The sequence below is a fragment of a genome, unplaced genomic scaffold, assembly GCF_019419815.1.
Source record: "Pyrus x bretschneideri cultivar Hongxiangsu unplaced genomic scaffold, Pyrus_bretschneideri_v1 Contig9, whole genome shotgun sequence".
Lineage (NCBI taxonomy): Eukaryota > Viridiplantae > Streptophyta > Magnoliopsida > Rosales > Rosaceae > Pyrus > Pyrus x bretschneideri.
In genome coordinates, this window is record NW_025999831.1 from 5,025,626 (window position 1) to 5,097,714 (window position 72,089).

Sequence of the window (72,089 nt, forward strand, 5' to 3'; positions counted from 1 at the left end):
AATAATAATGAGAGAGTACGCTTACTCATTTGCATCTCTTGCAAGAACCCATCTTATTTGGCCTCTAGAGAATGTTGCCTCACAATGATATGATATCGGCTACATTTCACTTAGTTAAGTTATTCCCACCATGCTTAGTTCATGAAGGGGTTCAAGAATAGCCTCACAATGATATGATGTTGGCCATCCTTGTTGCCTACACTTACCTCATCATATGCGTATAGACTCCTCCTGAGTGGAAGCATGCACTTTGTACTCCCCCATGATAGGGTGAAGCCGGTGTACAAGTCACAAACGATTGGAGTCTACCACGGTGGAAGGCCACGAAGAGATATTCAAAGCATATCTCGCTTATCAACTTAATATTGATTTGGTTGAGGGTTTTTAGGTCTCATCACATATAAACATACATTTTAATCCAATTAAAACATTTTGGTCCTATTACAACTATTGGTCCATATGATTGATTTAGTAGTATATAATACTCCCACTATGCTTTTAAAACGGTTTTTAAAGCAAGACTATATGGTACTACTAACATAAGATTTGCATTCATTGATGGATTATATAGTTGCCTTAGGGCCTTAGGATGACTATGAACCTTTGATTCGATTCAACACGAGCCTAGTGTTGAATCTCGGTCTAGGGATGGTGATTGATTTTAGTTACGCGTTTAATCACATTAAGGCGTGTTGTCTTATTGGGCGTTGGACCCAACTACTCCAATTTCATGCATATCGAATAAAACAAGAAAGGAGTACTTCAAAGTAAATAAGAGCTTATGCTCTTTTACAACAATTGATCAAATCAAATTACTTTAAAGTAAAGAAGAGCTTATGCTCTTTTACAACAATTGATCATATCAAATTACAACCAAAATTTAATCTACACATTCTCATGGTTCAAACAAATTTGAAACGGCTTTTCACATAGTTCAATTATAGTAGGCTTAGGTTCATAATCACCCTTTCTTTAATTAATTAACGCTTTAACTAATTAAACTTGAATGCAACATTTTCATTTGGTTTTTGTATCCATAGAATTGATTTAAATGGAGCTAAATGAAATGAAAATCCGATTCTCATTTAAAGAGACAAAACAATTTTTGTTCTCTACCTAATTTGGGCCAAAATGCTATGACCTCAACTTGTTTGGGCCATAGTGCAATTAACCTCAACTTTTGGGCTATTTTGCAAAAACTTAAACTTTTGGGGTCACTTTGTAAAAACACAAAAGTCCACTACTTCATGTAATTACAACTAGAACCCAAAAATTTCCACAAAAATTAAAACTTCATTAAAGGAGCAAAACAATTTGTCCTTTTAGTGATTTTGGACCTTTACGTAAAAACGTAAACTTTTGGGTCAAAATGCAAATACACAAAAGTATCAAAACTTTATATAATTGCACAAAAGCCCCACAATGACCCTAATTGAGTAGGGTGGCTGGTTTTGAAGCAAAGTAATAAAAAAAATTTCAAAGTTTTTGTAAGTGGGGTGTGTGTAATGGAATAAATCATTATATACCTACCCACTAAAATTTCTTTAATTTTTCAAAACAAATATCTAATATATTTAAACATAAGAAATATTTCAAAACAAAAACTTTATGAAATAAATCAAAACTTTGAATCAAAACACCAAACCTTTTGTTCTTGGCAAGAACATATCAAGAACAATGAAGAACATCCATGAAAACCCATAAGAGCTCCATGAACATTCTTCACCCCAAAACATACCAAAACCACTCAAACTTAAGGGAAATAACATACAACCATACTAGGGTACATAGGGGTTCCAAAAGTCACTTTAAAACACTTTTAACAAGTCAAACAAGAACCCAAAAATCCACCCTTTGGATTTGGCCGAATTTCCCCAAAAACATGGCACCAAATTTTAGCTCCAAAATTGATGCTCATATGAACTACATCTACAACATTTGAGATGGCAAATTTTCTAACAAAATTTACATTCAAAGAAGCAAGAATAAAGCTTGTAACAATTACAACATTTAAATCACAAACTATGAACTACAAAACCCAAAAGGATTCATCAACTACTAGACTTAGGCTCTTGATACCACTTGAAGGAAGATTTGTGAAAAACATGTTCATTTAAGCAACATCAATAGCATGCAATTAACAATTAAAGGCGGAATCATGCTTGTATGCACTTAAAAACAAAACATTTACCCATGAAATTCAAAGCCTAGTAGATAGGTGAACCAAGACTCAACTCAAAACAAAGTGAGTTGAGAAATCAATACCTTTGTAGATTCCTCTTTGCATAAGCAAAGGCTAATCACCCAAAGAGAGGGCCTTCATTCCTTGCATCTTAGATCCATGGATTTGGGTGGATGAAAAGGTTTCTCCAAGTTCCCAAAATTGAGAACCTCTAATGATTCATCACCAAGGCATAATGAAGAAGAAATGAGTGACCTTGGAGGAGTTTGATTGCTAGATGATCCCTCCAAGGTGGCCTAAATTTTAGAGAGAAAGGAGAGCTTGTGTTCTCATCCTTTCCCCAAAATTACCATATGTAAATTTTAGGCTATAAAGTCCTTTATATAGTCCCTTCAAATAAGTGATCTAATGGACCAAAAGCCCTATTCTTCTAACATGGCAAGCCTATAGGGTTTATTGGGCTTTCAAGCCCTTTGTTTATTCAAGTTGTCATACAACTTGAGTTAATGGGCTTGACATTCAAATCCCATTGGGCCTTGCGGCCCAAAACTAACCCGAGGTCTTTAACGAACTTATTCGTTTGATTAATTAACATATTAATTAATCCTAGCCTTAGATAAATAATTAAACCATTTAATTATTCTTACTCATCTCCGTTGTTTCTTCAAACTCTACCTTACTCGGTGAACGATCCATTAGGTTCCTTTTGACAAGGCAGTGGGCGATTAAAACTCTTTCTAATCGATTGTGAATTGAAACTTACTTTCAATTCTCCCGTTAGTGATAATACACTTTTAGGGCTTCCACAAACCATGGTTGACGCCTAGTAGCATGTCATGGTTACCCAAGCTAATCAGAAGAGGTGGAGAACCTATTCAGTTTTAGGATTACAAATGCAATACGGTCTTTCTCTAATACAATACTCTTGACCACATTGTTTAGTTTGATAGTTTATTCATGTCTACTATCCAATGTGAGTCTTGTGCTTATATGATTACCTTGAATGTGATTTGGAACACATTCCTAAATCTCATTCATACTTTGGCCAAAGATTCTTAATCATATCATAGAGTATTCTACCTCAAACAGTTTGAAGGTTAGAGATCTCTTGTTGCGCATTCACTTGCCTCCATGGCTAAGTGGCTTAACCCCAACGATGCCATGGACACCTTCCTGATGGAGTGACTTTGACATAATCAAAGATTAAGGACCTAACCACAAGACAACTGTGATGCCTCAGGTCAAAAGACTAATTTGCATTATCCCAACCATGAGTTCTCATGTGACATGAATATGAGAACTCTTCGTTGATCGTGTTCAGTGAACTCATTGTCTATTGAGCACCTACGTACTTGTCTTGATGTCACACACACCAATGACTCAAGACTAGTCACTCTCCCTGAGAGAATACATAGCACGTACTGATCTTAACGGACTGTCAATGCCCAATTGACAATCCTATGATCAGGAACGTTTAGGATGTGTCAACGAAAGAATGGTCTCATGAATCTAACTTCTTTAGATCGCATTCTTCCAATCACATATTCCTTGGACTTATCGTTTAAGCATATAACATTTATATGAGATGGCTCAAACAATAATGTTTGCCCTTAATATTAAACTAGATTAGTTTAACATGTGAAATGTCCATAAAGTATCATCATATGATTGGTTTTAGGGCACATTTCCAACATGTAAGGCTACAAGTTCTTCTTCCATAGCTGTGCACCATACTGAGGATTTAAGTGCTAACTTGTATGTTGCTGGTTCTACCTAAGTTAAATCAACTAAGTTCTCTTCTACAACTATGGAGAGAAAGACTTTGGGCTTGAAGACACCACTTTTGGACCTTGTTTGCATAGCATGTGTGTTCATAGGTGGTATAGAGAGAACCATTTGTAGACTCTCAGGTTGAAACTCAAGCTGAAACTCAGTACTGGCATGATGATTAGATCCAAAAGATAAATCTGTAGCCACGGGGAAAGTAGAAAGAACAGATTGTGGAGAAGTTGTAGTAATGGATTCAGGATTTTGATGTGGAGAAATGGGTGGAGATGGTGATGGAGTAGGCATAGTAGAGACAGTTGATATAGGAACAATATGATTGTCATATGTAACATAAGATATGAGGATAGAATGAGATAAGTGAGATGGAGTATATGAAGGGTGAGATAAATGTTTAGGGGACAACATGACATAAGGAATTTCACTCTCATCAAAGATAACATGTATAGGATATAAACCTTCTGTTGTTTCACTTCATAGCATAAATAGCCTTTGTATTTGGAAGCATAGCCTAAGAAGACACACTATGTGGGTTGTGGTTGTAACTTGGTACTGTTGTAGGGCCTTAATAGTGGAAAACAAGAATAACCAAAGATCTTAAGATGATTAGTATCATGTCTATGGTTAAGCAATAACTCAAATGGGGATTTATTGTTTAATATTGGAGATGGCATTCGATTGATGAGATATACAACAACTTGACATGCAAAAGACTAGAATTTGGAAGGTAAATAGGCAGTTTGCAAAAGAGTTATGGTTGTCTCAACAATATGGTGGTGCTTCCTTTCAACCAAACCATTTTGTTCAGGGGTATATGGACAAGAGAGTTGGTGTTTAATACCCTTATTCGCAATGAATTGTTGAAAAGACTTGCTAAGATATACCCATCCCCAATCACTTTGTAAAGTTTTGATAGAAATAGCAAAACAATTCAACACAAAGTTGTAAAAGGCAATGAAAGTTAAACAAACATCACTTTTATTAAGTATAGGAAAGATCCAACAATATCTAGTGCACTCATCAATGAATGTCACATGGTATTTAAACCTTCAACAGAATTATATGGAGAGGACCTTAGACATCACTGTGAACAATATCAAATGGGTGCAATGACTTAGAAACAGAAGGAATAAAGGGCAATTTACAAAAAATGTCCTTTAAACATGTGTGACACAACATAGACTTTGTATTAGGTGTAACAGACACATTGCACTTTCTTAAAATAGCAGAAACTATAGTATTGGATGGGTGACCTAATCTACTATGCCATAGACTATAAAATACTTGTTTTCCAAGAAAAGCAGCTTGTACTTTGAGTGGTGAAGAATGATGTGAAATTGGAAGAGGAAGATGATATAATCCATTACTGTATAATCCCTTAAATAAAATCCTTCATGTGGCTTTGTCCTAGATCCAAAAGCAAAAAAACATCATATATCAACCATCAATTGTTATCCAAGCATAGTTTATGAATAGATAAGAGATTCTGAGTTAATCTAGGAACATATAGAACTGAATTAAGTCTCAATGGTTTAACAGGTGTATGGATCATTGAAGAACCAATGTGAGAAATTGATAAACCTACACCACCAACAGCTGTTTGAATTGTCTCATTGGAGGGAAATAGAGAGGCCAGTGACAAGTTAGTAAGGTCTGCAGTCATATGTGATCTTGCACCAGAATTTGTAAGCCACATTACATTAGGAATTGACAATAGAGCATCAACATGCATGGCTTGCACTTGCTAAGATTGGATGTTTGCATTTATGAAGTGACAGAATGGAGCACTATGGTTCATCTTCCCACAAATTTGACAACCTTCTGAGATTGGATTTTCTGTATTCCGGAATTGGCAAGTAACTGCCAGATGTCCAGGCTTACCACATATCTGACATGTATGTTGAAAGAAACCTTGGGATCTTGGTGGAGAGGAGCCAAGAATGCCAGGAGCATTATTGTTAAAGGGACTAGATTTGGCATTACCAAATCGAGACTAAGATTGATAGTAATGCTTGCTTTTACCCTTGTTCTTGCTGTAATTAGGTTTATAGCTAGAACCATGAGATTGATAGACAACCTTTGAAGATGACCCTCCATTCTAGGAATTTCCATTTTTAAATGGAATATCATAATGTTGATTATCTTCAAAGTGAGAAGATTGAGACAAGCTAGAGCGATAACTAGCAACCATTGCAGATAGAAAGGGAGTGACAGGAACATTGGCTAGCATTACTTCTTAAGCAAGTAACTATGATCGTAGATCCTTCATGGAGATAACATTCTTCCTACCCCTAATAATTGTCCACAGTGTATTATATTCAAAAGAGAGACCATTAAGTGTCAAGATCACAATGTCATCATCATTAAATAGAATTCTAGCAGCAGCCAAGTAATTGCGAGTGTTTTTAATGCGTTGAAGATACAAAGAAATGGAGTCTGTACCTTTCTTGATGTTCTGTAGTTCAAACTTCATCTGAAAGATTGTAGCTCAAGTGATAATGGAAAATTGTTCCTGAAGGCGAACCCACAAATCTTGAGCACTAGTGCTTTTAATAGCACAAGAAATCGTAGTCAGGGATAATATAGCAGTGATGGTTTGCATAAGAGCTCGATCATGCATCTTCCAGATCCAGAATGCATCACTATCCACTCGTGGAGCAAAATCACTGGAGGACACAGTAGAGTCACTCGAAGGCTGAACATCAAATCTTGAAGGACAAGGGGTTGTACCATCGACAAAATCCATAATTCCATGGCCTTCCAAAAGAAGCTCCATCTGAAAATGTGATGTGAGGTAGTTGGATTCATCAAGTATCACGGAAACAGAAGATGAAATTGATGAAATCAAAGAGGTAATAGGATATTGAAGTAGTTGTAATTGTGTAGCAGTCACCATGCTTGAATATCAGCAAGAGTTTTGAAGAAAATTCTTTGAGGTGAGAGATCGAACACTTGAGGAGCAAGATCACAAGCACTGAGAAGCAAGAAAGAAGAGGGTAAGAAGAACTCGAAATCGAGTAGTAGAGTGGAAGCAAACGAACCAAGATCAAACCGTCAAGCACAAAGCTTTTCCGGCGAATGATACCATGTGAAGATAACTATAATGGTGAAGAAATGTATTACTTGCAGAGGAAGAAAGAGTATCGAAGAGAGAATTATTTTACTAATTGTTTTTTTTAACTGCTTACATTGACAACTACGTAGGTATTTATACCTAACTATGTTGTTTACTCCTTAAGCTATTACAAGGACTATAAGATGCTTACACTTGTCACAATTACAATCATAGGATCTCAAGCTATCAAGCTCTTGATATACTGTTATCAAAAGCGTTCTTCGTAGGTCTTAGATTCTGAGGCAATCATCAATAGGTTATTGTTTGTGGTCACATGAGCTGATTTGTGCACGAGTTATGGTTAAGCTAAAGAGAGAAATGATTGTGTTTACGAGTTATTGTTTGGTTAAGCTGAAGAGAGAAATGATTGTGTTTAGTTTAGCCTCTAGACATGAATCTCTATGGGGAAAAGAAAAACTACGGGAAAAAAAAAACCTTAGCTGCTATCATAAGGAAACGAAGAAGAAGACCATTCAATATACAAGTCATATTTAAATGTGTCAATTCTTTGATGTGAAATTCTTGTATAATTTAACAACCATTACCTCATGAAGCTTTACACAATCTAATTTAGTTGCAAACTGGGTAATCAAAATCAAGTAACATAATTGACTTGATCTAGGTTTGTGAGTGTATGATAACTGTCTACAATTAGATTACCAGAATGAAACCATTGACAAAATCAATAGAACTTTTTTCAAATATGTGACAAATATTATTTTAAAAGTAAAGGGGTGTATTGTATGGCAATGTGGAGTGAATTTTAAAATCGAGTTCCGGGAGCCAAAATGAAGCGAACTTGTGAGTTTCAGAGAATAAAGTGACGACTTTTAAGTTATAAGTGGGATAAAATCAAGTTCTAGAAGGCATAACTAGCAATAAGCCTAAATCCTTCTTGCTGTAGGTCATTTCAGAAAGAAAGATATTAGGAGAATACAAAGTTTTTAGCAAACAAGAGAATGAGACAAATTGGCGAGCAGGACGCAGCAAATAATGCAGATGCAGCTAAGCGTGCCCAATGCGCAATATTCCTAAAAAACACAACACGTTGTTCACGATTACAAAAATTGCTTAAACAAAAATATAATACTAGGGAAACCAAAGCAAATACACTAGAAAATGGACTTTGGACAAGCCGGCTTCTAACTAGGGGTACCATCTCGACCTATAAATATGGCTTTACACTCTCATCAAATCATCACCCAACACACTAAGCACACTTATTTTTCCAAGACTAATAGAATCACATAAAAAAGAAATAATGGCTGTGATTATCTCTAACAAATCCCTTAATTTGGTTCTCATGCTCTGCCTTTTTCTCATCGTCTCCTTTGCTGAGGGCAAACAAATAGGCGACGGTAAGTTTTATGTTATTAGAGTTTTAATTGTCCAATTATGAATGAGAATTATGTAGCATCGTTTTTTGTAAAATACAAAAAAAAATAATAATAATAATAATTAAATCTTCTTATTTTTAGGGAGTTGGTATTGGCACTTTAGCAAGTCATCATGCAAACTCCCGTCTCTAATGTAAAATATAAAATGAGGAGGAAATACAGGCTGGCGTTTTAGAAGTGCTAGTAACAGTACCCTTGTGAGATTAATTATATAGGATATTTATATGTTTTGTTTTGTGTTTGATTTTTGTTTTATGAATATTTGATGGTGTAGTTGGGTTTGGGGGTGTGAAAGCAACTCCAAGATGCCAAAAAGTTTATGGGGTAGAAGCTGGGGATACTTGCGATGGAATCATGGCCAAGTTCAAGCTGACTGCTCACTTCTTTGCAATCAACCCTAACATCAGCTGCAACACCATCTTTGTCGGTCAATGGCTTTGTATTGCCGGAACAACAAAATAATCTGGGAGCCTGAAGAGGGGAGAGTTCGAGTTCAACAAGAGAAAATAAATGCATGAATAAAAAGAGCCCAAGCAAGCATCAGTATTCCACTTTTTTTTTTTTTTTTTTTTTTTTTAAAGAAAGTTTTTCACTTTTGATAAACAAAGAAACAAATAAAAAGAAATTGCTAGTAAATTGTGATTTTTTACGATCATGTAACCAACTCCACTGAATGAGATAAAACATTGTTGTTTGCACTAAAAGTATATTATGCTGCCAAAACTAGTAGCATTATTGTTGTTTGCACTAAAAGTATATTATGCCGTCAAATCTAATAGCGTGTGCTTGTAAATAAACAGGACATTAAAGTGATTGATCGTACGATGAATAAATTGAGCAAATGAGTAATTCATTAAGCATATCCCAAATCCAATTTACTAGAAATTTCTTTTGTAAAGAGTAATTTACTTTGTTTTGTAAAGAGTAATTTATTTATTTATTTTCGAACTAGTATTTTATTTTGTAAAGAGTTTTTCAAAGTAGTCTAGAGAGTGCAAGTCGAACCTGGGTGGGGGTGGGCATACAGCTCTTGGCCAACTGATTCAACCCGAATTTGTATATCTACCACACCGATTAAATGATTAAAGTTTACTCGAAAATTCAAAACTCCTTCCAAAAACAGTCAGCATGGTTCACTTACAATACAGACTCGGGGTGTTTGTGTTATATATAGACATCAAGCAAAGCCAGTGAACAGTAATCACCGCAAACAATGTTTCTTTGACAACAACTTGGAGCCATTTTGTAACTACAGACCGTATACGGCCCCAAAATCACCTGATGAAGACGAGGAAGGGCAAGAGCCCGTTCCAAGGGAACAAAAAATTATTAACAACGGTAATGATGCCAAACAAATTGTTAAGAAAAGGAGAAAGATAACAAAGTTGCGCAACTGGCAACGAGACATCTCTGTAGGAGTACACAACTCACATGGCACCCGTACGCAGAGAAAGATGATCATAAAGATAAACCCAGGCTCCTCTGGTGTCCAAGATTATGCGACTTTATCTCCCATGAAGTATTCTGCCGTTGCTCCTCTGGAAGGATGAAAGGTAGAGAGATCTCACGGATCATTAGGTCCCCACAAAATGGGCATTCGCTTGCCACTGCATCATCCAACTGCGACCGCAGCTGCCAACATGAAATACTTTGTTTAGCTTACTATGTAGATCTTAATTTCATGAATCGATTTAGAGATCAAATAAAATACAATGTAATGAATATACATTGTAAAACCATCACCAGAAACTGCAAAGTTAAGTTGAAATCATATATTTGAAAAAGTCGATAATCAAAAGCAAATCTTATCGAAAATGGCTAACAATCTAATAGGCTCATTTGACAGCCATGAAATAGAAAACAAATCAAATAAGATAAATGTAAAGCAACAGAAGAGAGGGCAAACTAAGATCAAAATGCAGACCTTATCTACGGGGGCCATGCTTGTTATGGTTTCCTCAGTAAGGCTACCATTTGAATCCTTCCTAGCTTCCCCGTCAAGTAGAGTAAGCTGCTTCTGCAGATCCAGTATATACTCTGCCTACAATACACATTAAAAAAATGGGGCAAGTTATAGAAAATTCCTGTTACTGAAATACATTTCATACCAAACGAAAACATTAATTCAACTGGCACAAGCATCATCTAGCCCAAAAGCATTTCTTACACTTCAACTACTTGGGTGCCCATTGTAAAGCTTTTGCAGAATACTATGTTATTACGATCTGATATGATAAAAGAGAAGAATACAGAAGACAATACTTCAACTTACTTGAGCTTCATTTGTACTACGTGTGACGTGGGCAATCAGGCATTCGGCATGGAAGGCATGTCCGCATGGAAACACATAGAATGGAGCTATTTGGCCTACGGATGCATAGCTTCTAGCCAACTGATACTCCCTACCCACAGTTAAAATCTTACGCTGACAAACCTGATAGAAGAAGAAAAAGAACAGCAAGTATTGGAAAAAGAAAGTAAAGTATGAGCCAATCCAATTTAACTTGAAACTATAACATCAACATGAGCAATACCCCGCATTCTTCGTCACGATCAATCACAGCATATCTTTGAGCAAGTGCACTAATGTCATTTCTAATGTTATCGGCACCATGTGTCGCATCATTCATCTCTTGCTTCAATTCTTCAATTTGATTGTTGTAATCCTCTAATGATGAGCAAATTGCCTCCTACATACATACAGATTCAGCTCAAAATCCAACGTGCTGAAAACTACTAGTTCCAACAGCACCACACAAGTAAAAATTCTGAAAACCACTTCGTAATGGAAACCTAATACATAAACAACCACTATGGCAATTGATAAAGAGGCAACCTAAAGGGGAAACAAATGAAGCTATATAATCATATTCACTGTAACCAGAACACAATAAAACATGTTTCCATGCATGCAAATAAATTCACAATTCAACTGTAAATTAAGACATAAAACACATCATATTGTAGTAAAGAAATCACAAATCATATGTTAAGTGGTCAACAAAAACAAAATCGGAGAAAATCACTTCTGGCAGAAAAGAAGAAAGCTTGAAACTTCACAAAAGACTTGAATCATTATAAACATTACAAACCATGACAAAGCAGAAAGAAATGATAATTCTACCTTGAAGTCATCAATGAGGGCAAAGTCTGGAAAGAATGGTAATATATCCTCTATCTTTAAAAGGCCAACAGTTTCTTTAAGAAATGCTATTGCCTTCCGAATGTTCTCCCTTTTAGCTCCCTTTTCCTGTTCTATAACATGCTTCGCAACCATGAGCCAAAGCTTCTTTCTCAGGTCCTCATCATCTTCAACCTTGTCAGCCTCAGCCATAGCAAGCTCAGGATCAACCTTAAGGCACCAAAAGAACAAGTTATGAAACAATAGGATAAAACCATTTCAACTTCCAATTACATAACCGTAAGAGAATTATGTAACAATTAGATTTTCCTGGGTTCCACTGAAGAAGAGAATATTAGGTGGAGGTGATTGTTCCTATTCCCATTGAGTTGGAGAAACAAGATACACAGAATTTATAACTACTACAACATTCAGATAACCTCAATCTTAACTATCCCAATGGCAGCATATGTTGTAAAGGTAGTTCTAACAAATAAATAAACAAGAGATGACCCTTGGTATCCAAAAACGAGAATATCATGTAAATTGAAATCATTTTGCTACAAGTAAAACAATATATGGATTGGGGCAATAATAGTTGAATCACAAAAACATAGCCTCAAACCATACCTGCAGGGCAAGAGCAACTGCTTCTTCATGCATGGACATCATACTGTATATATGAACACAGGCACGCATTCGCTTTTCCTTGAGGCAAAGGCGTAAAGCATACTTGGGATCATAGAAGAACTCTGGGCCAATTTCCCGTCCTTTTCCGAACTTGAATTGAAGGAAACGCAAAAGTGCACTGTCGTCTTCCTATAAATTATTGTGAAAGCAATGAAACACATTCACATATAGATATCGCTATAAGGCAAAGAAGTTCTCGCATACATATAATTTCATCTAAAACAAACCGAGGGGAAAGTAAGAGATATGGCTATAAGTCTATAATTCACTTTTAAACTCAGGATGTGGTTTTTTCTGCAAATTTCAAGCTACAAAATATTTTCCTACTTTCGAGTTGTGGAAACAGCCTCCTTGCAAAGCAAGGGTAAGTTGAGTACGATAGACGTTCCAAACCCCCCAACCCTCGCAAAGCGGGGAGCCTTGTAGGCATTAGTGAGTTAGGAAACGGCGACATCACAGTTTTTAAAAGATGTGTATAATAATTAATAATGTAAGTATGTATGTATGTATGTGCAGACGCCCAAGATCATACTAAAATCATATCAAATTCTCCAAGAAATCAACCTGTTTGGCATATAGTGATAATAGCAAGTTGTGAACACCAGGATCCTCATTATGCAAACGATGAACACAGTATTCCAAATATTTGATGACTTCGTGTGTTTCATTTCTGCATGTGATATAAAATAAATCAGTAGCAGTAAGAAAGAAGAGTAAAGCTTTAAATTTTAAATGCATCATTAACTAACACACAGGAAATAGAAATCCTGAGTTCTATGGCAACTGTAAATTAAAACTACTATCACTGAAAACTTTGTGCCTGAACGATACTTCAGTGATCAAAGTATAAAATACACTATGTGAACCTAATATGTATGCGAGAGGAGGGTTACATGTATACAAAGAAGGCATTGCAATATGCCACTTCTCACAGTGTATTAGAAATTTCAAGTTTTATGTATAAAATCAACAAATAAAATATAGTGGATATTGCTCTTTTTGTGTTAAGGGAAATTGATTAGTATCTAAAGAGCCTTATCCAGATCTTCAATTCATAATTGCAATTTCTAGTCCAGTATATACATGAGATAATACCTTGCATGTGGTTCACTTGAATAACGCATCATTGCAGGAATGAGTTTCCTTGGATTGAGGTTGTTTGTAGTCATCCATGACTCCACAGCTTCATATGCATCAAGCATGATTAGGTCTGGTGCAAACTTGTACTGCAAGTGAAGGATTGCATAACTTGATAAAATAAAACACATATATACTAATAATATTATAACACATAAACACTTGAGAACATCTGGAACCTGTTCGGGAAAATTTTCAAACACCAAACCAGAGAACATAACCCATACCTGAAGATCTATAGGAACAGTAGGTTTTTGGAGCACCTCCAATGCTTTATTTGCCTCTCCTTGCTAATGTGCATTCAGTCAATGTAAATAAAGCATGACTAGAAGGACATGTTTTTTTTTAAACATAGAAAAAAATATAAATATAAAAACTAAAAGAAACCATGGAAGTAGCAAAACAGGTGATAATGACAAGAATCTGAAACCAAATAAGAAATCAATTGGAAGCACAGAGCACCTGAATATAATGGTGGACTACAATTTCATACTGTTCCTTTAAACTAGCAAAAAACAACCAACTCTTCAACTCGGCCATAACTGCAGCATGTAGCCAGAGGATCCTTTGTTTTAGTATTCTTTCAACTGTAATATAATCTAAAGAGAAAGACCCACCAAGTACCTAATGGCACAGATCTTTCACAATAATCTAATTGTAGATGATAATATTTAAAAATGACATTTTCTTCTACTGATACATGTAAAAAACATGATGTTAGCCTATGGGATTCCACAGCTGTATAAGAATTTAAAAAAATGGTGCGAGATGAACATTTCAAAGCAAATTCAATGAAAATTACCTTTCTAAAAGTCTCATGGTAGTTGCCTCATCCAAAACAACCTTGGAGTCACTAAGAAATGCACGAAACTCTTTAATGATCAAGTGGTACTCTGAATTACGATTATCCACTGCAGTATCATCTTCCAATAGTAGACGATTTATCTACAATGAAAAACAACATATTAGTGATGGCTTCATAACTTCAGGTAAAAGGAAACTTTCAACGTCTACATTATTCTATTTTAAGTGTGCATAAACTGACGACGGAGTCAAAAGGAAGATGTTCTCAGATTTTATCTTAAGCAGAATGCATCGTCATTAATTATCCTTCTTGCCCTTTGATATGCATTAAGAAAAAAGAATGCAACATTTACAAGCTATCTAGTATAAGGCAGGAGAGGTATGAAAAAGAAAAAAAGCTAGTTCTTTATCCAAGAGCTAAGTAAGACCTTATCCAAGTACAGTTCAGTTGCCCACGTTGAAATCATTGTTACTTGGCATTTGTCATCCACCGCAAGGCTATCAAGTTTCCGCAAAAGAAAGGTTCTTAAGGCATCCTGCAAACATGCCAAGTAAAATAAAAAATCCATAAGAGTTTAATATCAAATCAAAAACACAGACAGTGCAAGGAACATTTTGCAAGTACCTGTTCATTTACAGTGACAAACTTCAAAGTGATCTCCTCGAATGACAATATGTAATTAATCTGCAAGATAATCCCATAATTTAACAAATGAGCTGTAACAAGTTATAATAACTATAAATAAATCAAAATAATCATGGAAAGTGGCAGGAAAATCATTGTTATTATGCTTCTACCAAATTAAATCACTAATTCAGTTACTCTCAGCATCCATCAAATATGAGACCTGGATGATCAGACTGATAGAATGGAAAGGGCAACCAATTTCAATTTAACGATATTAGTAATATAGCTGTTCACTGAAAAGATATTAATTGGTAATTTCTTAGATATTGCCTTACAATATGAGAAACATCATGACAAAGACAATGTGTACTTTATAGCTTAATAGCTACCACACAATATCTCAATAAGTGAAGCATATTCCTAAATGTCATCAATGTGACTGCACAATTAGAAGAACACATTCAAATCTAGCATAAATATAACCAAAACCAAAAAATCGAAGCAATAAGACTAGAAAAGAATCATATTATCATTAATAAACAACAAATGGCCTGCTGCACCTATACGCATTATTGCAATAAATATATGGGAAAACAGATCAAGGAAATAGAGAATTCACCTTTGCAAAGAATGATGCTGCTCTAAGATAATCCTTGGTGGCAAATGCAGCTTCAGCCTGCAAATCAAATTACTTCGTTACTGACTACCCAGGTAAATACAAGATTGAGAAGTCAAATATACAACACAGCAACGCAATAATCTTCTTCACAAATTTTTTAATTAAGTGCCATAGTGAGAATAAATTACAATAAGTAACAATGAGTATAACCATCACTTAGATACGACCTGCACCAAATATACTTGGTCCCTCTGAAGTGGGTTGCGGCAATTTGCCAAAGCAGCAGCGTACTCCTTCATGTCCAGGTAAACTTTCCACATGTCTCGCCCTTCATCATTAACAGACACCTACATTTTGTTCTCAAATTCAGCAGTATGGAAAACTTTACTGTCTGATGCAAAATGAACTAAATTCAGAAAATATTTAGGCAATCGAAGACACAAACCTGAAATACAGAGTTTTGATCTTATGCATAGAACAACCCAGCAGTGGCATCACTACACAATCCAGTGACACCCCTTGAAACTGCTTCAGGTGTTTGCTCAAACTGAAGTTCCTCAAAAGTTTGTTCACTTATTCTATTTACAACCTACAAAACAATTACACTCATAAACGAAGCTAAAAAGGGGGCAGGTGCAGTTTTCAGCAGTATTCTGTGAATAATAAAAGAATCACATATCTAATGCATTTAACCTAATGCTTAGCACCAGCAGCAGTTCATAACATGATACTCAACAGGGACATCGAGATAACAACACTGAGAAGAAAAAAATTATTCAGATAATTAATATGTGAATACCTTAACCCTATTCCCAATAAGAAGCAATAAATGAAATTCTGAAACTGCCATAGAACTGGGTTTCACCAATTCAGAACCCTCACTCAAAGTTGAATAGTTCAAAAGAGCCTTGTTCTCCACAAAATTTTCATCTCCATCAGGAGAACTGCAAAAGAGATAAATTAGGAGAAGGTTACATGTTAACAATCATAAAATATTAAATACATCAAGGAATGCTATTAACAAGTTTCACAAAGTCAACCATAGAACTACTCAGTAGAAGACAGAATGATCAGACTCTAGACAGACAATGCCATCAGAAAAGAAGGAAGAACAGAAGAATGTTATCTTGTACCTATGTTGTGCTCCAAAATTTAAACCACCATGATATATACCAGCACCAGAAAGCCATGCAAAATGTATTGCTCGTCTTTGCTTGATATAAAAATGCAGTTCACTGAAAGATGACAAAGTGAAACCAGAAAGCTCAACAAGAATGACAGGAAACAGTACATCAACAATTTTGCAAATCAAAGGTAACCGTTTATTTAATAAAAGGAACAATAATTTCAGAAAAAAAAAAGGGGGAAAAGTAGGAAATATTTTTATCCCATTTTGAAAATAATTTTAGTAGTGTCAACATAAGCACTTGCCTGTTAGGAATTTCACCAGGAAGTTCCATGAAATGCACTGTTTGTTCCGAGTAACTAGCAAAAACAGTCTAGAAATGCAGAATATTCAGGTTATGAGAATTGTAACGGCAACAAATATATTGTCCCTGGAAATGACAATTTCACTAGGCATGGAAGAAAACTTACTTCCAGTGATCCAATACCAGTAAAAGAATAGAGTCTTGTAGGAGTTACAGCCATTACATAGTATCTAGTCCCACTGAGAATGGTTGCCATTTCCATCTGCACACAAAGAATGAGATCAAGAGCATGATACATAGAGTTGCAAGTTGGTATAACTGTCAGAATCAATTCTCTATTAGAGAGGGTGATCAAAGATTACCTGCAAACTCATGAAAGCCTCTGGAAGTTCCAATAATTCGAACAAAAACTTTACGTATTTCTCCTTCTTATCCTTCTCGTCGACTGCCATTTCATAAAGTTGGCCGTTGTCGGTACCGAGAATGACTTCCTTTGTTGAAGCTGAGATTTTTACGAACAAAATCACACACTATAGCTCAAATGAGTCAATATGCACAAACCCTCCATCCAAATGCAACGGGGGAAAATACTCAGTGGACTGACAAATCACCTTCTGTAATCTGTTGTCTGTTCCAGGCAACGGCATTCACGACAAGACCTTTTAGCTTGGTTAAAAGACGGGGCTTGGTCCATTTTGCATGAGTATAGAACGTATCAGCACCCCCACTCCCAACAACGGTGGCTATGCAGTGGCTCCCTCCAGGATCAACAAAAACTCTATGGATGGATTGCTCCCCAGGACGACCCACCGAAAGATCAATATCTATAGCTCAAATAAACAACAACCATCAAGCATTGTTTGATCATACCATACACAAAATAGAAAGCAAAACCAATCTAGTCAACCGAATTCGACAACGGGTTCCTTAGCAACTAAACAAAATACTGTTCTAATCAGCTCAATCAATCAAGTAAATTGCCACTAATCATATCCTCTGTAGCTAATTAGGCTAAACACTATCACTATGCATATAAGCTCGGATCAAAATCCGAAATTTGACAGGAATTCAAGACTTTCTCTGCAAATAAAAATAAAAGTCACTAATTTGAGACGAAGGTCTAAAATTTCACGTAAATTACAAAAGATTGAATTCTAAAGTCTCATCAAATGAAAAATTTGTGAATTGGCAGAGAATTGAAAGTGCCAAACGAAAGGATTGGATAAGAGTAACGTACCAAACGAATCGCCGACGCCGAAATCGTGTCGAATGATCCAACCTTTACTGGTTCCGAGCAAAATTACGTCGTTTCCAGCAGCCATACAGGTAATATTTCCGCGCCCCTTGGCCGCATATCGTTCCAGAAGATCCACCGTGAACACCTGCCCCCCTGAATCCATCTTCGAATCCAATTCCGGGATAACTTAGTCCGAAATCCTTATCCAGGCATCCAAACAGCCCCCTAACGGCCCACTGGAAGAAGAAGCTGGAAGTTGGCAGGAGTCTGGTTTAATATTGCTGTGCTTTGAAAAACTGATTCTTCTGCTTCCTCACGTCAGAATAATTAGTTGTGAAATTTGATAAAATTTTTTGTAAAAATGTTTTTAAAAAGAAAAAAAAAGCAGATGTGAAAAAAAAGTTGGTTTTTCCAAATTAAGTTTTGTAGCTTTGTGTGTTTTATTTTTTTTTCCCTCAAAATTGGGAAAAAAAATTGGAACTAAATGTTTACCAAACTTTACCTAATTTTTTTTAATAGCTATTTTTCTTAGAATCTCTTAGTACCAAACTAGGGCTCTGAACTGTAGAATCTCTAAATCGAACATACTAGAATAACTTTAAACGCTGTCGTGCTGTATATAGAATATCTCCTGCTCTGCCCACCTGGTTTATGAGCCCCTTTCCGATTCCCTCCCCAATGAGAAAAACTTGTGTGGGGCTTGATTTGCCACTGAACGATGTTGAATGGCACTACTATCCACTCAAAACATGCTACTTAGAAGTTTTATCTACAATGTTTGTTATAATTTTATATCTAATTTTTCATAATAGAATTTTCTATTAAATAACTACACCTCCCACTTTTTTACTCAATTCATCCTCTCCTTTTTCATTTCAGATTTTCTTCCCAGTCGTGGATTGTTTCTTCTCTTCCCCTTGCTTTTCTTTGAAAAATTTGAAAAAAATAAATAAAATAGGAACTCACCTTCTATAACTTTTCATATCATGGAAACTAGAAAGCAACCGATTTTGTCCTTTTTTTTCAATTCGGAAGCTGATTTTATCATATGAACTTGACTTGATTAATTAACACACGGATCTCTAATATCCAACAAAGATGATACAAATTGAATCTATCATTTTCAAACGAAAATTTTCTTGTAATTTGCTGTACAGAAATTCAAACCCCATAAGAAGAGATAAAATGCTTCCATGATTTTATTGGTTCATTCAAATGCATTTGGGCAATGATTTTATAGGGTGGTTGGTTATCTCAATCAAAACACGGTTGATGGTTTTTTAGGTTCTAAAGTGAATTCTTCTTTTTTTTTTTTTTTTCTCCTTATTCCTGCTTATATTTATAAGAAATGCAAGAAAAGGAGTGGGACAATTTGAGAAGGAAAGGAGACAGATAAAGAAAGGAAAATTATAGAAGATTAGATGAATTAGAATATTAATTAGGAGTGGTTATTATGAAAGCTTTAAATATAATATATGGTAAAAATTATATTTAAACCTTACCACGTGACAAGTTTTGAGTGGATAGTAGTGTCATTCAGCATTGTCTAGTGGCAAGCCAAGCTTAACAAAAGTTTTTCTCCTCACCCACTAGCCTACCGGATTGTACAATGCTTTTAATCTCGACCCTCCGTTAAATCAATGCTACACAATATGCCACGTCCGTAATTTTTTCATTTTTTTATTGTACAAAAAATTTACATCAAGCCAATCGTTCACCAGATTTCTTTACTTTTCATTACTACGAACGTTCTTGCATTGGAAAGCCTTGTATTTGCTATTTTCGCCTTCGAAGCTATGAACAATTTTATATGTAGGTAATATAAGTATCCTAAAATGTCTATGTACATCATTTTTTGGGTTAAATTCGTTTCGATAACATATAGTTTAACTCAATCAGCATGGGTACTCGAACGTACATTTTATTTTCTTGTCAATAATTAGGACAAATTCTGAGAAAGAAAGGGGGTGGGCGAGCCTCGAACCCGGGTGAAAAAGACCAGAAGAATGTTTGATTTGCAGCACTAAAAATCCTCATGTTGATAACATATACTGTTGACATCCCCAATCCATCAACGTTATATTCAATTCACATACATGGAAGATGTTTATACATTTTAGTTTTTATTACATATCGAACAGGAAATTTTAATCCGACTAATGTCTGATACCATCATCGTCTAAATTGATCGAAGCAAATTCGGAAAACAGTCATTCGTCAAGCAAACAGTTGAGATTTTGACATGAGCAGATGCCCGTGGGAATCCCTCTATCAAACCAATTTTGTCCTTCCAAGGATCTGGATTTGTCTGCGGAAACTCATTGTCGTCACAAAGAATCATTTCTTGCAAGCCTCCTCCGTGTTGAAGTAACCTTACAACGCTAATCACTCTCAGGGATCATAAGATTCATGGGATAATTGGCTGCGACGATGCTCACCACCTTTAGATAACAGAGGAAGGGACTCAAAACCTGAGCTTGACTCTCCCAATATTGTTCTTCAGTGCAATCAGTATGATCCAACAAACTGTTGTTCCATGTTTGCAACAAAATTATAAAAACTATCGTTAATCGTTATTAGTTATGTATTCAAGACTCTTTAACGTACACACTACTGTCAGAGTAGTGATTTCAATCAATGGAAAAATGGGGCTTTTCCCTAAAACTCATTTGTCCTTAAAAACTTACTGATATACAGTAGAATTAATTCGGCGAAAACTTACGTCATTGCTGTCGCTGCCATGGGATATGTCGATTTTGAGAGTGTGGAGTACGGGAAAGCTCTTGAACAGGCAGGTTATAACATGATACTCAACAGGGACATAGAGATAACAGCACTGAGAAGAAAAAAATTATTCAGATAATTAATATGTGAATACCTTAACCCTATTCCCGATAAGAAGAAATGAAATTCTGAAACTGCCATAGAACTGGGTTTCACCGCTTCAGAACCCTCACTCAAAGTTCAATAGTTCAAAAGAGCCTTGTTCTCCACAAAATTTTCATCTCCATCAGGAGAACTGCAAAAGCGATAAATTAGGAGAAGGTTACATGTTAACAATCATTAAATATTAAATACATCAAGGAATGCTATTAACAAGTTTCACAAAGTCAAATGTATCCGTTTATTTAATAAAAGGAACAATGATTTCAGAAAAAAAAGGGGGAAAAAATAGGAAATATTTTTATCCCATTTTGAAAATAATTTAAGTAGTGTCAACATAAGCACTTGCCTGTTAGGAATTTCACCACCATGAAATGCACTGTTTGTTCCGAGTAACTAGCAAAAACAGTCTACAAACGCAGAATATTCGGGTTATGAGAATTGTAACGGCAACAAATATATTGTCGCTGGAAATGACAATTTCGCTAGGCAAGGAAGGTAACTTACTTCCAGTGATCCAATACCAGTAAAAGAATAGAGTCTTGTAGGAGTTACAGCCATTACATAGTATCTAGTCCCACTGAGAATGGTTGCCATTTCCATCTGCACACAAAGAATGAGATCAAGAGCATGATACGTAGAGTTGCAAGTTGGTATAACTGCCAGAATCAATTCTCTATTAGAGAGGGTGATCAAAGATTACCTGCGAACTCATGAAAGCCTCTGGAAGTTCCAATAATTCGAACGAAAGCTTTACGTATTAAAACAAAAAACTTCAACTCAAATCAGAGCGTCTATAGGAGCCTGTTAGCATCCAACGGCTACGATTACACAGAGCCTCAGGTTGTCCCCAACGTCTAAATTTCTTCCCAACGGTTGTGCCTAGTAGGTACAATCAGATTGGGAATTCAGCAGTGAGTGATGGTCGGAAGCAGTCTTGGCCTGAGGATGATAAGGATGACAGTAAGAGAGCTGACAAGAGGCGGGTCATCTTGGTTGGAAAGCCCCATGGCATTGCCCGTGAGACATCCAGGAGTCAAGGACCGGAGCGCTGGGTGAAGAAGAGGTTGGAGATTCCAAGTGAGACAGTGGTGTACCAAGGTGCAGCAAAGCATAACAAGTCACCTTCAGTTATTGCTGAGATAGGAGATCTGCTTCCAAAAATTAAGACTGTCCGATGTGGGATTGATACTCCAAGGGGTTCAGGGCCAGCGAAAAGGGTTGCAGAATTGGTTGGGATGAAATCATACTTTAGCACCAATGAAGAGGTTTGCCAGGAATTGAGTTTTGCAGAAGAAGATGCTGAGGAAGAATAAGTGGAATTGGATGGGAAGAAATCCTACTTTAGCACCATTGGAGAGGCTTGCCAGGAATTGAGTTTTGCAGAAGAAGATGCTGAGGAAGAATAAGTGGAATTGTCGAGGAACTTCACCTCGACTGAATTTGTTAATTTTTGTTCTAAAGTTCACTTGATTTTCAGTTAGCCATAACTCTTGTTATGGAGTAAGTATGCATTTTGTATTGGTTAATTGGGTTTGTAAGTCTCTGGTTTCTCTGCTATGCAATAATAATAGATGAAGCTATTTTCTTGCTTCCTAGCAACATGTGTCTGCTAATATCAATGATTTCACTCGAACAAAAGTGTCGAAATCTGAATCTTGATACAAAATCATTCCAATTGGAATACAACTATATACCAATTGGCAACAGCAAGAGACCTTGACACTGAAAACCAAAGGATAACTGCGGCTTCTAACTACTTATAAGTGTATATTATTTGAAGTCCATAGGACTAGTAACCTGAGTATCAACAGTCTGCAAATAAGAACAACTTTGCTCGAAGAAAACTGTTGAATTCGAATCATGTTTGATACAAATCATTTCAAAACTGAGCAAACAAAATGAATAGCACATTTAAATCACTATACAACTACATCAGTGGAAATAACAATAACCTACAAATTGAAAACCAAAAGGTATCTCCAGCTTCTAACTACTTACAATCGTTTATTACGTTTGAAATCCATTGGACCAGCAAGCTCCGAATCACACGAATTCATCTCCTCTGTTAAACTCAATGCCAAGTCCACCTTCCCCATCTTCTTCAGGTTCGTGATCAGCGACTGATAAACATACAGGGAAGGACGAATCTGCCTCGCCTTCATCTCATCAAAGAATCTCAATGCCTCCTCAACATTTCCTGAATTTCCCAGGCTCTCAATCACTGCAGTATAAGTAAGCAAATCTGCCTCCACACCATTTTCACCCATTTCCTTGTAGTAAAACAAGCACACATCGAATTTCCCAAGCTTCCACAAATTGTTCAACACCGTATTGTAAGAAACCACTTCAGGGGCGTGGCCCGATACCAGTTGCCCAGAGAACCATCCCATAAGGTATATTTGAAACTTTTCCGGTGTCTCTATCTTTAGCGGACACTTCCTTATCAGTTAATTTTACGACCAGTGAACCTGTTTTTACATCAATTCCGTCTTGGAAGAACTTCCCTTCAGCAAATAAAGTAATTCTCTTGTCAAATCTGCAACACCAAATTAACCAAGTGTGTAAAAATTAAATTAGCATATTTAAACATGTAAAACCCTAATACAGAAACTTGTATGCATGCCTTACCTGTTTAAAATATGATCGCTTGCCTCGATCACAGTAATTTTTATGTATCCTGTAACTGAAGGGTATAATTTGGCTAAATCCTCTTTTACAAAGTCATGAAGCTCTGCAGCAAACTTCACACCAGCTGGACCGCCGCCAACACATACAAAACTCAGAAGTTTCTTCTCTTCTTCACTTACACTAGGAAGACTTGCCTTTTCGAAACAGTCAATCACAGTCTGTTGGATCCTTACAACATCTTCTATTCCCTGCAAATCAAAAGCTCAAACCCAACATTAATACTTACTATTTCTTCATCCTGTAAAATACTTTTTGGACATGGGAGGAAGAATAAGTTTAAGTTACCTTCAAGAAATGAGCATATTGCTCAACACAAAATATATGCAATGCAAGTCAGAAGAAATCATGATATGCAGAGTTTCATTAAGCATAAAATGCCAAAGATGTTATGTGTACTATATATAATCGGCAAAAAAGATATAAATAAATAAATACATAAATCCTTGCAAAAGAAAACTAAACAAAACCTATGCAAGCTCGTATAAACATGCGTGTTAAAGGAAGAAATTTCATGTGCATGACGTCTGTTCTTTATTAAAGAATGAATACATATCATTATTTTGAAAAATGTACCAATATTGACAATCGATTGTTTTTTAAAGTAAAGAACGGACTTCATAATTGAACAAGTACCTCACAGTGACAACAACAAGGATCTTAGATAGAGAGGAACGTTAATGGAAAAGCCTCGAGGTTGTCTCAAAGAAAGAATGTCCCCACATTCTGAAACTCAAATTGTTTCTGATTCTTTCTGAGAAAGAAAAGTTTAGAAAATTACAATGGCGAATATATTATTTCTAGATTTAGAAGAATTCGAACACTTGGGGTGTGACAGTTTCTAATGGCCGGGTATGTGAGTGAAGGTCCAAGGTCTAAGGTTAGATGGACACACACTATTTTTTGGGGTCCGAGGTTGACTTGTCAAACCGGGAAATTAGGACACGTGTACCTTGGCCAACAATCGAAGACAAGGTTGTAAATTAATTTGTAAAGCTTTCACCATCTAATCAAGTAGGGTTTTCCCTGATGATGTATAACTTTTGTAGGACGTGAGTAGCGAGTCCACCGGCAAAACACAGTCGGTTGGGTAACCATTCACATCGTGAGATTTGTCCCTCATACTAATCAAATTGTATCATGTGAGTTTGTGATATTGTGTCTTTTCTTAACCTTGTTGGTATGAAGGGAATTCTTTTTAAAAAGAAAGACAACTAGTGGCAAGCCAGACGGGAAAACTTATAGAGGCATTGTATCCTATAATTCTGTGACACCGTGTTGATATTGTACTTACCAAAAAACAATCACATATTTGTTGCATTAAGCTCAACATTTTGCACATTCAAAAGAATTGATAGAACAAGATATTACTGCAGTAAGTTCGACATCGTGATAGTAAACAAATCGCATAAGCAAATGCAAACACTCATTATGCCACAACAGTGAACCTAGCTAGAAGGGATAATAATCTACATGTGCCAGAATGTGCTTTGACCTCTTCAAATACAGCTTGACATGTGCTAGAAAGGTGCTTTGACCTCTCCAAATACGGCTTGAATCTCTCCTGAAAATGAACGCTTGAAGCGTTGGTATAAAACTTATAGTTTGTCGAGGCGTTTATCTCTAATTTACTATATTATTTTTTTATTTGCTTTCCAGTCATTGCTCATGCAACCCCTATGGACCTTCTGGCAAACTCATGGTGACTGAATTATGGGAAAAATCGGTAGGTGTTCGAAGAGAAGAATCAACAGCACCGAGATTCCTATGTGTCAAAAACGCAGGTTCTTTGGAGAGTGGAGGAAGTGTAGCTTCATTTCCCTACAACATATGAACTACCGAATACATTGTTAGTCGATCAACTGGTGCTTCTTGAACGCACAAAAATCCTACATGGATACACCTCCGAGCCTCATCAGGCCAACATATTTCCCCTATTGATCCATCAATCACCTCTTATCCTTTTCCTTCTTTCCACAACTCCCATGACTAATTAAAATTTAATATATATAGATTTACTCATAAATTTGCAAGAGTTAAACAAAGAATGAGAATAAGCTAGAATAGTGTTTTAATACTTACCCATCCAGCAAGAGCTGTTGAATATTGAAAGCGATAAAAAGTAGCATTCTTCTTTCCACTTATAATCTCCAATAACAACAATTTGAAGCTGAATACATCTAATTTCTCAGAAAAATGGTCATATCGGTATATCCCTATTCCTCTCAGATACTACATGCTTGGAGTACCATATGCCTATACAGTAGTCTGAAAACTAACCTGGTTTGAAGAAACCTAGTTCGAAGACCCCACCTGAAGAAACAATGGTTTGATCACTGGTTAGAGAATTGTTTTCGTTGATGGTGTTGAGAAATAAATACACATAATAAACTAATGGAGAACTCGAACAATGAGATTGGTTTGGTATCCATGGCTACACAAAAAAATTAGAAGAAAAAGTAGAATTTAAACTATACTGTATGCATTCAAAGTCAACTATTGAAGGGTAAGGGTAAATTCATATATTTATACGTCTACAACTTAACCTTCACATTCAAATCTTGATATACTTGATATTTAATATTGATAAGTAGTTGCCACGAGAAATTTTGAACACGGGTGGTACGTCATGCGTCTTTATATAAGTGGTTGAAAATTTTATTTTTTAAGTTATTAACTTTTTAACACATATATCCCATTATTTATATAGTGACATATAGTATACCATCCTTTGTTCTAGGTCACACTAACCATGTCTTTGTGAACTATGAATATTCTAATGGGAAATTCTTTGTTCTACACCAGTTAGTTTTTAGACTAGTGTACTTGTTTTCTGAAAATTGGGAGACGTAAGAAAATTCCCTGCCTTTTCTTTTAGTTTAGTGTACTTGTCGTTTCATGATATAGTTACGTCTACATCTGTAGCTGAACAATAATAAAAAAAACTTGTGATATTAAGTTTAGTTTGGATGGGAATAAACCATAAACCACACAAACAGTTCCTGTAATGTGTTAAAATGTGAAAAGAATACTAAATATCTATTTTGTATATACGTGCCTAAAAGACTCGGCCTCGCATGAGAGGTTTTATCTTTCTCCAATTGAGCTCTTGAATTGTTTGTATAAAACTTATAGTCATCGGGTTTTTTTTTTCTTTCTAATTTAATCCACTATTTTCTCATTTTCTAGCCAGTCACTACTCTTCCAACCCCTATCGACCTTCTGGCAAATTCATGGTGACTGTGATGTGGGAAAAACTTGTAGGTGTTTGAGAAGAGGGAACAAAACTGGAATTCCTGTGTGTTGAAAGGGCAAGTTCTTTGGAAGGTGGAAGAGATGTAACTTCATTACTCTACAACATATGAATCACTGAAGACATTGTTGGTCAATTAGCTGGAGCTTCTTGAATGCACAAAAACCTACATGGATGTACCTTAAAGCTTCATCCGACTGGCATGTTTCCCTTACTGATTCATCAATCACCTTCATTCTTCTTCCTTCTTTCCACCACTCCCATGCCTAATTAAAATGTTGAATTTACCATCATTTGCAATTGCAAGGCTTAAAAACAGAATGATCATAAGTTGGAATGTTTGTTTAGTACTTACCCATCCAGCAAGAGTTGGTGAATGTTCAAAGCTATAAAAAGCAACATTCTTCTTTCCACTTACAATCTCTATCAACATCACTTTGAAACTAAATACATCTAGTTTCTTAGAGAAATTGTCATATCTTGCATACTCGGGTAATATGTAGCCGCTGCATCAATTAATCGTACAATAAGCAAAAGTACTAAAGTAGTGATTGCGTAAGGTTTAGATGATTGAAAGCATGTGCCATATAAACTTACTATGTGCCAACAACCCTATTAGTATTTGCTTTGGTTTGATTTATCTCTATAATCTTTGCCATTCCAAAGTCTGATATTTTAGGGTTCATCGAGCCATCCAAAAGAACATTACTTGCTTTTAGGTCCCTGTGAATGATATTCGGTCTAGAGTACTTGTGGATGTAAAGTACTCCTTGAGTGATACCTTCTATAATTCGAAAACACTTTCCCCAATCTAATTATGATTTTTCAAATGGATCTGATTGGACAAACCATGAAGGAAAATGAGCTAGTGTTTTTTCAATGAACAAACCTAATCAAAGTTGACATCCCTGAAATCAACAATATCAAAGATACAAATCTTAGAAATGATGAGGATATACCAAACAAAAGTCTGTCCAAACTCCGATTAGGCATGTACTCATAAATCAATAGCAGTTCCTTCTCTTCGACACAACAACCAAAGAGCCTAACAAGATTGGTATGCTAAAGCTTGGCTCTGAGTTCCAACTCATTCAAAAACTCCTGATGTCCTTGCCCTAACTTCTTGGACAGCCTTTTTATTGCTACGCCTTGATTTTCAAGCAAAGTGCCCCTGTAGAGGAAGGGAAATGCCACAAAGAGAACCACCACAGTACCAATATTACTTAATTGAGGAAAAGGTTAGAAAGAAAAAACAAGTTTGGACCTGAAAAAGTATGCTTAGGCAGTTCCTTCGTTGAACACAACAAAATGAAGAGGAATTTGTATCATTTCAAATCCTTATTCTTATCGAACACAAGGAACAAAAAACACTGAAATCTTCCTATAGTTTACAACTCTTCTTTATATAGAAATTCGACCTATTGCTCCGCATCCCCCTATATGTTTACTATGAAGAGAAGAATCAAAAGGATTGAACTACCTGCTCATTATTCGGAGGTGAATCAATTTCACGGTACCTCAACATTCTTCGTTTATCACTAACTGCGAGGCACCATAGCACTTGACTTTGGGCAAGCCCATGGTCATCTGGCTGAGTTATAAACTTATAATTGTTATGTTTTTAAAATTTCTTTTTTAGTAGAGCGATAATGTTAGTAGCTACGTAATTAGTTGTTAGAAGAAAAGGGAATCGGTGGAATCAAACCTCCATCACATTAATTAAAGAGCAAGAGAGTGATTTTCTAAAACTTGATTAAGTGGACCAGCAAAAACTGTACATTCATAAAAGAAAGGATGATACTTCTGATATTTCATTATTTCATTGTATAAATGTTATCATTGAACTTGTTATTTTATTGTTTTATTATCCATGTATATCAAAGAAATCAATGATTTATTATTTTTATTATAATTGTTGATTTGTTAGACACAAATTAATGATCGAGGCATTATTAATTGAATGATATTTTTTAAATATTTAAATATAATAAAAAAATAATTTTAATTATAACGTTCATACAATAATTCTAAAAGAGGGATTGAAAAAATAAAAATAAAAATTTTTTTTTTTTTGTGTTTTAATACAAAAAAGAAGTGGATTTATAAGTTGAAAGGACAGTGACATGGCAACTACGCGCTGGAAAACATTCTCCGGTGAGGGGAGAGAGAATGAATCTGTAAATGCAAGCAAAGAAAGCTTGACTTTTCTCCGGAGTCTTCATTCCGTTTCACAAACACCTGCTGACTACTGCCACTTTAGCTTTTTGCCTTCCAATCCCAAGCCCCTCCATTTTCTATTTGGTAGATAATCAACTCCCAATTAAGTATTAATTTGCTGCTTTACTTGACTCCTGACTGCCCCTCCACCCACTCTCTCTCCTCTCTCTCTCTACTTTTTTTGGTAAGTCATCACACTGCCGTCCCCTTCATCATTTCGGTCTCTTGCTGCTTTTACTTTAGTTTTTTTTCTTGCCCATTGTTATTGTTGAATGTGTAGTTTCTTATTCATTTATATTTCTCTCTTTAGTTTTTTTTTGGGAAACTCAGTACCCTCAAGACTCAAACTTTGGGCAAAATTGCCTTGAATTTGGTAACTTTTCCAATTTTCCTCTTCTGGGTTTTTAGATTTGGGGTTAAATTTTGCTCTAGGAGCAGTAAATTCTGTTTGTATTATGTGGAATTGAGTTTCTGCATTTGATTTAAAATTGGGTTTGTGGGTTTTGCAGGTCTTAACTTGGTGGCTATGGAGACTGATGCCGAAACGAAGTCAAAGATGGAGGATTATGAAGTAATAGAGCAGATTGGTAGAGGGGCTTTTGGAGCCGCTTTTCTTGTTCTTCATAAGACTCAGAAAAAGAAGTAAGAGTATTTTCTACCAACCTTGTTTTCCACTTTCCATTTTTTCCAAGACAATTTGTAATTAGTATTGTAATTCTTGTAATTTGGAAGATAATTTTGTAATTAAGGACAATTTAACAAGAAAACTGAGTAGTTGGATAATAGCTGTTGCAATTAAGGACAGCTAGCTAGAAAACCCTACATTTGTACCACAATTCACATCTCAGGGTATGAATTTTCGGAAGAAGAGATAACCGATATTCTAATAGTTTATATTCTGATTGTGCAACCGGTTTCTAACTCAAATTTGATTACACTGTGCTTCATCAATTTTGTTGTAATCATTTAATTTTCCTTTTAATAGGTATGTGTTGAAAAAAATTCGTTTGGCTAAGCAATCAGAGAAGTTCAAACGCACAGCTCACCAAGAGGTTGCTCCTCAAAAACTGTTTGGATATTGATAAATGTAGCATTGAGTCCCAGCTATTAATCTTCTTCTTTTATTTTTAGAGTTGCTACAATTTTTCAACAAGTATATGTCCAATTAAAGCCGATTTCTCTTTTTTCCATGTCATCTTTTATCTTAGGAACTAACCGTAGCATCAAAATTTATCTTTCCCTGTTTTCTTGACAGTCAAACATATACAAGCTCCAACTTTCTTATTTGTTTGTCCATATCATCACTGTCAGCTTTATGAAATTTTCATGTCTTGGCTGCACTCCGTTCCGTCCAAAATACCCAGATCTATTCATGACAATCAACTGGGATGTGCATGCTTGAAACAATATTCATATGAAAGTATAATACACGAGCATGCGCTTGCAGACATTCAGAATATGTTTCTCATAAATGATGCATTCTTTATTATTTTGTGGACACATAATTAAAATAGATCCTTGATTGTAACCTTATAGTTTTGTAGTCACCAATTACCTTGATTCTAAATACCATATTAGATAGTCGATGGCACTTGTTTCTTCTCATTGTGTACTTCATAGTTTATCACCTGTAAACCGTATGAATCTTCTCCTGGTATTGTATCTAGTGATTTCATATTAATTTTCTCTGAAAGATGTGTTTTCTACTCAATTAATCGCAATCTTTATTATTCTGCTGCAGATGAGTTTAATTGCAAAGTTAAATCATCCATATATTGTGGATTATAAAGATGCTTGGGTGGACAAGGTGAATCCACGATTCTTAAATTTCATAAATTTGAATAGGACTCAAGAGTATATATATTTTGAGAAGTCTTTAGCAGTTGTACCAAACTTGACTTCACTCCCGATGCTTAACAGTACATGTTTTTCTGCAGGGAGACTGCATATGCATTGTAACAGGCTATTGTGAAGGAGGTGACATGTAAGTAACAACAATTTACATCAACGATGCTCTAATTATGTTTTGGCTAGTATGAAATAATGCATTTTTCCTTTTGTCAAATTATGGAATTAAAACATTCATATTTTAACATCTTTTGCTTAAAGGACGAATTTAAATACTTGTTTTCTATCTCAAGTTTCTTCTAAATATAAGCTTGAAACTGATAGAAATGCACATATTGGACAAAATATAGGAGAAAATCTATTATGTTAGTTACATAGTCAACATGTTAAACTAAGCATATCTTGTGTTGAGCCTTGTTCTGTTAAGGTCCATAAAGAGGGTCCTTGCATGAAGTATTGTTTCTGAGTCCTTGGATCAGATATTGGACAGCCGGGATTCACTTCAACCACCTATATTTAATCTAGTGGATGTTAATTAAGACCTCATTAAGGACCTTAGGAGAGTTTCTTTTTCTAGTTTATGACATTATGTCAAAATGTTTTAAAATTACGTAAGATTTAGAAAATCAATTGCAATGCTTCTAGTGATTACTGAATGATAAACAACTAATCTGTTAACAGGGTTGATATGATAAAGAAGGCCAGAGGACAATTTTTTCCAGAGGAGGTAATCAATTAGATTTGGTAGAACTTCACATCCTGTATATGTGCCTATATAAAGGGTAGCAAGCAACTGCTCTGTGTTGTTATTCTGTTTTTCCCTGCAGAAGCTCTGCAAATGGCTGACTCAGTTGTTGCTAGCTGTGGACTACTTGCACTCCAATCGTGTACTTCATAGGGATCTCAAGGTAATATAGTGGACCACCCTAGTCGCGGTAAGAAATAATAGTATGATACAATACATATGATGGTTATTTTAACGTACATCTAATGATTGCAGTGCTCTAATATATTCCTTACTAAGGACAATGACATCCGACTTGGTACGTACACTCAATGATTACTAAGAGAGGCAATATTTCACTGTATTAAGTGTGGTTTCCATGTGTTGGTCTTAAAGATATGTATGTCTTGCATCAACATTATAGGTGACTTTGGGCTTGCAAAACTACTCAACACAGAAGATCTTACTTCTTCGGTATGGACTGGCATTTATATTGTTTTATTGTCTTTATGCCTCTACCTACACAATTGTCTAGTCTGTCTTTTATAACCCTATGACGTAAACAAGCTGGAATTTCCAAGTCTTTCGTTGAACTCCTCTTTTTTCATGAAATTTTCCATAGAGTGGTTTACAATCGTCTCCTTTCCCCCAAGCACTGGGTTATCCGATAAGGCCACCCAATATTCCTCAGTATTTTTGGCCACCCTTAAGAATTTTTGGTACTTGCAACTATATCACTAAATATACTTATTTATGTCAGTTTGTTTTCAATCCCTATATAATTCAACATAGGTTGTTGGAACTCCAAACTACATGTGTCCTGAGCTCCTCGCAGATATACCTTATGGCTATAAATCTGATATATGGTCCCTTGGTAAGAACTCTAGTCGCGTATAGTTGTACTTTTCCTGGCTGATGACCATGATTTTGAACAGTTATAACTGTAATTTCTATTGCTTTTCAGGTTGCTGTATGTTTGAGATTGCTGCACATCAACCTGCATTTAGAGCGCCTGTAAGTATAAGCTTGAGCTGTTGATGCCTCATTGATTTTTGGGCTGCCGTTCTGAATGACTTGATTATACAGGACATGGCTGGACTTATCAACAAAATAAACAGATCCATCATTTCTCCTCTTCCAATTGTGTATTCTTCCACACTGTAAGTAATTATATTTAAAATCATCGAAACCATGGTGCTATTATTATAATTGCATATTTGTAATTAATATGGTATGTATCGACTTATATGGTATTGGCCTTTGGATCATAGGAAACAAATCATCAAGAGCATGCTCAGGAAAAGTCCAGAACACAGACCAACAGTGAGTTTACTCCCACTTGCATGATATTTGAAGAACATTTTTTTTATTGGCTCTAATACCTGCATAATCTATTACTTTAGGCTGTAGAGTTAATAAGGCATCCACACTTACAACCATACATCCTTCAATGCCGCAATGCATCATCTGTTTTTCTTCCGGTATATCCACTACCCAACTTAAAAGATAAAACTCCAAGAAAATCACCGCCTAGCAAGCGCAGCAGTGGCAAAGACAACAAAGACAAAGAGGCTGAAAAAACGAACCACGTGGAAAAGGTCCAACCATTTGGGAGCAGTGCTGATCTGACGCATAGATATGTAACAGACATTGATAACCCTGTATTCACATCTAGTGCAGAAGAGCTTGAAACCAAGAGAGTTGATCCTAGTAGCTGTTCTGTGGAATTATCCAATGCCACCGATGGTTCAAAAGATGGACTGACTGATTCAGAAGCATCTGTTTGTGATAAGCAAGCTGATACTATCAGTATAACGGAAAAGGAAAATACTGAACCTGACATTGAGGTTACTTTAGAGAGCGTATCAAATTCTCAGCATGAAGGACCAAAAGAACCAACTGCCTCAAATTTCAAACAACTCCAAGAGGTTGATGCCAAGACTCCAAACAGTGAGGATGGAAAGGCATATGAAAATCAACAAGTTCTTGAAGGAGCTAAAGCAAGAGAGGGGGCAATTGAAGAAAATTGCAGGTTATTGTCAGTGTCCAGTGTAGGTGGCACCGAAAAGGATGGGTCGATTGATGATAAATGCTCATCATCGACTAAATCTGAGGAGGAACCCAGCTGTTTAGAGAAGGAAAGGTCCAATGTATATACTGAAGTTGGTCGTGTGGAAAGCTTGTTATTTGAAAATATCAACGATTGCTCCATACAGAAAGTAAAAAACAACAAAGACAAAGAGGCTGGAAAAGCGAACCACGTGGAAAAGGTCCAACCATTTGGGAGCAGTGCTGATCTGACGCATAGATATGTAACAAACATTGATAATCCTGTATTCACATCTAGTGCAGAAGAGCTTGAAACCAAGAGAGTTGATCCTAGTAGCTGTTCTGTGGAATTATCCAATGACACCGATGGTTCAAAAGATGGACCGACTGATTCAGAAGCATCTGTTTGTGATAAGCAAGCTGACACTCTCAGTATAACGGAAAAGGAAAATGCTGGACCTGACATTGAGGCAACATCAGAATCAAATTCTCAGCATGAAGAACTAGAAGAACCAATTGCCTCAAATTTCAAACAACTGCAAGAGGTTGATGCCAAGACTCCAAACAGTGAGGATGGAAAGGCATATGAAAATCAACAAGTTCTTGAAGGAGCTGAAGCAGGAGAGGGGGCTAATGAAGAAAATTGCAGGGTATTGGCGGTGTCCAGTATTGGCGGCGCCGAAAAGGTTGGGTCGGTTGATGATAAATGCTCATCATCGACTAAATCTGAGGTGGAACCCAGTTGCTGTTTAGAGAAGGAGATGTCCAAGGTATACACTGAAGTTGGTCATGTGGAATACTTTTTATCTGAAAATAACAATGATTGCTCCATACAGAAAGCAAAAGATGAAGTGGTGAGAAAGGCAGACAATAACAATTGCTCTGCACAGGTAGAAAAAGATGATGTTCGTGTGATTAACCAAACACCAAGCAACATAGCTGCAGTAGGCGGTGACGGTTCCAAGAGTGACTGGGAGAATCCAAGTCAGCAAAGAGCTAAGGCCCTCGAGTCTCTGCTTGAGCTATGCGCGCGGCTTCTAAAGCAGGACAAGCTTGATGAGCTTGCTGGTGTGCTAAGACCATTTGGAGAAGACGCGGTCTCATCTAGAGAAACAGCTATCTGGTTGACACAGAGTCTCATGTCTGCACAAAAATCTAATGGAGGATCCTAATTTTATGGATAATTTGATTGTAATTCTTACAAAACTGTTCCAAAAAAAGGAAAAGAAGAAAAGAGAGAGTGTTTCATTATTTTGACTTAAATTTGTTTGTCAACCAGTGTGTTAATTTTTGAAGATTTAGAGTGAGAAATAACATATTTGCAGATTGTAACTCAACATTGGCTCTTGTGGAAAATCGATGCGATAACTTTTACTGTGCGGTAACTTTTATTGTTGTCTAAATATACAGCATGTTTTTACTTGTACAGTTTATTCATAAAAATACATCCTTAACTTTCTCTTGGAAACCACATTGGATTTCAAAGTAAATTTTCCACTTTTTATAGTCTCATTGAGAATTTCATTTTATTCTCTGAGCTTACTGCAGGTAATAGCCAAAGAAGGACATGAGGAAGGCACCGGCCAGAGAGCCGACAAGGGGCATGGTGGAGGCGGTTCCTGATGGAGCAGGAGCATGAGCTGAGTCCGGGGAAGATGCTGTGCTCGTGGTGGTAGCAGCTGAGCCTACAGGGGCGGTAGCTGATGCCTTAGGGGTAGTGGCAGCGGCAACTGGGTCCTTGGGTTTGTCAGCAGCCAAGACTACGCTCAATAAGGCAGCAACGACGATGATGGCGAGGGAGATCTTCTTCATTTCCATGATGAATATTGTGAAATTGAGGATAAGTTGATAGAAAACACAGCTGCCTTAGAGATAGGATAGGAAGGAAATTTCTTTATTACTTCTTTGCTTACTGCAGCGCTGAGGAATACAGAGGAAAAATTATTTCAATATATATAGGAAGAATTTGGGTTATTTTTGGAGTGAAACAATTTTTGGTGGTTGAACGTGTTTTTTTGCATGGTATCAGGAGGAAACTATTGAACGATGTTTTTGCATGCGATCGAGTGGTCAGAAACAAATGCACATTTGTAGTTTGATTTGTTGAATTTGTTTTAACTTCTAATTTTGGGGCCATTGGATTAAAACACATAAGGAAATTGGAAGTTGGAACAGCAAAAAATCACCATTGTAATTTTCTTGGTGGATTGGAAATGACCAAATTAGTGAAATGTTGGTCAAAGATTTGTTTTTTTAGCTTTTATTCACATGATATTTTACTTTAAATTATTCTAAAGTACTAAGGAAAAAATAAAAATAATCAGGAAAATCTATTTAGGTCATAAAGTAATTTCATTTTTTGGCATGGGTCAATTGAAAAAATTCTCCGAATAGTTTTCCTTCATCTAAGGTCACCAGTTGCTAAAATTTCTATTCATTGATATCTCCCTTTTTTTTATATACAACAATATATTTACCTTAAGAAGTGGAGGAATAAATTGGTATCAAATTTGTTATCCACAAGATTTGAATTTAAGTCATCTCATCTCATCTATGAAAATACCAGATATGCAAATTTGTGAAAATGTCTACAACAAAAAATGAATACCAATAGACTATAGTGCTAAATGACCTTAATTGATCCCTCTTTAAAATGGTTGAAATGTACACCCAATTCTCCGTTCTTTTGCAAGATAGATCCAAGATTACCAAAACGTTCACTTTTTATACTTCTTGATCTCCAATCTTCACCCTTATATCATTTGGACCCTCATTCCCACTGAACTTGCACTCCATATGCTTTGTCTTTGACCTACTTAGGCGAAGACTTTTAGATTCTAACACACTTAGGTGAAGACTTTTAGATTCTAACACTTCCTGCCAAAGGTTAAGCTTCACAGTTACTTGTAAGTGAGAGGATCTAAGTTCGAATCTTAGAATGACAAGTTTCCACAATTTATTTTCCAAACATTTTTCTATAAATATATAATTGTATAAAAATGGAATAATTATTTCCAATTAAGTGAATCCTTAAAAATACACTAATGCCAAAGCCTACAAATTATTCAGCCACCATTTGTTTACTTATTCAACAAACACGAGTCACTTAGTATTAAGGTATAGTGGTAATTCTTAATTTACATGTAAGTGAGAGACCTTAAATTCAAATCTCGTGAACGATGGTTCGGTATACACCAATTTATTCCCCATGTAATATATTATTGTATAAAAAAAATGAAAATTCGTAAAAGAGAAAAATAGCCCTCTTCCGAAGCAAGAGTGAAACCAATGTCGGCTTTATGTAAAATTAAGCAGCAAGAACCGCTGCTGCTTATGCCTTGTGATAAATATTAAATATTAAGCTATATTGTTATTTTTATACGATTACAGATATATAACCTCAATATGCATATATCAATTTAATATTTTTTGTGCCCCGAGTTTTTGGGTCCCCAAGTGGGCGTGCCCTTCTACTGAGGTGGGTGTGATTTGATGGAGTTGGAAGGGTGTCAAAACATGAGGGTGAAATGTTTCGAATTATAACAAGATAAAGAAAACGCAAATGATGTTTAAGTTAAATTACATGGATTATGTGACAGATGATATAGACTATTATGATACTGTTATATTGAGAACAATGCCTTGATGCTGGACCTCAGATTACTGATTCATAATGAATATAATGTGGCTACAACACAAGATTGGTGTGGTTGAGTACACAATACAGAAATAAACCATGACTCATAATCCCATTTCCTAGCTGGGAATCTCCAAACTTTGAGCTTAGTATTGCATGTAATAGGCAAAGAAAGACAAAAGGGAGGCAGCAGCCAAAGACCCAACACTGGGGAAGGGAGTAAAGGCGGAGCTAGGGGAAGGGGCGTGCGCTGCTGTGTCCTTGGCGGTTGGAGCATCAGCCTTGGGGGTAGCTGCTGCTGCTGTCTTGGGGGCCTCCTTAGCTGCAGCCAAGACCACACTCATCAAGGCAGCGATGACAATGAGGGTAAGGGAGATCTTCTTCATGTCCATGATGATAAATTTCAACTTTGAAAATGATAATACGTCGAGTTCCTTGAGATGATCTATGGGAACAAAAAATACTTGCTATTTCTGATGTGTTTTCTTGCAAGGCTGTGGAATGCATGTACAATTAGATTTATAAGGAGCCTCACGGGTTATTATTAGAATGAAGCAGTTATTCTGACAATTGCGCTGTTAGTTAACACAGGTCCTTAGACTCCTTGCCTGTTTGGTTTGGCATGGTTTTAGGAATTGAACGGTCTTTTTTTTATGGACATATTTGAGAAGTTTTTGTGTCGCAAGAACACCATCACCATGTTATGTGATGTTATTATCTCAGGTAATATAATATGAGTTAGACACGATTAATATGATCCACTTCTATACAGGGTGCACTATCATCATCTTAAACTTTCAAATCCTTGCTTGCCGTATAAGTCAAATACTGGTAATAAATTACGAAGTTTAATATATTGTCATCTTCTAAAATATTATTTAAATTTTAATAAAGTTATTTTGCACCATGACTAAATGTGAATTTTTTTTTTATAAATGTAAGAGTTAACTTTTTGAAATGCGAATAACAACTTTCAACAATTTTGGGTACAAATTGTACGTTGGATTTGAATCTAGGGTTTACAACTTTCCATCTTGTCACAATACCATTTCAGCTAAGAGTCATGGCGCAACACTAACAATTGTTAAAGAAAAAACATTAAAATAATGCTTTTACTTACAACTTTCTATTTTCAAATGGTTTTTTGTCCAAAGAAGTTATTCATATCTTTAGTGATTGTTTGTGGGAACTATTTCGTCATTAAAAGTTTATTTTATTTTGGAAAAAAATGTGGAAGAGAGAAGGAGGTGGGAGGAAAATGAGAGCAACTGATAAGGTTACCTAGCTGTAGCCTGTAAAAGAGAAAAAAAAAAGTAGTAAAATTAATTTGTATGTAATTTACTATATTGTACATAAAGTTTATTTTGATTGTTTTTCTTTAGTTTTGTTGATAGAATTAGAATGGTATTTTTCACTCTTTTTTTTGTTGATAAAGAATATTCTATTAATAAGTAGTGTGTATAATTATTTTTTTAACATTGGAAGTAAGCGACAAAATGTGTCAACTACAATTAAAGAAGAATAGCTCTGCACAATAGTGCTAGTGTCGTAACATTTATATTGAATGAAGAGATATCAAGCGGTCAATATTGAGGTCTTAAAAAATGGACATGTGCTAGCGTGGTATTGGTTCATGCCAAAGGGGTGGACATGAAAGTACATGTGCGTAAAATTAGAAGTAAAGCCAAACATTGCAGATTTTGGATACAGTTTATAGAATGTCATATAACTTGAGTTTATATAGTACTCAAGTGACATTTAGGAATGAACTAGCAGTGGCTTTCAAATAATTAAATCCATCATGTATCCTATTAGCATCCGCAACCATTGAACCGAAAAGTTAATACGAAAATGGTCTGTCAGAAATGATGCTAACTTCTAGGCATGTCAATCTCCAACAAAACTGTTGATTCTGAGCAACTGCATCATGCTTGCATTCGAAACCATGCCTTTTAGATATAAACTTAACAATACTTTTCATCCACATTAAAATGAATACTATAATATATAATTTCCATCAGGCATGTGACCCATCATTGCATCACGAGTCAAATTCACTATTTTGTTGTGATATACATAGTGGTGGATCCATAATTTGAACTTTGAAGGTCTCAATGTTAAATTACAAGTTTTTATTTTTTATTTTTTTAAAATAAAAATAGAAATAGAGCACGAAGCGTGAAAAAAAAAAAAACAAATCAGTTTATTTACTATGACATTTCATCTAACATTTGATGAACTTGTTGTCATCGGTCAAACTATGTTATGCAGATTGTCAACAGATATCGACATCTGCCAAAACAATCTGATGAGTGATATATTGAGAGATTTCTCGAGTGCTGTCGACGCAATTGTTAAGATATACCTGGCAGACATTACACCAAATAATTGGTTGGCACAAGAGACCTGTACTAAACATTCGGAATGTCCTCGGAAGACATTCATATATATATTTTCCGAACTTCAAATTCAACACAACATTCTAAGATTTGAGGATATTTTAGTATTTAGCTGCTTATTAGATTTCCTAGCAAGTCTAGGGATGTGATGCCTTATGAAAGCATCCTTTCGTGGTGCTAGGGTTGTTATCTTATTTTTCGTTCATTCAATAAATTGAGGTTTTCTCAATTCTCAATGGATATCATATTATTAGTGGAGTACGGCTTTGGGTTTTTGTTCAGTTTCCTTTACTCTAGATCCATGGCTCACGGTCTAAATACCATATCACGTTTTTCAATTTTCCTATTTACTGGAAGGGCAGATGCAAGTCTATAGTCCTTAATAAAAATCCTAATAAAATATTATTAGAGGATTGCAATCTACCTTCTCTTAATTTTGATTAGTGATCATCACCTTTATAAGACCATTATCCCTGCAAATAATAATGCTTGTAGTCACATTGCAGGATCAAAAGAAAGAAGAGAGAAGAGATAACAAAGAGACTGTACGAAAACATAAAAAGTAAAATTGGAAGAGGAAAGAACCATTGGGAAACAAAGATCGTGCAGTATTGCTTATGTTATTGAAATGACAAGGTGATTATTGGTGTGCTTGAATATCCAAAATAGATTTAGCTAGACCACCATGTTCTTTCCAAGCACATGCTTCACTCTCATAATTATCTCATTCTCCTTCCACACTTAGCTAAACCAAACCTCCTAATTTCTGATCTTAGTACTGCAAATAATAGCCAAAGAACGATGAAAGGAAGACACAAGCCAAAGAGCCAACAACGGACAAGGTAATGGAATCGGCACTTGATGGCTTAGGGGCTGAAGCTGAGTCCTTCCCCTTGCTAGGGGCAGGAGCAGCTGAAGCCTTTGGGGAGTCCTTAGCGGCCAAAACGATACTCATCAAGACAGCAACGACAATGATGGCAAGGGTGATCTTCTTCATGTCCATGATGATGTTGATTGATGATTGTGAACTTTGAAGTGATAGTAATTAATTTGGGTGCGTTAGAGAGATGAATTACGAGAAAACTTGATACTTCTGCTCTGTTGGTTCAAGGATTCAAGCGAAGTTGATGAATACTGAGCAAGTAATGAACATATTTGTAGGGAACATGTTGATTATTATTAGAAAGAACACTTGAATACCAATTGGTGTTAGTTACGAATAGGTAGCTAGCTAGGTTTATACGTGCTTGGTTTTGCATGGTAATAGGAATTGAAAGGTCTTTTTTGGGACATCAGCCTAACCCTTTTAAAGTTTCAAACTCGGATCCCGTCAAATGTCAATAGCCAAGTATTTTCAGGGACAAAAAGAAGGAAACAAAACCAGCATAGGAAGAGAGGATAGCAAAGTATGTTCAATGTCTTGCTGACCTAGTGACCTTCGATCGGGAGACCGCTGGATATGCCAGTCAATTTCTCAGTTTTTTTTATTGCTTAAATTCATAAAACATGATCTTCTTATGTAGTTTCGTGAAATTGTAAATCTTGAGTGGATTTAGAAGTGTAACATTTGAAAATGAGTACTCAATGTGTGGCTAGAGATTGATTTTGGGTGCAAATATAATTCTTCTGAAGTATATTCAACTAATATTTTGCATTGAAGTTTCAAAACTAGATAAGGGGAAAAGCACAATTAAAATAATAAAATAAAAAATAAAAAATAAAAAAAGGAAAAAGGTACACACAAACAAATCTTGGCCTAGCAGTTCAAGCTAAATCTTGTTGGAACAAGTTTATTACATGTATGTATGCAGTTGTACTTGGCCGAATTTAATTAGACTAAGCTAGGAGCTTTGAGCAATATAAGCTCCAAATGAGCATCTTCACTCTTTATTGTAGGAGCTCACTCTAAAATTACACTACAATGTTACAATAATTATAAGATTCAAGTTAATAACAAAAATGAAGTGATTATGACTATAACAAAGTTGGTAGTTATACATTGTGGACATTCTATTACATTGTCAAGGTAGGTTTTTGTACTTCAACATGATTGAATTACAAAATAAATGTTTATTATTACACCATTAGCGTACTGTCATAGTATTGATGTACTGTCATAGTATAGACATATTTATTACTGGGAAAAAAATATAAACTTTATGCAACATCGTTGTCGTGTTACAACATGAAGGTAAGGTTACACTGTAATTGTTCAAATTTACACTTCAAGGATAATTTTAACGTTATATTTAATTACACCAAATGACGTTCGTATTACTATGCCAATGTTGTCCTTTACGGTATGGACATCAGGTTACACCATAATTGTTCAAATTTACATTCTAAGGTTACATAATTATCTTAATGTTTTATGTTTATTATAGCAAATGACCTTGCTATTGCAATACCATGATTGCCCCTTACGGTGTGGACGTTAGATTACATTGTTAAGGTAGTATATTATAGTTGGACGTCATTGTATTACATTTTAATGTTCAAATTAAATGGGATTTGAAAAAAAAGTATCGTAAACAGACCCATCTATATATATAGTCCCCTTTCATTGAGGGATCTCTTAAATAAGCTTATTTGAGGGGTCCTTTATACAGCCCAGCCCAGCCCACCCCACATTGTTTCACAATCCAACCGTCCATCTTTCAAGTTTTTCCTCAAAGATCGTCTCTAAAAAAAATCACTTGAAACTAGAAAAGCATATCTTTTCATTTATGTTTAACAATAACATTGCAAAACAAAACCAATTTCTTTTCAAAATTCAAGGTTTAGTTAATTTCAGATTCTCCATTTTCCAAATCTCTTGTGGATGAAGTCCAATTGTGAACTTGTGAGGGAAAAGAGAGAAAGAAAACTATAAGACACATTAATTAGCTTCTTCTCCTTATATAAGTTTGCTATTTAACAATGATATATTAACTTTTTGGTTGTACACCAGAAACTACAAATCACAGCTTACCTTATTCCCTAATTATTAACCCACCTATTACAATACTGGCATATCACATTTTCTGCAACAAATTTCATCCTAACAAAAGGAAGGGAAAACAAGAGCACCACCAAATTGGGAAGCCAAAAATGTTTGCTTGAAAAGTATCAATTCAATTGTTGAACCATAGTTTCTAGTATTAATCTTGGGCCTTTTAAGGCTGACAATTACACACCAAACTTACATCAATATATGGTGCCCTTGTCATTGATATATTTTTTTTTTTACAAGACAATATTCTAAACTGTAAAAAGAAAAATTAGAACTTAGAGTGCAAATGGATGAGCACATTGTCTTAGTCAACTTGCATACCTCACATTTGGTCTATGAAATTTGCGGACGAGGATTTGATTTGATAATAGATGGATAAATTAACTAGTGCGAACCCACAATTATTCTGTACCAACAAAAGCACCTCACAAATTACAAGGGGTTGTGCATGAAAAGTGATCGCACACCAAATTTCTTATCATTCATCCAAAAGTTCTATAGTTCCTATGTCTATTTGCTCATTGCTTTTATTGGTCGCCACTAGCCGTAACAGAAAAGGAAGGCAAAAACTAAAGTTTCACATTCGATGGACCTGGTTAAACTGAAGAACGTGTCACATACTACACTAACTCCTATAAATTCATCTACCACATTGCTCTTTCTACAAAATAAACACACAATCAGAATAATTGGTTACTTTGGTTACTTTTTGTTTCTCTTTCTTTGTCCAATTGTTTCAGTTTTTGGGCCAATTTTATTTACAGAGAAAATGGCATGTTTTGGAACAATTCCAGCAAAAGTTCTTGTTATTATGGTTGCTGCATTGCTTTATGCTACCAAAATTATGGCAGACGATTCAGCTATTACGCCTTCACCGTTGTTGGAGACCGGAGCGGCGTTTGCTTTGCCGGTTTGCATGGCTTTGATATTTTCGTCTGTGTTAGTCTCTCTCACTGCGTTTGTTTTTTGTTAGAATGAATGGATGAATTTGGAGATTTGAGTTTGGGAAATGTAGTGGAGTTGTTGGTTATGAATGGACATTGTTGGTATTGACATTTGCCTTATTATTTCTTCAGCATTCTTATATTCCTACTTTGAGTATTTTATTGTTAATCGGTAATAGTAATGTACCACATGATATCTCTGCTAATTTGAATGGTACTGTACAATTCTATATATCTTTGGATGAATTGCTTATATATTACGACTTTATAGCCTATGCTGTTTGATGTCAATTTGAATAATTGGTTATGTATTTATGTCCAGTGAACATTTGAATATATATGCATAATATTCATAGCAAGACAATAGACTATCTTATTTTAAGGTTATGTACCGATATCTATCCCAAATTTATAAAGAATTTTATAAATTGGTTTCCGTTGGAGGTGCTATTTAACTGACGAATATAGTGATGGAAATAGGGAGGTGCGGCAGCGAGGAGAGAGAGAGAGAGAGAGAGAGTGCTTGCTGTAATTATGATGTGTTTGATTTCACCCCATTGTGCCTGTATTTATAGTAGTACATAAAGTAAATTCCTTACCCAATGAGGATTACAACTTAAGCATAATACTATCTAAAGATAAGATATAGTAGAATCCCATAAGGATTTTCTATGATATACACAATCACATTCCTAATTAAATCATCATTACAACACTCTCCTTTGAATGTGTAAATACTTAAAACAAAACATCACATTAGGGTCTTTAGCAGTGAAGTAAGATTAGTTGATGAGGTTGTCGGCATAACGGGCAAGCGCGAGTCTCAAATTAACGAAAGTATGCATTGATAGTAAAACTTACAAAACCTCGCTATGGTAAAACCCATATGGGAGAAAAACCCATAGACCAAGGAGAAATGTGAGAAGTACGCTAATATCAAAACTAAGCATATGAGACTAAAGTAGGAATCCTCACAAGGGCAAGACTAGCCCAAGATGGGTGCCTCGTTAAAACCTCGATAGGTAGCAAAAATCTAATGAGAAAAATGCTCCTAATCATAGGAAAAAAAAAGTATATTAAGATCAAGTGAGTATCCTTCTAGGTACTCTCCCTAAGTTTGACAAAACTTCCAAAAGTAAGAACTACAAGCTATTCAAATAATAAAAAAAAAAATTAGGCATACCGATTCCTTGGATAAGGTTCTGAAAACTGGACTTTGGCAATGATTTTGTGGAGAGATCGACCAAGTTATCTTGGGAATAAATTTGCTTCACTTCAATGTTCTGATGTTTTTATTATTGATATGAAAAGAAGAATTTCGACGTAATGTGCTTAGTGTTGTCTCCCTTGATGTATGCCTTCTTCATCTAGTCGATACATGCATCATTGTCTCATAAATCGTTGTAGGGACGTCAAGGATGTAGTAAAAGACCGTTGGTGCTTCAAAATGTTCAATAACTTCTCTTAGCCAAAAGCATTCACAAGTAGCTTCATGCAGGGTGAAAGTCTTAACATGGTTCTAAGAAGTCACAACTAATGTTTGCTTGGTAGACCCCAAGATATTTGGTGTCTCCATTGGTAAAGACATAACTTATTTGAGAACATGTCTTCTGCGAGTTTGCATCAACATAACCAACAAGGCGAGAATCAACAAGAGGATCACGCGAGCACATAGGGGTTAAGGGGGAAGGGTGGCGAATTCTCTCAAGGATTCATAGGGGGAGAACAATCCCAAATTTTTCGTAACATTAGGTAGCACAAAACGTCTTTAACACTATTTTAGTGTCTGCATGTAGGCACATTGCTGCATCTTGCCAAAATATTCACAGCGAATGAGATGTTTGGTCTAGTACACTGAGCTAAAAATAATAAAGTACCAATTGCACTAAGGTTGGAACTTTAAGCTCCAAAATTTCTTCCTCATCCTCCTTAGAACAGAAACAATCTTGTTTAACATCTAGCGTCAGAATGACTATAGAAGTACTGGAAGGCTTAGCTTTATAGGATTCCATCCAAACAATACTCGATCTCCTGGCCAAGACAATATAGAGTTTTCCTAAGATCTTTCATCTCAAATTTTTAAGTGAGCAACGGTTTTCTCAAGCTCTTTAGGAGTACTAATGAGATTCATATCGTCGACATAAATTGCAATGATCGCAAATATGGAATGTAAGTTCTTAATAAACACGAATGGTGTGGGACCATAGTTTTTTAGGGTTGGAGTAAGATTGATTTGAATACAGTTACCTCAAAAGTCCGGTCATGGACTCATTAGCATTGGGCGGAGCTGGATTAGACGGAGTAGTTATGCCACCATCACCCTAATCCGGGGCAAGACGCGAAGTCCAAGAGATTCCGCTGGATAACCATGCTTATTCTACAAGACACGCGATCTGATCTGATATGGACTCAATCATATTCTATAAGTCTTAGAGTTCTACAATCTAGGGACTGACATGCACCGCAAGTAGCAACAAATCCTAAGAGGGTGCAATATCTACTTCTAGATATCCTCTAGGACTCTTCTGGGTTAGAACAAGGATTCTATCCTAAAAATGTTTCTCTCCCACGGTATAAATACACCTATCTAGGGTTTATCTTGGGTAACGCAATCTAAACACTTCAGTTCTTTTGCCCATTGCTTAAGTCTAAAACTATTTGCTAACTTGACCGTCGGAGAGCCTTTGGCCGACATATCCCCCGTGGTCTCAAGCTTGCTCACGGTTGTTTACTATTCTACAAATTGCTCGAGTTTGTGCACAACCACCACTCACGGCAGTGCATGAATTTGGTTCCAACTTCCAACGATTGGTGCTTTCATTGAGAATGAACTCTTATTCATCTCCACCATATCACTCTACTCTATGGAAACAATGCAGCTTAAGGTACAAGAAAAACTGTCTAAACATCTGGTGACATTCCATGTGATGGACAATCCATCTCCTTACAACGCTATCCTCGGTCGAGAATGACTGCATAGCATGAGCAAAACTCCAGCTGTTGACAAACCCTTGCCCGCTACGTACCCAACTATAATGACAAGCAGTGAAAGGTCAAATACCAAAGAAACTGAAGAATCGATGGTGAGAAAAAGAGCCCCTGTTGGCGAAAGGCAAACCCCTCACAAGTCTCTCTAAGTGGCTTAAATAAGAACAATCACCATCCGAACTACATGCAATTTGATTCCTTTTCGGGATATGTAGGCAGTCCGATCCGGATCCATTGGGCAAGTTAGATTCATCGGGCTAAGCTGGTCAACGCTCTTGGTTTAACTAAATTGTCGTCGGACAAACTATATTTGCTAGACGAAGTTTTAATATTTGTCTGACAAACATTTGAGTGATGACCTTTGCCGGACTAAAATTGCCCGAAAATACCTTCTCAACAAAATCCTTTCATCTAGGAAGAGTGTTTTTTTTTTTTTTTTTTTTTTTTTTTTTTAATTTAATTTAATTAATTTTTTGGTAGTGAAAAAAAAGATTAAAAAAAAAAAAAAAAACTAACTAATTGACCGGCATATCCGGCGGTCTCCCGATCGGAGGTCACTAGGTCAGTCCTATGCTGGTTTTGTTTCTTTCTTTGTTTTCCCTGAAAATACTTGGTTATTGACATTTGACAGGAGTTTGAAAATTTAAAAGGGTTAGGCTGATGTCCAAAAAAGACCTTTCAATTCCTATTACCATGCAAAACCAAGCACGTATAAACCAAGCTAGCTACCTATTCGTAACTAACACTAATTGGTAATCAAGTGTTCTTTCTAATAATAACCAACATGTTCCCTATAAATTTGTTCATTACTTGCTCAGTATTCATCAACCTCGCTTGAATCCTTGAACCAACAGAGCAGAAGTATCAAGTTTTCTCGTTATTCGCCTCTCTCTAACGCACCCAACTTAATTACTATCACTTCAAAGTTCACAATCATCAATCATCAACGTCATCATGGACATGAAGAAGATCACCATTGCCATCATTGTCGTTGCTGCCTTGATGAGTGTCGTTTTGGAAGCTAAAAAGGACAAGCATGGCGCTCATTCTCCAAAGGGCTCACCTGCCCCTGCTCCCGCTCCTGCCCCTAGCCGCGAGAAGGACTCAGCTCCAGCTCCTACACCGTCAAGTACTGATTCCATTACCTTATCCGTTGTTGGCTCTTTGGCTGGTGTCTTCCTTTCATCATTCTTTGGCTATTATTTACAGTACTAAGCATAGAGATTAGGAGATTTGGTTAGCTAAATGTGGAAGGGAACGAGATAATTATGAGAGTGAATATGTGCTTGGAAAGAACATGGTGGTCTAGCTATATCTATTTTGGATATTCAAGCACACCAATAATCACCTTTGCCACTTCAATAACATAAGCAGCACTGCACGATCTTTTTTTTCCCAATGGTTCTTTCATTTCCAATTTTAAGTTCTCTGTTTCCGTACAATCTCTTTGTTATCTCTCCTCTCTTCTTTCTTTTGATCCTGCAATGTGACTACAATCATTCATTATTTGTTGGGATAATGGTCTTTATATAGGTGATCACTAATTGTGCAATTCCGGCTTTATATATAAGAGAATGTAGATTGCAATCCTCTAATATTTTATAGGTGATCATTAAGGAGACCAAAATTTTAAATTAATTTTACAAATTAAATCATGTATCACTAATAAAAAATAAGCACGTTAATCAATACTTAACAATTCAATTATCAACAACCACATCATTTGATTACAGAATTTGGTTTAAAAATTTAGTCTCCTAGCATTACCATTTTTACTAAAGACAATACTTGCATCTACTCTTCGAGAAAAATCGAACAAGGTAATATGGTAAAGAGACCGTGCGCCATGGATGTAGAGTCGTAGACTAAAGGAAATTGAAAAAAAAACCCTAAGCCATAATCCATTAACAATCTGATATCCATTGAAATTTGAGAAAACATAAAAATTTATTGAATGAACAAATAATAACTAAAATAACAACCGTAGCACCACAAAAGGATGCTTTCATAAGACATCACAACCCTATTTGCTAGGAAATCTGATAAGAAGCAAAATACTAAAATATCCTCAAATCTTTGAATGTTGTTTTGGGATGGGAAAGAAAGAAATTCGTTTAAAAATTCTCGTATATCACAACAAAGTAATGAATTTGACTTGTGATGTAACAACATGTCACATGTCTATTGAAAATTGTATATTATATATTTATTTTAATATGTGAGCGAAAAATATTGGTTGCATGGTTTTAAATGCAAGCACGACGTAATTGCTCAAAATCAACAATTTTGTTGAGGATTGACATAACGAGCAGTTAGCATCATTTCTGATAGACCATTTTCATATCATCTTTTGGGTTTAAAAGATTGTGCATGCTAACAGGATACATGATAGCGTTAATTAGTGGAAAGCCACTAATTCTTCCCTAAAAGTCACTTTAAGTGCTATAGAATTTCAAGTTATATGACATTCTATACTTAGGCGCTACAGCCAAAATCTGCTATGTTTGGACCTTAATTCTAACTTTACGCTTGTCGAACGTATGTTCTACATCAAACTCTCATGTTCACCCCTTTGACATGAACCAATACCGCGCTAACACATGTCCATTTTTTAGACCTCGATATTTACCACTTGCTATCTCATCGTTCAATATACATGTTATGACACTAGCCCTACTGTGGTCTGGTATTCTTTATTAATTGTAAGTGAAAAGTTTTGGATTCGAAGGTACATATTGTGACACTAGCATTATTTGTCCGATTATTAGTAATTGAAAAGTCTTGGGTTGAATGGTACATCTTATAACACGAATCATTTGCCCAAAGAACCAAATATCGTCGGGTAAAATTACCTTAGCCGATGGAATATTGCCAAATTTAGTTAGAATTCCTTTAATGTTCCTTGTCTCAAAATAAATGTTTTATATATTGCCTCCTTAAGGGAGAAGAATAATATGAACGATTAATCCCTAAATCTCTTAGTTTAGTTTTATCTTATGAGTCGTCGAGCAAAGACCCACGATAACTTGTTTTAAACCCTGTAAACACCTTTTTGTTAGAAGACTTCAATAACTTTGCCCGACGAACCATTTCGTGGGAAAACCCCAATCATCAAAGTAGGTTGTGCAATTTGTTGTGTAAACTCAAATTATTCATTATACAGACCGTGTTCCATTGTCCTTTTCCTTCTCTTTCTTCTTTTTTCTTTCTTTCACAACTCTCTTCTTTACTTTATATTTCTGCTCTCTCTCTCTCTCTCTCACCTACTTCATCACCCATCTCTCACTCTCTCCCTTTCCCAATTAATTTAAGGGTTTTTTATTTGTTAAATATTTTTTGTTTAATTGTGAAATTAACCAATTTTGTTTGTTGGAGGCTTATGATTGAATTTGAAGAGAATGAGATATATATATATATATTATACAATAAAGCAAAGACTTATAGTTGGAAATTATTATTTTGTAGATGTTGCGTTTCATATCTACACCCCTTTCTCCGGCTCACCAGCTATATCGACAATGAAGGAGATGGATCACAAATAGTTGGTAAGAAAATTTTATGAATTTTACATATGTTTTTTGTTTCAAAGTATAATTGTATAGTTAAATAAATGTTGATGATTATAATTGGTTGGTTGTTGCAAATGTTGGTTGGATGTGGACAATATAGGAATATAACAGTTTGCAAGTTATGAGAAATGTTATATTTTTAAAGGAAGTTATGCCGAATTTTTGGTTGAATTTTATGTTGATTTTTTACCATCTTTGTTTTTTTTTTTTTTTTTTTCCGCAGGTCCTTGCAGACAGATCAAGTCTGCTAGGGTCACATGTGTATTGAATGATCAGATACACATCAGTACGATCCTCTGCACTGCACAACTTCTACGACAAAGGTTCGCAGTAGGCTGGTGCACTACATAGGGTGGATAGTACGAACTCATTGCCTTATGCAATGGTTGTCCTGGAAAAATGTGTTGGAGGATAAAAAGAAGGTGATGTGGAATATGTTATCAGTAAGTGTCAATTTAAAAATAATTTTGTAGTTATTATTATTAATATTTTAATAATTTGGACAATTGCAGCTGAATTATGATGTTGAAGAGTTCGATCCCGATATGATCGCCTACATTGATGACATCTTCAAGAAGCGGTATGCCGAGTGGAAAATCGCACAGGATCGAGTTCTCCAGCATTGAGTTTTCGGCGCTATCGCGTGCACAATTCTCAACCATCACCACTGTGATTTTCGCAGTTTGCTTAATTTCAACAATCCAACCATTAATGTGTTGGTATATACATACGTCAAAAATACCCAAATGCAAATTTTAGGATTAGGTAACGAGACGAAATCCTTCGACCTTAGAAGATTTGAACTTCTTAGAAAATTTTTGAAATATTATAAATTTCTAGGAAATATTAGAAACTTTTTAAAAATATTAGAAATTTGTAGGAATTATTTATTTTTTAGGAATATTAGAATTTTTTTTGCAATTTTTTTCCACAGACGACATTGTGCACTGCCCACATAAGGCAAGGGAAGTTAGAGTCGTTTACGACCGACAACATATGCTTGCGGACATCGAAGCCAACATGCAGTTGAGTTGCGAGATAGGAGCCATCATCCGCAGCAAGTGCCTCATAAAAGCCTCTAAACGGGAGAATCTCAACCTCGACGTGAAGGATACGATGATGGCAGTATTCTCGGTATTGTATTTTTAAATTTAATATTTTTATTAATTTTACTTACTTAGTGTATTTTTTAAACTCGTTTTTTTTTTTTTTTTTTTTTTTTTTTTTTTTTTGTCTATTTTAGGACAACTTTGAGATCGACCTAGAAGAGTTGGGTATTTCCGACTACATAACCCGGTTGTGGACTTTTCTATAAGGAGCAGATACACCAGCTGCACAATCTACTACTAGACTTTTCCATCTCATGATGAAGCTCTAATCCATCCACATATGGATGTGGGACCATGATTTTCCAGGACCGGAGTAAGACAGATTGGAGGACGAATACTTCAGAAGCCCGGTCATGAACTCGACAGTCTCTATCATGGACTTGTATAAATGGATTAGTAATGCCACTAGTATCTTATTCAAGATAAGTGAGCAAAGTCCGTCGACTTCGCTGAGATAGACCATTCTTATTTCGCAAGAATATGGAGACCTAATCTGGTATGAAATCAGCCAAATTTCCTATATTCTTGGATGCTCTATTCTCTTACCTGCTACTTGAGTCTCATATTACTTACTAATTACCTACTACTTGAATTTCATATTACTTACTAATTTGACCATCGAAGAGCCTTTATCTTAGTACAGCCGGCTTGCTCTAGAAAAATCTGCATTTGCATGGTAAATTCCAATCTTTTGTAGGAAAGAATCGGCAAAATTAAACAACGTCAGTATACGTTTTTCTTAAATCTGTAAAACAGAAAATAAAAGTGTGAAAACCGCATACGGAGCCGTCCACCACCAACCAAATAATACAAGCTGTCGTCGCAAGACCTGCGCTATTGATTACCCGTTGCCATGCATGCATTTGAACGTTGTCATTGCGGGCCCCAACACGCGGCTCACTACTCTTCATACGTGGCTATATAAACAAACTTTCACTACCCTAATTCTCACAACACAAATTAAAAGCCTCGAAAGTTCCAAACTGAAAAAACTCTCCACCAGCCCCATTTAGCAGCATCTCAAAAGCTCAAGTTCCAGTCACCAATGGCGAAAGTTAGCATCTCCAGGGCCTTCTTCTTCGTCGTGATAGCATTGGCTGCAGCAACAATCTCGGCTCAGGAGAGCGCCCCGGCGGCGGCGCCTATGGATGCTGGAGCGGCCTACTCTTCGCCTGTAAACTGGTGCCGTATTAGGAGCATCACTTATGGTCTCAGTTTTCGCCTTGTTCAAGCACTACTTGAATTAATTTATTTATTGCAACTAGAAAGTTGTTGATTGATTTTGATGGAATATGATTTGTATGTGGGGTTTCTTTGAGGGATTATTTTTGTTGGATCTTTGATTCACTACATTCAAATAAAAATATGCTGATTATTATTTCGTCTGAAAATATACTTGTCACTACTTTTGTTATATTGCTGTGGCACAAATCATTACCAAATGTTATCAGAACTATCAATCATTTGTTGTTAAAATTTAAAAAGTTACAAATAAAAAGTCATTAATTTTTATGGACTTTGAATGCTCTTACAGTAAGTTTCTTGTCATAGTAAATCGTACCTCTTACTTTAAGATTTTGATGTATTTCATTTTTCTCAATTCTTTGATGATATACTCCACCACCTACCGTAATGTAATGACTATCATTATCACTACTTCCACCATCACGACACCACCACCATTGCCACCTATGTACCACCATCATCAACACAGCCCTCTATCCCTACTCCCCCACCACCCGGCCACCACAATCACCACCTCTACTATTATCAACGCCACCAAAGATACCAACTTCACTACCACTGTCTTGCCAACAATCATCATGTGGACACTTCCACCATCATCGTCGCCACCATCAACTCATAAGACCACTCTGTCATAGTCATGATCGCCATTTCAATAATGAAAACTTAAAAATAGTAATGATTATTAATAAATTGATCATTAAAAAGTCTATGACAATCCACAAAACTTAAAAAAAATTGTAGCATTTAACTCTCCAAAAATCTGCAAAAGTCTATAATTTAACTCTTTTATTTTCCACAAAACTATATCATTAAAAGTCTATAAAAAGACTTTGTGAAGTTTATAATAGCCAGAAAAAGTCTACCTGGCTTCACGAAAGATCATGCGAAAAGTATCAACTATATCCCTTTAATTAGAAGAGTCTAAAAACCGTAAAACTGCAAAATCTTATCTAAACGTGATAAAATAAAAGTAAAATTAATGAAAATACTTTGAAAATTTTGAATTTTAATCAAAAGTGATGTATTAATTTTATTTAATGGTTAGTACAAAGCTCAACATTAAACAAGTGCGATTAAAATGGTCCAAACAAAATAAAATTCTGATTTCTCAATTTTGCCCCTAACTTTTTAGGTTATGTCAGTTTTGTTTTCCGGTTAGTACAGTCAGTGTCGGAGAACTGAGTTATAAGGCCAATTACTTCACTGTTGCAGATTTTTTAATTTAGGGTTTTGATTTGATTGTTTTCTTTCTGCTACCCAGCTAGGGATTTTTGGGCTTGAGGAACTCGATCAAATTAGGGTTCTTTTTCTTCTTGTTCCTGTTCAAAGAATCAATCATAGAAGAAGAGGCAATGGCGACGGAATCATCGGAGGGAGAAGAGGATGCAAAGCTGACGGGAGGGAACCAACTGCTGGTAGTCGACGACGATCTCAGAGAAATGGGCAAGAAGGTCCGGCAAAGAAACAATGAGACCGGAAATCATTTTCAATTCTTCAATTCTTGTTAATTACTAATAACTGCTAAGATACGGGATGTTCGTTTAATTCTCTTATCGATCCTCAGATGAAGAGTACAATTTTGGTTTTTGGGATGGTATTAATAAGAAGTTGGAAGGAGTTAAAACAGAGCTTTTGGGATGTTCTTGTAATATTCTATTGTTTTTCTGTCTTTATCAATTAGAAAACACGTACAGGAAGATGTAATCCAAAAAAAAAGGTGTTTGGGATTTAAGATTTGATACCTGGGTTCTGAGATTGGATCCAAGAAAACGATTGATCCCCATATTTTTTATTTTCTTTTATCTTCTGCAACAAAACATGCAAAGAAGGAGAGTTCTTCAGCGACTGGAGTCTCTGAGTGCCTTCGGTGACTGGTAGGTCTTTCTATACTAAAATGAAATCAAAGACGCTGCCAAATGTGTCCACATACGTTTCAATTACCACATTTCCCGTTCCATTTGCCCTTATTGTCCAAATCACCAATGCTTAATAATGATGATGATTACATATATCATCATCATTGACTCTGCTGCTCAAGTGGAAATGTGGAATCATCCTTTTCTCTAAAACTCTGCAAATGTGGGATTTGCCTGTAACAATATTCCCCATTCTGAGCGATATTTTATTATAATTGTTACATAAAAAAAGAATTTGAATATGAATGTTTACACTGTCTAGCTAACTTGTCTACGTCTAGGATTACGTTATTTTTGTAATTAGCAAAGTATAAACTTAAAACTACTGTGAGATGAGAAATGATCCGGTGAAGAAACGAAGAGACCGGAGATGCCGGACCTTGAACTGAAATTGGATGGAACCCCTAAACGACATTCGAAGCGCCATGAGGAAGTTTCTCTTTGTAATCTATGTATCGTTAGTCTCTCATGCGTTTGTTCGCAAAATTTGATATCGTTAATGAAAATGGCAGAGTTCTACACCCATGGATCTTGCTTATCGATATATAGGCCTTTATAACGTTTTTAGGTGGTGGCGCTCGTTTTGTGCAGTTGGTAGTGAATACCAGAGTTTTTTCTATCCGTGAGATCCTACTGGAGCACCTTCAGTTTGGGAGATGATGGCAAATCCAAGACGACAAGATGACCACCAAGATGAAGCATGAGAAGATGGTGGGATCCAAGTTATGGGTGCTGGTTTGATTTTGGTTGGTCACGGTGATTTTAATGGTGATGCGGTGCGGCGGTGATGTGGTCTGCAGCTAGAGACGTGAAAAAAGAGGGAAAAGATGGTTGGGAACGTGAAGGAAGATAATTGCTGCACCTTTTATTTTCTTATTTATTTATTTGTTTTACGGTAGACTTATTTTGCTTATATTATTAAGGTAAAGGACATGTGTATAGCCAGTTCCATAAGAGTCGCTTGGAGGGCGAGTCTATTTAGCATTTCTCATTTTACTTAGATTTTGATACAGAAGTTGAGAGCGACAGAGAGTAGGAGAGCCCAAAATGTAATATTTCACCGTCGTTGTCATCATCATGATGTCAAAGGCACTATTACTGGAATTTGAAGTCACCATTTCAAGTGGGGTTCTCGTGTCTTTGTTCCAATATAAAATTTTACAAAATAGAAAACTAAATAAAATTAAAATTGAATATTTATAAAGCAATTGTTGAACATAAGTCAAAAGTGTGATTACATATTCTTGTTTGTCGTTTGGTGGATGTAATCTTCTATTATTTATGGAACTACAACAAACTTATGCATATTTTTAAAAACTAAACAAAAATAACTCACATTATTTTTGAAAGGGAACAAAATAAACACTATTTCTGGAACTACAACAAAATAATCACACTATTTTTTAAACCGAATCAAAATAATACACACTATTTCTAGATATATTACAAAACAACTCACACTAGTTCTGAAACTGAACAAAAATAATTTACATTATATCTGGAAGTGAACAAAATAAACATTATTTCTGAAGCTACCGCAAAATTACACTATTTCTGAAACTGCACCAAAATAACCCGCACTATTTCTGAAAGTAAACCAAAATATTGTGGATGCAAATTTCCGCTTTCTTCTTCTTGAACAAAAATGCACCTGCAAAACAGTTAACACCTTAAGTCAAGGCCAAGAGCCTCATGCGCCCATGATGAATTAGGGGGGGCTTTGGCTGAAGAACCTTCGATGCCAAAGTTAGAATTTGAGGTAGAGAAATTTGGAGAATTTTGCAAGAGAGTTAGAATTAGATTTTTGGAGAAATGAGGTGGTACTTATAGGGGTGTGGCCAGCCCCCTTTGGAGAGATGGGAACCGGCCACATATGGTGGTTTGTGGGTGTAATTGCAAGATATTATGTCAAAATAATATCTTGCAATCAATTAGGAAATTAATTAGGAAATTAATCAATTAATTTAGGTAATTAATCCTATTTTGACTGAATCATTGAAGGTTACCTTGTGTGGAGGATTTGATGAGGATGGATGAAATAGGTTTTGAATAAATACCTATTTTGATCACTTTTGACATTGATTGTGCCATGATTGTTCGCTGTTTGCACATAGAAGTTCTAGTGTGCCTCGACGGTAATATTGTCCTTTTTCATCCAAAAGTACACGTGTCGCCTCCATAATTTTCTGGATTATTTTTTACTCCACAAATGTCCCCACACCTGCTGAGCTGCTCCCAAGAAATGGTAGTAGGTGTAGAGATCTCCAACTTTGATGCATATTCTCACTTGGACTTGAAATTAGATTCTTCTAGGAAAGGGAAATAAATCGCCTCCAAAGCCTATTTAAGCCTACCATAAGTAGGGGATTAAATCAACTTCGGAGGTCAATTATTTGTCCCTACAAGAAATAGAGAAAACTAGAGGATATTTGGTCCCCCTCCCCTAACACTCGTATTTTCTTGCCCATGCAAAGAACTGTCTTCTGTTGATTTCTTTGTCTTCTCTGCACCGCATCGATGTAAGAAAAACTTAATTCTCCTTGTCTTTTTCTGTGGTGGTGCTGCCACGGGGCATCTGTCAGCTGGCAGAGGCCAGAAGTCGACTTAGCATGGGCTAAGGAGGTGGTGTGGTAGGGACCATTGTTTGTGCTGCTCGACTTGACTGAAGCCAAGGATTGACTCGGCATGGGCCGAGGAAGTGGTATAGAATGGACCACGGTTTGGGCTGCCTCGTCTAGGCTGCTTGCCAAAAATGAGGAAACTCCTTGAATTTGATTTCTCAGTTGTTATATATGGAACAGTCAAGGATGAAGCTGCCAAGATTGAAGCTGCTAAAGATGAAGTGTCGGATGAGCGAGCTATTGAGTGCAAATTGGCTGCTACCCCTTAACCATTCGCTGCCTAGTTGGTATTCAAGCATTCGGTCTTTTGAGCTATGTGGCCTTCTTGCACTGGAAAGCTTACCCATATAGTTGTCAGAGAATTGGTTTACCATCTCACATTGGAGAGCAATTAGTTTATCCTCTCGCATTGGAGAGCAGACCCAAATGGGGGTTTGAGCAGTTGCTATAGACAACAATTCATCCTAGCTTATGAATAACTTCTTGAATCTTTATTGAGAATAAAGAAATGGATTAACTGTGTTGGAAGGTAGAAACTGCATAACAAACTGGATAATCCTCGGCTTGCAAGGTCTTATGCGTTAAGCTGCTTGAGACTTTGAACTTATTTGGAAAAGTCGTAACGAGGTTCAGGGGGTGATGGAGATTTCCCCTGCTTGCGTAGGCCTTGTCGTTGACCTATCAAGATACTCGTCTCACCAGCCCTCATTTATCAGCTTCTCTAGGTATCACTTCCACTTCTGGCAGCTAGTTAGTAGTATGGCCTGGTCCTTGATGAAATGCACAATACTTTGTCTGATCTAGCCTAGTAAGATCGCTCTTCATGGGTGGTGGCAGTTCGAACCAAGGTTCGTCCTTGAGCTTACGGAGAATTTGGCTGATTGGAACTGTGAATTTAGTGAATGTTTCAGGCGCTGAGTCTTCTCTAGTCAGGGGAAAGTTCCATACGCTTCTTTTCTGACTCATTTTGTTAGACTGTTTGGCCTCGTCCCATAGTGTGTGCTTCTCTACCAAAGCATACGAAGCTGCCAAGGTTAGTTTTTCTCCCATGATAAGTTTCCAAATAAAAGGTGTTCGATAGGAAGCTTATTTCTGAATGCTGTCGTTACAATGTCTTCGTTGCAGCCAACAATCTTGGCCTTCTCCGTTTCAAACCTCTTGACATAGTCACGAATTGTCTCCCAATGACCTTTTACAATGCTAAAAGATGGTCAGATGTCCTTTTGATTGAGCGGTTAGACGAATATTCCTTAGTGTAAACTAAGGAAATTTCGTTGAAACTCCGGATCGACTGTGATGGAAGGGTGTGAAACCAGTCTTGTGCCTCGCCTTATATAGTTATGGCAAAAATTTTGCACATAAGCGCAGTCGTTGTTCCTGTAGAGATCATGGTACTGTGGTAGTGCTTAAGATGTCGGTCTGGATCTTTGTCTCCTTTGTAAGTAGTGAAGTGAGGTATAGTGAACCCGCGAGGTTGATCTGTCTGCTTAATCCAATCCGTGAATGGTGACCTGTTTATGTTAGTCATGTTTCGTCGAAACGCATCGTTAGTAGCCTCGTTGGGTTGGAAATCACGCAATCGTTCAGTTAGAAGCCTCTTAACTTCTTTTTAAATTTGCCTCTGCTAGGGCAATGAAACTTTTGACTACCCCCGATCATGACCTATTGGTCTAGGTTGTTCTTCCCTATGCTCGACTTGTTTATGCCGTGGCTACGGTGCATATGGAACATCATTGGTAAGCGAGCGGATTGTTTACAGGCTGCTAATTGAACTTGAACCAGATTAAGTGACTGCTTCTCTCCAACCGCTGTGTTACCTACTCCGATGTGAGGTTTATAATGCTCCTTACGAGTCTAGTTGTGAATGAACACTTCACCTGGAATGTTGTTCATGTTGATAATCAAAGTGTGGCTTCAACCGTGATCGTATGCTCGTCCTTGGGCTTGATCGGGAGTGCTCGCTTTTCCGCGTGATAAGATAAGAGTATACTATATCCCGAGGATCTAAGCAAGGGCATAAACTGCTAGAACACTCAAATCGTGATTGGATGAGGGGCTGCTTGCCGAAAGCACTGTTGGAGAGGTTCGTCGTCTACCTTTGTCATGCTTCATGACACCTCGTCTAGGGCACGTTGCATCTTGGTCTGCTGCAAAAGTTGATTCGCCAAGGTCATTTGATGTACGAGGGTGTTTGTCAAATGTATGACTTGTCAAGAAAAATATGGTTCGTCATTCGGGTTGGAAGAGCTTGGACGATATGCGTCTCCTTGAGTATGGAAGTGTAATGGACTTTGGATGCGAGATTTGAGTTGGGAAATGTCAAATCTTCGAATAAATGGGGTTAGAATGCCCTTAGTTCAATCCTCAGTCCAAATATCTGAATCTGGGATGATTAAACTGATCTTAGACCGGTCAGGATCGCCAAGTGAGCCACATGAGCAGGTTGGGCTGTGGAAGTGGGCCGTGCCACATGTAGGGTGCGTGGGCCTAGTGCAGTGGTGGGAGTGCAATGGATCTTGGCCGAGGGAATGGTCAGCGTAAATTGAGCCTGCAATACGTCTTGGGCATACGTTACTTGGGCAGTGGTTTGGGCCTGCTCCCGCTGGGCTTAGCTTGGCTGCCCTGTAACATGGGCTGCAGATTGGGTTGCTTGCTGGGCTATTTGCGCAGCTGCTGCCAGCGCCTAGGCCTAGGCTTGGTCATAGGTTTGGGATGGTGTAGTGGCAGCGCATAAGGCCATGGTCTGCTGCCATGGAGCTGGCCCACTCTCCACTACCACGGTGGTCCTCGTGGTTGCCATGGTGGTGGTGCTCCGTGGTGGCAAAGTTGCTCCTTTTGCCGCCACGTTGAGCCTTATGGATCGTCATAGTGGGGCTACATCACAATCTCCATCACTTGATCCAGAACTTTAAACGTAGGAAGTTTCGTTCGTTGTGGTTTCCAAATTTCTTGTCATTGTACTTTTCTTTTACGTTTATTCAAAGAATTTTTTATATGAAAAAATTCTAGGAATAAGAACGTACGAAAAATCTACGAATGAACAAAAAAAATGAGAAACCTTGAATGCAAGAGCCTTCTTCGAGCGTGTGAATCAAACTCTCAATTAAAGCACCAATTTGTGGATGCAAATTTCCGCCTTCTTCCTGGACGAAATTGCACATGCAAAACATGATTAAGGTTGTGACATAGAAAAGAGAGGGGGTAATGTTAGAGAAGAGGTCAGAGAGTTGGGAAGAGAATAATTTTTCTTTAGCTTTTTATTTTATTTCATTTTAAATATTTTAAATCAAATAAATTATAATTTTATAATAAGTTTATAACAATTTATAAATTCTTTTTAAGAAATTAGATGGAAATGTCATTAATTGGCTAACGGAGATAAACAGAAGGACCAAATTGGCCAAGTTGAAAACATATGGACTAAATTGACCCAATGACTAAAACACAGGGAAAGTTTTAACATTTAAGCCCAATTTTAAAGCATTGAGATAAACTGATTTTTTGACGTGACATGTACACCTTAGCTGTGACATTAAACCAAAATCTAACAAATTAATTAACTATTCAAAGACCAAATCCATTTGAATATGTAAAGGAATTCATATTTATATTGTGGATATAATATTTTTGTGGCGTATTTTAACTTACGCTCTCTGGAATGTGATTTTGATCTCACTTAGCTCCATGTAATTCAAAAATCATCACTTTACACCCTAAACTTAAATTTATTCCACTTTACCATGTTTTCGATGTCAAATAGTTGTTAAAGTTGCTGACGTGGATGGGTAAAATGTAATAACATAGGCTTAGTTTTAGTTACACCCCTTAGAACACGATTTTGATCCCACTTTGTCCCCTGCAACTCGATTTTAATTCCACTTTGCACCTTTAAACTCATAAATCATCATTTTAGAAATCTCCATTATGAATTGTTGAATATTAATGTATAGTGACGATGTATTTAATTATAAATCTCTACTATGAATTTGATTACAAATCTCCAATATGCATTAACACTCAACAATAAAAAAAATATTAAGGTTTTTATATAGAAATTAAGGACTGAGTTTTTTTTGTGGTGTTGTGTTTGAGTTGCAGAGATCTGGAAAAAAATAAAAAAGAAATTGATGAATCTGGTGCATCCTAATCAGTCCACATAATGGAATTTTCTCTAATTTCAAGACTATCAAATCATTCTTAGAGAAAAAGTGAGAGGAAAAGACACCGAAATAAGCATCATTCAGCTTGTAAATAAGAAAGTTCCTTATTTTCTCTCCTCGTGAGAGCCTTACTCAACGTTTCATGAGAGTCTTTCTCACTGCTTGTGTGAGCTTTCAAATTCCGTCAAGTAGTTTAGCTGCCGACCCTCGCCTAGGCAAGGGTCGGTGGCAGTCCTTTTTCTTTCTCGTTTTCATTTCCTTTTGTCTTTGTTTGCCTACTTTTCCCCATGTTTTCCAGCCCAATTTTCTTCGTTTCCCAAATCTCCTTGCCTTTGATTTAACCACTCCTAGCCCAAGATTGTAAAGTCCTAGTTCTCATCCCTTAGTTCCACAACTGTCCCGATCTGCAACCACCCATTTCCGTAGCGTTTCACGATTTTATTGGAGGGTGTGTAGAGCTCCGACTTGGGTGTCCACACTACCACCTTCCTTGTGTTTGCCGTTCTTGGCTCCGTTGCATGTGGGATGTAATTTTTCACTGGCTTCCTTTGTTTTGTGGTTTCGATCTTTGTTGTGGTTGCTTATGGATGTTGAAGTTTGCTTATTTTTTTATTTTGTAGCTTGGAGTGGCTTGATCTCCAGCATCTTCTGGAGGTGTTGGCCGGTGCTAGGTTGGAGGTTGCCCAGTTCGAGGTGCTTCGACGGTTGCTGGGATAGTAGGCTGCTAGGTTTTTGTTTTGTTTTTTGTTGTTTTGGGCTCAAATCCTTGTTTTGGGTTGGCCTTTCTTTGTTGAGTGGGAGGTTCATCGTTATGCTTTGTGCTTCACTTGTATTTGGACATCTTTTGTATAAATTTGTTCTATTGGTAATAAAATTTACCTTTGACCAAAAAATAAAAAAGAAAGAAACAGTGAGAGGAAGAAGTTCAAATCAGCTTTGAATCTTCCTTTTTTTTTTTATTTATTTATTTCACATATGCATTTTTTAATCCATGTCAGCATAGTGGATGCCTTTTGAACGAAATTAACAGAATTAAGGAAATGTGGAGCGAATTTTGAGTTTAATGGAATAAATGACAACTTTTGAGTTTCAGGGGCAAAGTGAGATCAAAATTGAGTTCTAAGGAAAAGTGAGATCAAAATAGAGGGAAGTTGATCGAAGAAACAAAAATATGGTAAAATGAAGCGAACTTTGAGTTTCAAGAATTAAAGTGATGACTTTTAAGTTACAGTGAGTAAAATGAGATCAAAATTGAATTTTAGATAAGGTAGCTAAAAATAAGTCTACGCCATTTTTTTTATATATACAATCTTGAGTAAAAGCACAATTACAATCCTGCACGGGGGTGATTTCTAACCATATTTCTCATATAAGTATATGGTCAATCATTTTGAAACATTTAATATAATCTTTTATTTCTTTGATAAAATATTTTATAAAAGTTAATTAGTTAATATTCTCTTAAAAATAAAAAGAAAACACCTGTGATATCATATCATGTGCAGCGTTGTATCAACCACCAAGGAACTTTACACGCCACCTTACAGAACACCTGAGCTGTTTAATAGCCGTTGCCATCCATTTGAACGTTGTCAGACTTCTCATTGCGGGGTCTACACGCCGCTCGATCTTCCTGTATATAAAGAAACATCCAGTCCTTCCATTCTCACAAAGTCACAACACAAAGATTCAAAAGCTTCTCCAAAACTCCAGCAATTAGTTTAGCAGCAGCTCCCAGTCCGAGCTCAAGTTACCAATGGCGCAAGTTAGCTCCCCCAGGGCCTTCTTCTTCGTGCAGATGCTGGTATTAGCAGTCTTGGCTGCGACGGTCTCGGCTCAGGAGAGCGCGCCGGCGCCGGCACCGATGGACGCTGGAGCGGCGTGCTTTTCGCCAGTTAATGGAGTTGTTATTGGAGCATCACTTTTGGTCTCCGTTTTCGCATTTTTCAAGCACTAGAATTTATTTGTTGCAAGCTAGAGGGATGCCAAACTTGGGGTTTTATTGGTTTGGGGAAATTTTCTGTTTCATGGAATTTTTTATTTGATTATTCGTTTAGGCGGATAACGATGTGTACGTGGGTTTCCTTTGAGGGATTAAATTTGTTGGATCTTTGATTCATCACATTTTATAAAAAAAAAGATACTGATTTTTCCCGAAACCAGAACTTCTCCCTAATTTTAGTTTCATGGAATTAAGTGCTATAAGAGGAGCTTGAAGGCATTCCAAAAATCTCATTCTACACTCCTCACAAGTGTATTTTTCTTTCCTAATATAGAAAGTTTGGAGTGTAGAATGAGATTTTTAGAGTGCTAATAACAATTCCCAATGCAAAAGTCACACACAAAAAAATTGAAATTGAAATATTATGTTTCGTTATTATAATTGGCGTCTCTTAATAAACACTGAAAAATTTTGTAACCAAAAAGCTAATTAAGGTTGAAGTCACTTAGTACTAATTCATGTCCCTCCACTTGTAAATAAAAAGTCTTAGGTTTAATTCTTGCCATAGGCGAATCTGAACCACTTTATTACTAGTCTATTGTGATGCTAAACCTAACCCCTCCTCTTAGTGTAAATGATATTGTTTGTTCAAAAAAAAAAAAAAGACTGAAAAGTTTATTATGTAGGATAGTAACACCACATGCTATTTAGAAGTGTGTTTTGATTAATAACACTGGCAAATGCACATACACTGTGTGAGAAGATTGTTTCCTTTTTTTCCTTTCTATTGGATTGAGGGAAAAATGAAAACGAGAGAACATTTTTTTTTCTTTTTATACAAATTCGAGAAATGGTATTTTTAATATTTAATTGGGAAATTACTATTTTAACTTTATTATTTAAAAGGTAAATTACATATTGCTCCTTAGGTTTTCTAAAAATTTCAAATTCATACATATTTCAATTTTTTCAATTTCATACAACGGCTCACGGTTTCATACCAATTGTACTTGAGATATTTCTTTCAACTTTGTTTTAACCAAGGGCGCACAAATTTGGACTCCAAGTTAGCAAAATCTTGACTCCGTGCTTGCCACATCATCATTTAACAATCAATTTGACAGATTGATTTTGTATGAAATTGGTACAAAATCGTGAGGAGGCAAAATATAATTTATTCTTGTTTGAATGTTGTTTTCTATAAATAAGGGTAAAAAAGTACAAATGAGGTTATATATTGAGAAAACGGTTAACAAACTCTATTCTCTTAATCATAGCATACGTGAGTGAATTTGAATAAGAACCGCTATAAGTGTACATGGTGTTTTTCATCCCAAAAGAATTTGTAAATGCAGTCAAGTTGAGTTGAGAGAGTTAGGTCCGTTAGGATTTGATGACGCATATAGAGGCACCACGTGGAAATGTTGTCATCACTTTCTATATTTATGGCTCTAAAATTATAAAGTTAGGTCATCCAGTTACTACTTCTAAAGCATTGAGCAGAAACAATTAACTAAACCAAAATTTGATAAACTTATAAGCAAACTCTCTTCAAAGAGAAAAGAAAATTGAACATGAATAAGAACACAAGAATTCATGAGTTATTTAGCATAGGATATAAATGATTATAATAGTGTATATCTACTTTGTTTGATATGATACTTTTTTATTAACGATATGTTGTCTATTTGATTTGTGTTCAAGATATGTTTTCAAAGAGAAGCAAATTCATGATTACATAACTAGAAAAATGATACGACCAGTCACTTATGTGGGCATACATTAGTTTTTTCCCGTAAATACGAGCCCCATACTAAAACTCATACATGTACAAAAGGGAATCAGTTACAAACCATCATATCTCTCATAGAAGTATGATAGTATTTTTACCACCTGCAAAAGTAGGGATAAAAACACTTAAAAATACTTACAAGAGAACAAGGTAGTTATAGTATAAATGGATCAAGCAAGGTTGTTTCCACAAGGATTGATTGAATAATTTTTATTTAAACTAATCCTTGGCTAATTATTTAGAACAAAGTTTCGAAGGTTGATTTTGAAATTTAAAATAACTAAAACGAATTTAAAATAAAAATAATTAAATAATTGACAAAGTAAAGAAAGCAAAAGACAAAGTTTTTGGAAAACAATTTAAACACTAGAGTTCTGCCGTCACTACTAACAATCCTATGTATATAATTTTACCAATTACTTATGAATTTCCACATACATGCTTTGAAGGTTAGGTTTTCCTAATACATATTTTCCTAGTGATGTTCAAGCAAAAATGTATATCTAACATGCAACTTGTCTATGATGTTCAGATCAAATATAAACATGTAAGACTCATTAAGCTTTGTAAAAACCCTTTGAAAAACCATGCAACCCTTAAGAGCATGATGTTCACATTAAGTGAGCTTACAATTACTAATCACAAGAAGCCCTCCTCAATTTCAAGGTGATGTGCCAACAGAAATTGCATCAAATTACTTGTCTAAAAACCCTAATGTCGCGAATCACTAAGACAATTAGATAGTTTAATCGCGATGATTAATAAAAACATGCATGCATCCATTCATAAGCAAATTAATAAAATCACATATTCATGCTAAGGCTCGTGGCTTTGTCCTAACAAAAGGACTAGTTAAGAACAAACATAATAAAACCAAAGAAAATATATTAACTAGAAAAATGATTGAAAACACCTTGTAGGTAAAAAGTCTGAAGTTCTCCAAAATAATGAGTCTCCTCCCAATGTTGCATCTCCCACCCTAATGGCTAAAAATCCTTATTTATACTACTCCAAATTAAAACCCTCATAGAAAAGGTTTTCTAAAAATTAGGAAATAAAATAATAAAAGGATAACTAGGAATTACATTTTCTATTATGACTAGGAAATCTGCTCAGCACAGAAATAGCCACGTTTCTGGACCTTTAGTGCTCTAAAACAGGTCTAAAACAACTCGAATTAAAGATTAGAACCTCCTCTTCAAGTTCCAAGAAGAACCCAAGTTCAAAATCCATCATCTTCTGGCCGAAAAGTCACAAATAAGCTCTACAACCCAATCTGCCAGCACTGCACGCTGGACATAAATTAATTCGCCACAATCAGATGCTTCGGAATAAAATTATGAAATTTTGATACAACTTTCTTGACAGATTCACGAACCCGCTCCAATTGGAATTACTCAAAAATTTCACCATTTGAATACTTTATGCTCATAACAAGTTCGCATGTCCTACATTAAAAATACATAATAAAGTATCAAAATTTCATCAAAATAATAACCAAAATATACCAAGAATAGGGAATAATATATAGTATAAAATTGACCCATCAAAGTTGTCGACCAACATTCCAAATATTTCATGCAACTTAATAGTTAATATTCTTTAAAAGAAAAACGTGTGAAAACCATACATATACTTCGCCGTACACAGACGAACTCTTGTACACCACACAAACAATCAATCGACGTAACTGTCGTTGTGGGTGGTATAACTACAGAGCTCCTGAGTCCACACTTCGCTCGATCTTCGTATATAAAGAAACATCCACTTCTCCATATGTTCTTACAACTCACAACACAAACACTCACCTCCCCACACCATCTATCACTTTAGCAGCAGCTCAGAGTTCTAGTCTAAGTATCACCAATGGCGCAAGTTAGCATCTCCAGGGCCTTTTTCTTCGTGCAGATGCTGGTGTTGGCCGTCTTGGCTGCCACGGTCTTCGCTCAGGAGACTGCGCCAGCACCCGCGCCCATGGATGGAGCGGCTTACTCTTTGCCAGTAAACGGCGCCGTTGTTGGAGCGTCACTTATGGTCTCATTATTTGCCTTGTTGAAGCACTGCGTGAATTAATTTCATTGTGACTAATAAGTGAGACGAGACGCCTGAAGAGTGTAATAACAAATGCAGCATTATATAATGTTCTCTAATTGTTTTGTTTTGTTTTTGTTTTTGTTTTTTTTTATTTTTTATATTGGAATAATGGATTTCTATTGTTTAATCCTTGAATAAGAATTCATGATTTCTATAGTAAAAGAAAATATTGGATCTTTGATTCATTACATTGTAATGAACAAAAAATGTTACTGATTACTTATTCCGGAAAAAAACATGTCATACATTTTTGCTCCCATATCTCTTATTAATGTTTGTATGGATTGTACATGTTATTGTTGGAAAATAAATTAGTTAGTAATTTGGTTTATTAGTAGGTTTAGGTATATTTTGGTATTTCATATCTTTGGGTAGAGTTAGATTTCTTGACTATTAAGATTAGGATTAGTTCTCTATAAATATGATTTATTGTAATTCGATTACGAACAATTATGTCAAGATGTAGTACTTTTAATTTGTTGACGTCTTGGCAATATATCGCATATATTCATTCGTCTATTTTCCATCCTCTAATTTTCAACAGTTATCAATGTTTTAGTTTAACTATGGTAAAAAAAAAATGAAGTACTTATCGATCTCTGTTGAAAGATCATCTTGGATATCCAAAAAAATATATATATCAACTTGGAGATGAAACATACAACTTTCAATACGAAAGGGCAGTTGCATACACCTTCTATGTATACGAGGGGAAAACACAATTAACCATTAAAATTAGTACTGAAATATCAAAATAAAAAGAGGTCCCATTCCCAATTGAAAAACACTAAGACAATTGCGTCGATCATTTTATCAAATATCTAGTGTTCTAGACTGTCATATGACGCCCTCTAATATCAAATAATTTTATCAAATATCTTAGAGGGAGCATCGAGCAGGCCCTTAGAGGGAACCAATTATTCATTTCAAGTTTCAACTGCTCGAATTTATCTACACTAAACAGAGGGGACTAAGTTAAGCCTCATAATAAGTTAGCGATAATGTGATTCAAATTTGCATTTGGTAAAAATCAAACTTAAATACCTCTCACTTATAAGTAAGGATAACTACCGATAGACCGTAATATTATGTGGCCAACCAATCGAATTTTAATTTGAATGAATAATTCATTATTCAAGTCTTGAACATGCCGTTAGAAAGAACGAAATTGATATTATATGTGGCTCCCCAATGTCCAACTTAACTAAGAAAGAACCAAATCATGATGACGCTGCCAATAATGTGAGGCAAATAATCAAACCGAATTATTGGCCTCCCACATGAGGTTTGGTAATTGCTAATTGGTATGGTCCTCCACAGCGGATTTGAATCTCATTCGGATTCAAATTGTGGAAATTTTGAAGATTTTTACATTCTAGTCATTCTTCGTGTATCGGTAAAAATTATTTGAATTTTTTTATTTAAATTAAACACAAGTAATACTAAACGAAAATTGATCGCATAATGTATAATAGACAGTTAAGATCGAAGAATTCTTAGGATTCCCATGAAGAGAATTCGAAGAAAATCGTCATCCCTCGCAACCAATCGACCCATGAACAGTCCAAACTAATAGTGTGAACCAATCACAAGAAGCACCAGCCACAAAGTCTTGAGGTGTTTGAGTAAAAGTGGCTAACGCAACTCCAACCTGTCAAAGTAGCGTCGCCACACACCTACACTGACACCTCTCATTTTCTTCTTTTTGGCCAGCTACTGTAGAAATTTGTATTTGGCACAACTCAATAATTTTGTTGATTTGTTAACGATATAGACAAGAGTTTTTCTTGTACAATAAAGAATCCTCCAATCTGGGAATACAATAGTAACACAAAACGTATACGTTCCGTTTAGACGTTAGACGTTAGACGTTAGATATTAGGCGGCTGATCATCATCTCAATTAATGCACAGGCGTTTGAAAATTAAGAAATGACGCCTAGACCTACTGATGCACCTGCCTAGACCGCCTAGGCACCCGTCTAGCCCGCCCAAACCCGGTTAAACATCTGCTAAGGTTACAACTCACTTAAAAGAAAATAAATAACTTTCATTTGCATTTTATTTTTTCAATAAATTGTAAGAAACTTGTTGAATACTTAAATAAACACACATTATATGCTTGTACACCATGTTTTCATTATGTTCCAATACTTCATAATATATATGTCATTCTATTTTGTAGTTTTTGATGATATTACATATATTTTAAGTATAAATAGACACTTATTTACATGAAATATAGTATATTTACTTAAATCCGCCCTAGACCCCAACCCGCCTAGGCGCTAGGTCCTAACCTGCCATCCGACTAACGTCTAGTGTCCTTTAGAACCTTGTACAAAATTAATTACAAATCAATTACATAAAAACTTCCAAACTAAGGATACACTTTCTAATACTCCCCTCAAGTTGAAGAGTGAATGTCAAGAACTCTTAATTTGCCTAACATAACCGAGAACTTCTTCTTACCCTAAGGTTTAATTAAAATGTTTGCTAATTGTTGCGAACACATTCCATATCTCACTCACTTTTCCACTTGTAATATTTTTTTATTTGTTTTTACTCCGTTTCGTCAACCAAGTTGAAAGAAACATTAATTTCATTGACAAGGCATGGTCCCTTTAGAATTTTCAACCCGTTTTCACATTTAGGGTATCTGAAATCGCAAAAATACTCTGGCATGAAAATCAAAAAACAAAAATCCCCGCCTAAATTACTACAAATTTTATTCTTGACAACTCTAAATGGCTCAGTTTCTTGATTTCAATTTCTTTAACTTATTCATATTCATCATTGAAATGATCAAAGAGCTCATGCCACTTCAGTAAACTAACGTTTTTCTCAACTCAATGACAGATTGAGTAAAATGGGACACAAACGAAGAGCGCATGGATTAATGTGATACATAATGAAGTGTTAATTAGGAGTAAGGCAAAAATTTGTGTAGAGTACAGTTGGCATGTCTAAAAAAAGCTAAAAATAAGTCCTTCACTAGCCACATAGTATTATTCCTCTTTACCATTAAATAGGTCTTAGATTTAACTTTCATGTATGGTGAGTTTGATAGTGTAGCTGCTCATTACGTAGCTTAACATAAATTCTTTCCCTTTAGTATTAAGACATCATTGTATCTTAAAAAACATAAAACAAAGAAGGAATTACGCACAAATTACGCATCTGAAATTTTGGATCAGTACACTATAACCTATTTAACCTTGTACTTCTTACTTGCACACGATGTGGAAAGGCAAGTATAAGCAGACCCTGTTCTATTTCATATTCTTTTTCACATCTGTACCTTCAATTCCTATGCTATACAAATTTAAATTACTGCATGATCCTGCCTTCAAGAAGCAGTGCCTTTGGATTCCTGAATGTCCAATTCATGTTCGGCTACCAAGACACATGAATCTGCTTCTAAAGATGATGAGACTGAGCTCTTCTCCTTCGACATCGATTCCTTGGGAGAATTGAGCATTTCAGTTGTGCATTGAACATCAGGAGCAATGCCAACCTGGTCTATGTCATGAAGTGCCGGCGATAAATATTTAGCCACCGTGACAAATAAAGCTGATCCATCATGTAGCTCTGTGACACTCTGTAGGAAGGAGCATTAGGGAAACAAGCAACACCATAGCCACTAATTTGAGACTTGATCAAGATGTAGAATAGTAAAACAATGACAGGTTTTTTTACCATGATAAATTTAGAGTAAGTGCAGCAGTGGTCATTTTAGGTGAAATAACATATTACTGTGAATTCACTGAATTAGAAAACAAGAGCTATGGTGCTTGCAGAGAAGAAAAGCATCGTAGCTCAGCTACCTAGGAAGTTTCTAACTTGGAAATGGGTAATGTGCACCTTAGCTTGAGTTCTTGATGTAATTATCTACATTAAATTTTTCGTGCTTCAGAAGAACTGGCTACCTGGATTTTTCCTTTTCCGAAGGTTCTGTGCCCCACAAGAGTGGCTCGGCGATTGTCATGTAGTGCTCCTGCCAGAATCTCACTTGCACTCGCGCTGCCCTCATTAACCTGTTTCGAATAGTAGAAGATTCGGAAGCCATTGTGAATATGAAGATAAAGAAGAAACAACTATTCGTGCGACAAATTTTGACATTTTGCATATATATCAATTTGCAAGAGAGAGAACGTATTATTTGTAATTGTAAACAAAAAACTTTGTATCTAGAAAAATTGAGAAAACAAAGGCTTTGGCATAATGTTACACAGACTGCAAAGTTTTGAAGAAATAATTTTCTCATACTTTTTGGATGAAAAGCTCATAAGAACATGTCAACAGGAGTTCATATGGCTTCCTACTAGAATGAAATTTACATATAAAGTTCAAAACTTACAAGCACAACAAGTGGATCATGTGTTATAGCATGCCCATTGACCATGTTGATGGGTAAAAGATTGCCTTCCCGATCAATTGTATTCACGAGAGTTTCATCCCCGTCTAGCCAAATTTGTGCAACATCAAGTCCTGCTTTTACCAGTCCCCCCTGAAGAATTTAGTTGGAAAAGAGAAACACACTGAGTAACCACCAAAAGGTTCGGAAAATGAGCTAGTAGAAAGCTCTTTTTAGGTAAATGAGGATGAAAAGGTTACCGGATTGTTCCGTAAATCCAGTATGTATGAGTGTACACCCTGACTCTTCATTTCATTAATAGCATTTTCCATATCAGCTGCAGCAGTCTGTCAAATAGAATGAAAGGCTGTAAAACCATTTAATATGTGATAAAAGCAACAATTGATAACCAATTATATGACCATGATTCCATGCGCAGAACCAATTATTTTACTTCTTTAAAGGTGGATTTTTATTTTCTGCATTGCTAAGAGAAAAGTGATAGTAAGAATTAC

At 36.0% G+C, this 72,089-nt stretch overlaps 5 protein-coding genes and 1 long non-coding RNA gene across 6 annotated transcripts in view; 1 reads left to right on the forward strand and 5 right to left on the reverse strand.

Moving 5' to 3' along the window:
- Positions 1-9,592: 9,592 nt before the first annotated feature.
- On the reverse strand, positions 9,593-18,479 carry LOC125473543 (vacuolar sorting protein 18-like). The gene is given in 24 exon segments (XM_048576498.1): positions 9,593-10,111; positions 10,404-10,520; positions 10,752-10,913; positions 11,014-11,169; positions 11,604-11,831; positions 12,231-12,419; positions 12,855-12,960; positions 13,386-13,516; positions 13,655-13,717; positions 13,890-13,943; positions 13,945-13,969; positions 14,230-14,372; positions 14,660-14,767; positions 14,857-14,916; positions 15,479-15,535; positions 15,706-15,825; positions 15,924-16,067; positions 16,278-16,422; positions 16,612-16,713; positions 16,910-16,977; positions 17,075-17,170; positions 17,271-17,410; positions 17,520-17,732; positions 18,146-18,479. Coding segments are annotated over 24 exon segments (2,964 nt in total). The 5' UTR covers positions 18,309-18,479; the 3' UTR covers positions 9,593-9,937.
- A 1,720-nt stretch (positions 18,480-20,199) lies between these two features.
- Positions 20,200-21,254, reverse strand: LOC125473545. The gene is made up of 2 exons (XR_007255399.1): positions 20,868-21,254; positions 20,200-20,671 (listed from the first exon to the last, which is right to left on the reverse strand). It is a non-coding gene; the product is annotated as an uncharacterized LOC125473545 (long non-coding RNA).
- Positions 21,255-22,860: 1,606 nt separating this feature from the next.
- Positions 22,861-23,975, reverse strand: LOC125473544 (pentatricopeptide repeat-containing protein At1g11900-like). The gene is made up of 2 exons (XM_048576499.1): positions 23,660-23,975; positions 22,861-23,567 (listed from the first exon to the last, which is right to left on the reverse strand). The coding sequence occupies exon 2, from the start codon at positions 23,419-23,421 to the stop codon at positions 23,026-23,028; it is 396 nt and encodes a 131-aa protein (XP_048432456.1). The 5' UTR covers positions 23,422-23,567; positions 23,660-23,975; the 3' UTR covers positions 22,861-23,025.
- On the reverse strand, positions 23,656-27,655 carry LOC125468083 (external alternative NAD(P)H-ubiquinone oxidoreductase B4, mitochondrial-like). Its single transcript, XM_048576419.1, has 6 exons — positions 27,567-27,655; positions 27,325-27,475; positions 27,150-27,235; positions 25,997-26,029; positions 25,799-25,886; positions 23,656-23,907 (listed from the first exon to the last, which is right to left on the reverse strand). Exons 1-6 carry the CDS (start codon positions 27,653-27,655, stop codon positions 23,656-23,658), a joined length of 699 nt encoding a protein of 232 aa, XP_048432376.1.
- Positions 27,656-29,088: 1,433 nt separating this feature from the next.
- LOC125473532 (serine/threonine-protein kinase Nek6-like) lies at positions 29,089-35,192 on the forward strand. Its single transcript, XM_048576453.1, has 16 exons — positions 29,089-29,370; positions 29,497-29,559; positions 29,696-29,828; positions 30,172-30,238; positions 30,928-30,993; positions 31,124-31,170; positions 31,716-31,761; positions 31,862-31,942; positions 32,035-32,077; positions 32,183-32,232; positions 32,551-32,632; positions 32,723-32,772; positions 32,845-32,918; positions 33,030-33,081; positions 33,162-33,620; positions 34,278-35,192. Exons 3-16 carry the CDS (start codon positions 29,713-29,715, stop codon positions 34,977-34,979), a joined length of 1,935 nt encoding a protein of 644 aa, XP_048432410.1. The 5' UTR covers positions 29,089-29,370; positions 29,497-29,559; positions 29,696-29,712; the 3' UTR covers positions 34,980-35,192.
- Positions 35,193-70,304: 35,112 nt separating this feature from the next.
- Positions 70,305-72,089, reverse strand: part of LOC125473483 (carboxyl-terminal-processing peptidase 3, chloroplastic-like) — a 4,873-nt gene continuing 3,088 nt past the window's right edge. Inside the window, exons 9-12 of the mRNA XM_048576359.1 lie at positions 71,835-71,921; positions 71,578-71,727; positions 71,147-71,254; positions 70,305-70,818 (exon numbers count right to left, since the gene is read on the reverse strand). Coding sequence (XP_048432316.1) covers positions 70,567-70,818; positions 71,147-71,254; positions 71,578-71,727; positions 71,835-71,921 — 597 coding nt within the window. The 3' untranslated portion in view covers positions 70,305-70,566. The remainder of the gene's footprint in view (positions 70,819-71,146; positions 71,255-71,577; positions 71,728-71,834; positions 71,922-72,089) is intronic.

Excerpts from the sequence above, each read along its gene's own strand:
- LOC125473544 (XM_048576499.1), bottom strand. The coding sequence starts at position 23,421 with ATGGGATGGTTCTCTGGGCAACTGGTATCGGGCCACGCCCCTGAAGTG.
- LOC125468083 (XM_048576419.1), bottom strand. The coding sequence starts at position 27,655 with ATGAACCCTAAAATATCAGACTTTGGAATGGCAAAGATTATAGAGATA. Across the intron at positions 27,236-27,324 it reads CACCAACTCTTGCTGGATGG|GCATGGGAGTGGTGGAAAGA; the intron begins GTAAGTACTAAA and ends CATTTTAATTAG. Across the intron at positions 23,908-25,798 it reads CAACAGCTCTTGCTGGATGG|GGAATAGAAGATGTTGTAAG; the intron begins GTAAGTATTAAA and ends TTTGATTTGCAG.
- LOC125473532 (XM_048576453.1), top strand. The coding sequence starts at position 29,713 with ATGGAGACTGATGCCGAAACGAAGTCAAAGATGGAGGATTATGAAGTA. Across the intron at positions 31,762-31,861 it reads GACAATTTTTTCCAGAGGAG|AAGCTCTGCAAATGGCTGAC; the intron begins GTAATCAATTAG and ends TTTTCCCTGCAG. Across the intron at positions 31,943-32,034 it reads TACTTCATAGGGATCTCAAG|TGCTCTAATATATTCCTTAC; the intron begins GTAATATAGTGG and ends TAATGATTGCAG.